Source organism: Lytechinus pictus, chromosome 6 (genome assembly GCF_037042905.1).
Source record: "Lytechinus pictus isolate F3 Inbred chromosome 6, Lp3.0, whole genome shotgun sequence".
NCBI classification, from domain to species: domain Eukaryota; kingdom Metazoa; phylum Echinodermata; class Echinoidea; order Temnopleuroida; family Toxopneustidae; genus Lytechinus; species Lytechinus pictus.
This window is the reverse complement of record NC_087250.1, coordinates 10791439-10863527: the sequence shown is the minus strand read 5'-3', so window position 1 is coordinate 10863527 and position 72089 is coordinate 10791439. Positions and strand designations below refer to the sequence as shown.

The following is a 72089-nucleotide window of genomic DNA, read 5'->3' as shown; positions in this document are numbered from 1 at the left end:
GTTCGGGGCGTTGACCATCTGTATCCTGCTCTTTTCGGAAGGAATTTGTTTGAGTTGCCGCCCATACATTCTTTTGTTTGGGTAGTGCCGATATCATGAACTACATGGACGTTTCCCTTTTGAAAAGAGCATAATAGTCAGGTCCAGATTTGAGAAAAGTAGACTGCCTTAGGCAAATCGTGTTAATGCTGAATTGAGAAGTGTTTTAGCATAATTTGAGGGCGCTGAGTCCAAATTTGCTGTTTGCCAACCTTGATTTTGATGTTAAAGTCCTCAAATTGGCAAAAACAATATGGCCGCCATTCTACACCCATTTTTACTCTATTCTGACCCTCAAAACTTGTAACAAAAATCTTTGTCAACGATTTTTGGTACCATTTGATCTCAGAAATAACATGCTAAAAATCCACCAAAATCGGGATCCGGTAATGTGGTTAGTTTTAAGATGGCGTCTAAGATGGCCGCCATCAACTGAAATTTAAATAACCGGCACTTTATCTACCCTAGACACATTTTCCGTTGCATACATGTATTCAATGGTGTAGGAGGTAAAAGGAAAGAATGGACATAAGCACTCCAGGGTACCTGAAAATCAAAAATTGCGTAAAAATGGCTGCCGTGGCCTAAAAATTCACAATTCATCGATTACCTATTTTAATGTATTTTATTTGGGTTTTATTCATTGGTGATTTTCAAGGGTCAAGAAGTAAACCGGGACAAGTTACAAGGCCAGCCAACGGTCCACTTTGTCCAAAAATCCAAGATGGCTTTCAAAATTGGAGTCTAAATAGCTGTTGTTATCTAAAAACCCTAAAACCCGACATAGTTTTCTTTAATAATATCTGCCTTGGGGATATGATGTTGGTGTCTAACACATGGTTTAATGGGTCAAGAAATACGTTGGGACAAGTACCAAAGATAGTCTATGGTCCTCCATGTCCCAAAATCCAAGATGGTTTGCAAAAATGGAGTATAAAATGTCTGTCGTTAATTACAAACCGACATAGTATGTTTTATAACCGCCTGGAGAATATGAATTTTCAGTATAACGCATGGTTTAAAGGGTCAAATATTAGATTGGGACAGGTTACAAGGACAGTTAGTGTTTCCAGTATGTCCAAAAATCCATAATGGCTTCCAAAAATGGAGTCTATATAGGCCGTTCTTACCAAAAAAACTGACATACTTTGTTAAATATCAGCCTGGGGTATATGATTTTTGTGTTTAACCCATGGTTTAAAGGGTCAAGTAATAAATTAGGACAAACTACATGGACAGGCAGAGGTTCAGCATGTCCAAGAATTAAAAAGGCATCCAATATTGGAGTCTAAAATGGCTATTGTTACCTAAAATCTGACATACTTTGTTTAATATCCGCCTGGGGTATATGATTATGTTGTCTTAACCTTGGTTTAAATGGTCAAGTGATACATTAGGATAGGTTACAAGGGCAATCAATGGTCCCGTATGTCTAAATATCCAAGATGGCTTCCAATTAAGGATTCTAAAATGGCTGCTGATACTTAAAAAATGACATAATCTATTTAGAATTCATCTGGGAAATATGATTTTGGTGTCTACACTATGATTTCAAGGGTTAAATAATACTTTTTGATTAGTTACAATGATATGAAGCTGTCCATTGTACCAATTATTTAAAGATGGCTTTCAAAATGAGTCTAAAAAAACTTCCATCACCTAAACATAGTCATAATTGGGTGAACAAAATCTACACTATTGTGCGGGTTTCAATGCTGAAATAATAAATCGGGACAAATAAAAAGGATTGTCAGTTTTTCTTTTCGTCGTAAAAAGTCCAAAGCGACTTCTAAAATTGCGTAAAAATGCATGCTGTCCCCTAATCTTGAAACCATAGGATAGCACATATAAATGACATGTCTTGAAATACTTATCAGTGAATTATGGAACTTTTAGGTAAAAATTTACCTTAGCTTTTAAAGTTTGTTTTTCGGATGTTTACTTATTGTTGCACCACTATCTAATTATGTCACAAATTCTTGTAAAACGTATTTTCATGAGTCTTAAAAGTAGAGACACCAAAATAGTGGCACTAGATGGGGAATGAAGTATTGTCTTTTTTGTATCAATGGTGGCCAATTCGAATGTAATTTTTGGAGCGTTCTTCAATTTTTTTACAAAATGTACAACGGTGTATCCATGTAATTCGTCTTCACCTATATTATTTGAACCTTGAAATCACTGGTAAGACACATTAATGTATTTAGGTATATGCACTTTGGAGCCAGATTTTCAAGAAATAACTATTTTTTAGGCCATCATCATTTTTTTTTGCAAAACTGCACCACTGATAAACCTTGAAATTTTTCCAATGTAATTTTTCCCTTTGGAACCATGATTTTTTTAAGTTTTATTTTATTCTTGGTAGACCCCAAAGTTATTTCTACCTGGTGGGTATTGTATGAATTTTGTCCATTTCAAAGATACAACGTCCAGACTGGCGTCCATTATAGACGCCATTTTGGAAGATCATATTGGATTCTCTGACACACTCACCGACTATCTTGTAAACATGTCCTGTTTCATTATCTGCCTTGAAAGCTTTTTGACGATTTTGATTTCGCTTTTGAGGATTTACGTTATTTTTGGAGTTGATGGTACAACGACTGCCGTTGTGGACGCTATGTTAGATTTTCAGGTAACCTTGACGACCTTTTGTAACTATAACCTGTCTCAATAGATTTTGTTTAATCATTGTTAAACCTTGTTAAACATGCCTAAGTTTTATGAAATAGACATCTATACCCTAAAAGTTATGACATTTCAAAAACTTAACCTCGGTTAAGATTTGATGTTGACTTCGCCGCCGCCATGGTCATCGCCGCCGTCGGAAAAGCGACGTCCATGTCTCGCTTCTGCTATGCAGGCAAGGAAAAAAAATGGCGGAAACGTTAAAGATATCACGATGTGAATATGCCAGCATCACCCCAAAATTATCAAACATTTGGCCATATTATTTATCAATCAGCAGCTTTGAATCATGGCAGCCATCTTGGAATTAAAGATGGCTGACGAATCAATCGGACACATTATGTTTGCAACCCTGGGTATAAAAAATAACGCATAGATCCCAATTTCTGAAATACAATCACCCATGAAAATCGTTTAATATGGAAAACTGCATATAAAAATGCCGCCATTTTGTTTTTTGCCGATTTGAGGATGAAAACGTCGGAATCAAGTTTGGCAAACAGCATTTTTGGATTCAGCACCCCTGAATTACCTTAAAACAATTGATAAATCAGCATTAACACAAAATGCCTAAAGCACTTTTTCAGAGCACATTTTTTTAAATCTGGACCTGACTATAAGATAAATGGTGTGCTAAACTGCTTTCTTTTCTCTTCTTTTTTCTAGAATAGTAGAGAAAATAATGAGAAGAGGGATGATGGGGAGGGAAAAAGTTCAAAAGTGCACCGCGATCAGCTCAAAGTACTAAAAAGGCGTTACAAGCTTTTTGGTTTTCTGAAAATACAATCGATTGATGAAACCAAAGAGATATCATTCTATCTAGAGTGATATCTTCTTGATGAAACAAATAAGACGAAAATGGTGAATAAACGCGTAGGTTATTACGTGACGATCTTCCAGAAAAGATTTTAGCTTATCTTTCAGAACAACGATATGGATCAAATCACGTGATCAGAACAAATCACGTGATAAGGTCTAGTGTGCGCGCGCGTACGTGCACGTCACAAAATTTATCCTCCCCGTCTGACTCCAACGAAAAATTCGGGTAAAGTTGAAATGATTTCCTTTTTTCGGGATTTTTCTCCACGTAGCTGTATATTTTTTTCATCTGATTATCGAAATAGGTTTATAAAGGAAATAGTGGGAAAGGTTTTAGTACATAACAATTACGAAAAACCATCGCTGATGTGGTTTACGGTACACCATGTGTAGTGTCATAGAAACAGTGGATAGAAGAAGAGAAGAAATGGATAGGCGAGAAAGTGGAGATTTGAGAGTAGAGTATTCTTTCTTGCAAGTAGTCCTGAAAAGGACTGTAAACCAGGAAAGATTGAAGAGTTGAGAACAGCTTGAGTAGTAGAGCCGATGAGGAGATGCTGGCTTGAGTCGGCACCATGTCACCAACTCCAAGCACTTCATTGACGTCGTCTCCAAGACCAAGATCCGGCCATCCGACACACTTGTCAGCTTTGATGTCGTCTCCCTCTTCACCAGCGTACCTGTAGACCAAGCATGTGACATCATCAAGCAACGCCTGATCACCGACCAAGACCTTGCATCGAGAACCACTCTCACACCAGACCAGATCCATGACCTTCTCCTCACCTGTCTCAACTCCAACTCCTTCAAATGGCGCAACAACTACTACAAACAACTACAAGGAGCAGCCATGGGTTCACCTCTCTCACCAATCATCGCTAACATCTTCATGGAACATTTCGAGCACCAAGCACTCAAGACTGCGGACAAACCTCCTTCACTCTGGCTCCGCTACGTCGACGACACCTTTGTCATCTGGCCGCACAGCACACCTGACCTTCACCAGTTTCTCAACCACCTCAACCACCAGCACCCCAGCATCAAGTTCACCATGGAGACCCAACACGACAACTCAATTCCTTTTCTAGACGTCCTCATCACCAAGACACCATCTGGATTCCCATCTCACCAGGTGTACCGAAAACCCACCCACACAGACCGCTACCTCAATTTCCGCTCACACCACCACCCATCCGTCCACCAATCAGTCGCCGACACTCTCGTCAGACGAGCCCACCAACTCAGCGACAAGGCACACTTACAGCAGGAACTCAAGCACGTGACCAATGCACTCACCACCATCAACCATTACCCCAGAAGAAGGATCAACACTCAACCGTCCAACCACCAACCCAGCACCAACAGCATCGAAAACCCATCCCAAACCAAACCTATCGCCACCATAGCACTTCCCTACATCGGCAAGACTTCACACCGACTACAACGCATCCTTCACTCTGCCAACATCCTCGTCAGACACCAATCCTCTCGCAAGCTACACTCCATCCTGCACTCTCACAAGGACAAGCACCCATCCAACAAGCAACCAGGCGTCTACAAGATCCCCTGCGACTGTGGCAAAGTCTACATTGGAGAAACCGGCCGAGACTTCGACACCAGACTCAAGGAACACAAGACCCACCACCGACGCAGCGACTGGGACCGATCTGCCATTGTCAAACACGCACAACAGGAAAATCACCGCATAGACTGGGACAAGAGCCATCTAATCACCAACATCCGGCACTGGAATACCAGAAGGGTCAGGGAAGCCATTGAGATACATCAACACAACACCGTGCCTCAAGACCCTGGCCTCCACATCAACAGCATCTGGCACCCAATCCTACGTCACCACCCAACTTCCAACCAATCCACAACCAACTCCACAAGCAAACCGCCAACCACCGTCACCCCACCAAGCCCTCCTACCAAACACAGCAGTCTGATCGAACCACCAACTCAACCAGCGACTTCGCCGACGCACACACCGCCGCCACCGACACCTCGCTACAACCTCCGCCGACGACCCAACACCTCATCCGTACACCAGGCCACCCACTCACTCCCGCCGAAGCCTACCCGACGAGTCCGCCGACCAACACGCACAGAACGCCACCACTGATGTACCTACCACGCCGCCGACACACACACACGCCGCCGTAACTCACCCCGTCGTCTACACACCGCGTCCGCATACCACGCCAACTCTTTTCCCGCCAAAACCGCCGACCCACGCACAGAGCGCCACCTACGACGTCAGCCCGCCGTGACCGCCGGCCCAGCGCTTTCCCCCACGTCCGCACGTACGTCATAAGTACTGCCGCACGCCGAGGTTTACGTCTCTCGTCACGATACGAGTCGAGTCGAGTTGTTGTGCTATGCTGTTTCATTTTCGATTTTGGACTATCTTTTGGATTTATATAGGAATTAGGATTTATACCTTGGATCCTTTTGGATTTTGCTATCGCTAATTTTGAGGAAATTCGGATTGCAGAAGGGTAAGCTGACATTTTTGGGCCTTTCACGCACTCTGCACTTAGATATAGCGAGGGTTTGAATTTCCCGCCAAACCACAATGGCGGGCGCCACTAACGTGGCGGAGAATCTAGCTCACCGCAAGCCTCCAGAAGAGGAGGGAGGTTTTCAAGTAATAAGAAAACTAAAATTAGCCAAGAAAAGAATGAGAGAAGGTAGTTTAAGTGATGTTGAAGAGCTGGCAGCGGATACCGATTTTGGCACACCACCGTCAACTCCTTTCAAAACAGGAATAAATGCCCCAAAAGCAGACCACCTAAAGATACTCTTAGTACCTATTGATAGAAATAAAAACCTTAGTGTAGTTAATGAACTAACTGTCAAGAAGAATATTGGAAAGGCTTGCAGGTCTCCCCCTGACTTCATTAAGTTTGTACGAGGTGGGAAGGGTCTCTTAGTAAAGTGTAAAAATGACAAGCAACGAAAAGCCTTAACTCAGATACCAGAGATTGGCAATATTCCAGTCAAAATAGAGGAAAAACCTATGCCTCGAAAGGGGTCATATTTGGAATTTCTCTAGAAACTTCTGAGGAAGATATTCTGAAGGAGCTAGAACAAAGCAGAGTAGTGAAGGTTGAGAGAATGAAGAAACGAATTGAGGGTGATATGAAGCCCCTAAAGACAGTAATATTGTTTTTCTCTACCCCCCTAAATTCCAGAACATGTTGAATTTTGCTTCCAGAAAATAAGAGTCAAGGAATACATTCCACCAGCACCCAGGTGCTTTAAATGCCAAAGATACGGGCATTTAGCAAGTGGATGTAGTGCTAAGGAAAGGTGCCCCAGATGTGGCCTAGGACATTCGGTAGAAAATTGCGAACTGGAGCGACAACATTTCAAATGTGTAAATTGCAATGGTAATCATTCGGCTGCTTATAAAGGTTGTGAGGCATCAAAAGAAGCACAAGAAGTGCAGCAAATTAAAGTACAAAATCGCATCTCATATGCGCAAGCAGTGAGACTACGCTCCGATTCGCAATTTTCTACCAAAACAGAGGTGACAAGTAAAATGTCTGAGAATGTAGGCCAAACGCATAGTAATTTCTTGAAAGGTGCTTCAGACATCACACTTATTTCTTTCTTTATTAGACTAATCAGAATAGTAACAAAGCCTGACTGTAATCCATTTGATGAAATAACACATATTTTGAAAGATACTCTGGGTTTACATCCCACAGACGTTGATTTACAGTCGATTCGCAGCCTATTCTACTAGTCTGATCACCCTCGTGGCATTCAGCATTCTCCAGTGGAATGCACAGGGTCTTGAATGCCACGGGGATGAGCTTATTAGATTTTTGAATCAACAAAAAAGACCCTTAGAAATTATTTGTGTACAAGAAACTTGGTTAGAAGAGGGGAGGGTCTTACAGATACCAGACTATATATGTGAATATAGGAATAGAAAAGGAGGGTCCCGAGGGGGTTGCGCTATATACGTCCATTCCTCACTAAACTACAAAGGTGTTTTTAAACACGATGATCTGGAGATCATATCATTAGAAATTTTATTGGATGATGAGATTTTAAATGTAGTTAATTTCTACAACCCGTGCAGCAAACTTAGCACAGATTCGCTGAATGAACTTTTAAAAAATGTGAGGGGGAACAACTTTGTAATATTGGGAGACTTTAATGCCCATAATACATTATGGGGCAGTAAAAAAACAGATGCTAATGGCAAAGTAGTGGAAGAATTTGCAAACGAGAGAAATCTTGTTATCTTAAATGATGGAAGTGCCACTAGAGTAGACTACCACACGGGTAATTTTTCTTGTTTGGATCTAACATTAGCCCCTCCTTGTACAGCGAACAAAACAACGTGGCAGGTCCTGAACAACAGCTTTGGAAGTGACCATTATCCATTGTTAAGCCAGTTGAACATACTGAAAGGAAATGGTACGCAAACAAAGATCGACCACTCCCAGTCTATCAGTTCAATGTTATCCACAAAGAATGTAAATTGGGATGAATTTAGGCGGCAAACTGATGAGCAGTGGAATACCTTACAGAAAGGAGGCAAGGTCATAGAGTTCGATTCTTTCATGGAATCAATTAAGATTACCCTGGAAAATTTGAAAGGACATCGAGCTACCAAGAATATTAAGAAAAACCCAGTACCATGGTGGAATAAAGAATGTTCCTCTAAAATAAAGGAGAGAAATAGAGTAAGGAGCAAATTGAAAAGTTATGTAATACCCCCTCCAGATTTATTGGAGGATTTTAAGAAGAAAAGATCTATTGCCCAGAAAACTTTAAGGCAAGCCAAAAGAGTTTACTGGGAAAAGTACTGTCAAGACATTGATCGTTTTACTCCTTTATCCGAGATCTGGAATATGATTAAAAGGATCAATAATGATGGTATTTCGCCCAGGAAAAACATTGTTCTCATGCGAGAGAATAGTTCCGTTGTTACTGGCAATGACGTTGCGGATACTTTCGCCAACCACTTTAAAAACATAAACGATAGTTTTAAGGGCAAAGTTTTTACCCCTGAACAAATAGATATTGTTAAAAAATATGAGGACATCATATCATCATTTGGTGATGCTAAGGGTAGTAGTGTCCTTAATGAACCCTTTACCATGTACGAATTGAGAATATCTTTAAAAAAATGTAAAAAGTCTTCTCCAGGTAAAGATGGCGTTGGGTATGAAGTATATAAAAATCTCTCACACAAAGGGAGAGTGATAATGTTAACTATAATTAATAGCATATGGGAAACAGGAATTGTTCCCCTCCAATGTAAGCATTGCGTCATAGTCCCAATATTGAAACCACACAAGGAAGCTACAGACGTTTCTTCCTACAGGCCTATCGCTCTTAATGACTGTTTCATCAAAATAGTTGAGAAAATCATCAAAGAAAGAATGGTATGGTTTACGGAAAAACATAGTTTGTTACCATCTTGCCACAGTGCTTTTAGAAAGGCAAGAAGCACAAAAGACAATATAACCCAACTTGAAAATGACATTCAAAAAAGTATTGGGAATAAAGAACATACCCTGGCCGTTTTCTTTGACATGGAGAAGGCTTATGATAGACTATGGAAGGAAGGCTTGATTTATAAACTTAATAAACTTGGTTTCCAAGGCAACATGGTCAAGTTCTTATGGAACTATTTAAGCGGGCGCTCTTTCCAGGTCAGGGTAAATAAGTACCTCTCAGTTATACAGGACATAGATGAAGGGCTACCGCAGGGTAGTTCCCTAAGTCCCGTCCTTTTCAATTTAATGTTGTCGGACATACCAATGGACGAATCTGTCAATATTTCTATATACGCAGACGACTGTGTTATATGGAAAAGTGGAAAAAACATTGATTTTCTAAAAAGAAAAGTACAAACCTATGTGAATATCCTAAATGAGTGGTTCAACAGATGGGGTTTTACCCTTTCTAAAGAAAAATCTGTTACTTTGCTTTTTAGTAACACTAACAAATGTGTACAGATTGAATTAGATGAGGTCCCCTTACCACAAAAGGACGAACATCTATTTTTAGGAGTAGTACTGGATAGAAAGTTAACATGGAGACCACATATAAATATGATTGTAACAAGAGCAAAAAAGAAAATAAATATAATGAAAAGACTAGTGGGAACTAAGTGGGGAAGTAGTTATAAAAGCCTTTTGACTTTTTATAAAGTGGTCATCAGGCCATTGTTGGATTATGCAGCAGAAGCATATGATTCAGCTCATGATCATGTGAAGAACTTCTTGTTGACTATTCAATACCAGGCTTTAAAATTGTGCACAGGGGCGTTGCCGGGTACCTCCCTGGAATCCTTACAGGTAGATACTGGTGAATTACCACTCGATCTGAGAAGATACATGCTTAGCAAGGTTTACAAAGCAAAAATAAGACAAAATGCCAAACACCCACTCCAATCTTCATTGAAGAACTGTTGGCAATTTGAATACGAAAAAAATAAGAAAGCACGAAAACCTTTTGGTTTGAGAGTTTTGGAAGATGAGATATACTACACAACTGAATCTTTTCAGTCTTATACACCCTTGCCTCCTTGGCATCTCTCTCCACCAGAAGTGTCATTGAAGCTGCATGAGCTTGTATCCAAAAGTGATAACGTTTTTTATCAATATAACACAACTGTGGAGTATATTAATACAAAGTGGAGAGAGAATCTCCATATTGACACTGATGGTTCGAGAGACCCGGTGCACGGCAATGCCTCTGCTTGTTTTTACGTGCCTGCTATGCGGGTAATTGAATGTAAAAGAATGCAAAATTTTACATCATCGTATAGATCAGAATTGGTTTGAATGGTTTGAATATCCAAGAAACAAAAAAGATTGTAAGAGTCCTTGCAAGAAATGAATGGCAGAAGAGATGGGACAAGTCAACTTCAGAATTAAGAAAATACCAGAAAGTTGTATCAGAAAAAACACCCTTTGATTATCTCTGCACAGACAAAAGTGGTGAAAAAATGATCCACAGATTACGTTTGGGAGGTTTGGGTTTGAATGACTTCCTTTTTAAGACGGGAAGACACACAACTGGAAAGTGTGATTTCTGCAATGAAAGAGAAACGATTTACCACTTTTTATATGTTTGCCCTAGATTTATAATTCAACGAGCCCTATTACTTGCTGAATTAAATGTTAAAAATATCTCTGATGCGGAACGTAAAGTGGAGAATCTCGCAGTAAAGACCCAAAGTGCACTTATCAGATATTTCAAAAGGACTTATAGATTTCAATATGGTTGCCAGGATGGCAACCATTACAACAGGGTGTAGTCAAGACTTCGTAACCATAATACTTTTTCTGAGCAAGGTGTATATATAATATTATTCATCGATCTTGGGGGGTAATTGTTTATGATGTAATCGATGATGTTTTCACCTAAATAGTCTATGTGTGCACCTTTCTTGTCACTTTCACTTTATCATATGGCCCTTGAATGTCAGTATTTACTCTACTGTAAATGTTTTTTTTTGTTTGTTAAAAAGTTATAAAAAAAAAATGTTGATATTAATTGATCTGATCGATTTGACATAAATTTTCACCTGCGGAATTTTAAATGGAGTTCTACGAGGTATCGGATAGAGCGCCACCTGCTCACGTTTGAGAGACATAGGGAGTACAATTTGTTTGTACGCCTGAGACGCCCTCGAAATGTACCTCGAGCGGGCTTGTCAGGATAACGTACTAATACAGGGCAGGAGAGGTGGTCTTGCACGATTTCCTAGGAACTTTTCTTTCCTATCTTTCCTTTACTTTTTTCAACTGATATAGATTGAACAAAGAAATTATTCTTTTTGAAAAAAAAGGGAAAGCAAATTTACAAGGCAACAATAGTCAAAACTGACTAGTTTGCCTATTTAAAATAACAACAACAACAGCGAACACTCACTCCTTAAGACGGACAGTCAACCTGCCCGAAACGTCGAGTCTCTCTACTACTCATCATCTCTACTCGCCGACTCAAGCCAGCATCTCCTCATCGGCTCTACTACTCAAGCTGTTCTCAACTCTTCAATCTTTCCTGGTTTACAGTCCGTTTCAGGACTACTCGCAAGAAAGAATACTCTACTCTCAAATCTCCACTTTCTCGCATATCCATTTCTTCTCTTCTTCTATCCACTGTTTCTATGACACTACACATGGTGTACCGTAAACCACATCAGCGATTGTACATACCACCATGCAAACCTTCAAACAACATCCGAATTACGAAAAAGCTGAAAAACTTCATCGAATTAAACCAAACAAATCTCGGCTTCTGTAGAAGCCCGTCGTAGCTAAGTGAACGACTCGCTGGGCTTCTGTGGAAGCCCGTCGCACGCAAAGGGTTAAAGAATGAAAGCCCCGTCCCGGTTCACCTCTGTATAGTCAAAAATCCCTTTAATCATCACGCGTGAGCATTACTGAGTAAAACAAGTTTCATTACTAAGTACTGCAGAACTATATGGTATCCATATTACCATGAAACAATAAGCCCCCTCTTTTCCCCCTTCTTTTCTTCGCTCCCTTCTCCTTCTCTCACTTTTATTATTTTCCTTCTCATTTTCCTTCCATCCCTTCCTTTTTGCCCTTTTCTTTCATCCGCGCCTGAAAGGCATGTCAGGGTATATCAAAAAAGATGACCATGCAGGGAAAGAATAAAGTAAATAGTTCTAGGACGACCTCCGGAATGTAGGGTCAACATCGACAAATACCTGCTCCCTTTTCAGAAACTCATTTACGATCACGACTGACCATGTCAGTGAATGAAATAACGGACACCACGGGAAGAATATTCATATATACGAAAGGACCCTTTACGCCGGTGCCAGTGTGTAATCGAACACAATAAGTCATTCGGTGAAAAAGCCTAAAATCCCAGTTATCAACCCAAAACTTTGTTATTTTCATAACAGATTTAATCTACGATAAATGATCGAAAACTTGTACTTGATATGAGATAAAAATCACATGCAGTCTTGAATGTGTCAAATCAGACCTCTTCTTTCGACCAAGAATGCACGGCCGAACATCATAGGGAAACACCCTAGGATAGACGCGGGCACTACCCTCGGGCGCTCCCCTAGGGCACTCATGTCCTAGGGGAGCGGACGCGGGCGTCTTCCCTCGTCCGCTCCCCTCAAATGCCCGCTACGGGCTACCGCGTTCGCCCTAGGGGGCACTGTGACGTTTCCCGCGGCCGGCACTGTATATATTAATTCTATAACAAACTACTTAAATCCCCTCATTAAAAAATTCCGGATCGCGATTTGCGCTCGCATTATTTGCTAAAGATATATCAACCAATGAATCCTATTCATGATTACAAAAATACTTAAAATATCCAGTTTTCAGGCCTCATGCACTGTCAAAAAATTTCACACACTCATTAGGCTTAACAGATTAAGAAATATGAAATAAAATTTGTATCAATTCATAATAACTAAATTGTCCCTTTTTCAGAAATAAATATTGACAAGTTTTAGGAAAAGAAATAGAAGATAGTCATTATTATTATATGATGACAAAATGTCCTTAGGGCTAAAATGTCTCGATCCTAGGTCAAAATAATAATAGAATATCAAAGTCTTTTTTCCAGACCTGGCCGTTTAAAAAATTATAATATATGTCAAAGTCTTTTTTTCCAGACCCTGTAATTTCAAAATTATTATAAGTCCAAACTAAGACACAATAATGATATTCTAGTGGAATGAAATGAGAATCGAGCTTAGTCTTTTCTCCAGACCCAGTTAATTAAAACTGGTGGAAAAGTAACAAAGACCCCAACTCTCTTGTAGATTTTAAATAACATGGAAATATAGCGTAGTCTTTCATCCAGACCCAGATGTTTCAAATAACAAATGAATAAATAATAATAATAATAATAAATTAGTAATAATAAAAAAAGCAAACAAAGACCCACGATCCTATTTATGTTGAATAACATGGAAATATAGCGTTGTCTTTCCTCCAGACCCAGATCTTTCAAATAAGAAATGATGAATAATTATAATAAATTAGTAATAATAAATTAGTAATAATAAAAAAGCAAACAAAGACCCACGATCCTCTTTATGTTGAAAAACATGGAAATATAGCGTAGTCTTTCCTCCAGACCCAGTTATAAGTCATTTAAAACACAACAACAACAAAACAAAGAACCTGCAATCTTATCAACATTGAATAACATGGAAATATGGTGTAGTCTTTCCTCCATACCCAATTATTTCAAAATAACCAAAATCATTAAAAAAATAACAGAATCCAAGGCCCAATTATCCTTCAAACCAAAAGAACTTTCAAGAAATAAAAGTTTAGAGAGTTTTCTTTATTCCAGACCTTGTCATTTAAAAAATAAGATAAATGAAATCCTCATAACTAAGACTCAATCATATTATTGTGCCTGTTCAACATGAATAAGATGATTGGGGGAGTTTTTCATCAACATTTATGTCCGACAAGTTGTTAGATCTGACAACTGTTCCTGATGTTGATTGGCTAAGAAGCAGTGCTACCAGTGTCGGATAAAACGTCAGTCAACAACTCATTTTGATGTTGTTTTTTATTATAAATGTGTTTGCCTGGAAGAAAAATGAATGTTTAATTACACCATTTATTACAGGATGTTAGGCTGGAAGAGGGTTATTTTTTGTTTGTTCTGTCTTTTTTCAGTAAACTGGTCTGGTGAAATTAAGTATGCGTTATCACAAGGGTTTTATAGTTTGGAAGGTGCTGGGGTCTAAGTTCTAAGATTAATATTTCGCTTAATTTGTATTTTAAAGTGAACTGGGTGAGGGGTATAGACAACACTCTAAGCCCAAGCATTTTAAGTGGGTTTAATTTTTAAGATTGGTCTTAGCTGTGATTTTGTTTCAATATTTGAAAGACTAAGCATAATACTCGTTTTATTCCAAAAGAATAAGAATATGACAAAGTCTTTTGTTTTTAAGATTGTTTAAATCATTTTTTAATTACTGGGACTGGAATAAAGACAACGCTCTAAACATGTGCTTTTCTACATGGATGGTCTTAATTTGAGGATTCTTGGTTCTAAGAATCGTTTTGGGGGGTTGGGTTTTATTGATTTTTTTTTATTCTTGAAATAATTGTGTCTGGAGGAAAGTCGATCTTCGACAATCGGTCTTCATGTTATTCCACAGTAATTAGATTATTGGGTATTCGTTTTAGAATATTTGTAAAAACTATTTTATCTTTTTCAAATAATAGCCAAGTCTGGAGAAAGGATGTTTGCTTTGCCCATGCATTATTACAATGTTTTGTTTGGGTCGTAGTACTATTTTAAAAAAATGGATGTGGGGTAAAGACATATTTTTTTTCTGGGTGAAACTTTGGAAAATTGGTCTTAGATTTGAAGTTTTTTAATTCAATTTTTAATAGCCGGGTCTGGAGGAAAGACTTTGAACTTATATTGAAATTGTTTAATTATCCGGGTCTGGAAAAAAGACTTTGCACTTTTGTGCTATATGAACACATTGCTATTGGGTTTAGTTTTTAGTTTTAAGTAACCGGGTCTGGAGAAAAGACTACGCTTGATTCTCAATTTACTCTTAGCGCATATATTCACAATATACGCCGTAAAAGTTAAACAACAACAAAGACATTAATTCCACCAGTTTTAATTAACTGGGTCTTGAGAAAAAACTAAGCTCGATTCTCATTTTTTTTCTGGAATACCATTAACGTAACTTAGTTTGTACTTATATTATAATTTTTGAAATAACCGGGTCTGGAAAAAGACTTTGGACTTATATTAAAATTTTTGAAACAACTGGGTCTGAAAAAAAAAGACTTTGGACTTATATTAACATTTTTGAAACAACCGGGTCTGGAAAAAAGACTCTGGAATTGTACTATAATGTTTTATTAACCAGGTCTGGAAAAAATACTTTGGCTTATATTATAATGTTTGAAACGACCGGGTCTGAAAAAAAAAGACTTTGGACTTGCATTATAATTTTTTAATTAACCGGGTCTGGAAAAAAGACTTTGGACATAAATTATAATTTTGAAACAACCGGGTCTGGAAAAAGATTTTGGACTTGTACTATAATGTTCAATTAACCGGGTCTGGAAAAAAGACTGCACTTTTGTGCTATATGAACGCATTACTATAGGATTTTAGTTTAGAACGGATTCGCCAAAAATCCCTTCAAATTTATTACATTTGTGGGTAAAGTCATTATTACATTTGTGGGCGATCAAAAATTATTACATTTGTGGGTAAAGTGTTATTACATTTGTGGGCGTTATTACATTTGTGGGCGTTATTACATTTGTGGGTAAAGTGTTATTACATTTGTGGGTGCAACAGGGGTAACAATCCCCGACGATAAAAATATGGGGATGATATTTTCCTTGAAGTAGATGTCAGGGGGCGATTTTCCTGTGGGTCATCGTTATAGAACCCCATGGACTCGTATCATTGACCTTTTGACCTCTCGATAACATTGGAATTCACTAGATCCTGATCATAATTTTACACACACCGCGGTCAATCGGACCCGCGGACTATCGGACCCGCGGTCTATCGGACCCGCGGTCTATCGGGCTGTAACCTCTATTATCTATCTTTGTCAGTACATTCCAGAAATAACGAAAATCACTCAGCCTCATTAAATAAGCATACCCAAGAAAGCTTTACTGAGACATTCTGGAATATTCTTAATCATTATATGCTATGAATTTCCTTTAAAAAAGAAATAACTAAATTAAATGAATGTAATTGCTCCTACGATTCGTATGTATAACAACACAGACATAACAGCTCCAAAAAAAAAAAAAGATATTACTCATCATTCTGAGGTAGAGGGTTCAAAAGCAATTCTTCAAGATGGCGTGTGGCCGCCATCTTGAATTTGACCCGAAGATGACCTTTTATTACGAAAACGTTAATAGAAATGGATTGTACATATTCTAAAACCAATTAAAATAGTTATTAATCACTTTTCTAAGGCAAGGGTTCCAATTTAATTTTTCAAGATGGTGTCTGGCAGCCGTCTGGGGTTTCACCTGAATATGACCTTATATTGCACAAATTATAAAATAAATGGATTCTACACACCCTAAACCCTTTAAATGGGCATTCCTCATCATTTTGGGGCAAGCGGTTTTTTTTTTCAAGTTGGCGCCTGTCTGCCATTTTAGATATATGCAAATTAGCCAAATCAATCAAAACAGCTTTACAGGAAAGACTACCTCTAGGTTCTGACAATGTTAAATCGATTATTCACGATGTTCTGTATAGAGGGGTCCTGACGTATACATACAAGAAGAGATGGCAAATTTTAGTGGTCAAAAGGGGAACAAAATAGAACTGGATCTTGCAGGAATTAAGGTAAATTGCCATGTCTTATGATTTTAACAGGAATTGCCTCACTAAAACCATTAAACAATCTTTGTTGGTGTGCATATCAGTTGGCAGGGTCCGCTGTGAGAACACATCGAACAATTTTGGACTTGATCGATTTTTGGTTGATGTCTGTGTACACACATGCAGTGCATCCCAGTAAACAGTGTAGTAAAATCACGCGAAATCGTCATTACGCAAACATGTAATAAAATGAGGTCACCACAGTGAATCGATAACAGCGAGAGCGCTGCACACTGCCAACGGTTCACAGAGATTTGCACGCAAACCTATGATAAACAAGCGAGAGCGAACGATTCCACGAGCTCTTCCCCCTTCTTTCCCTTCCCGGCGATTTGTCCCAAAACAAAAGGATTTCCGCAAACTACGATACTTTGTTTTTCAACTTTATCAGCATCCGATCTATCCATGCCGATTAGATTTTTACCGTGCCATTTTGTTATAATTTAGCAAAAGAACATGTAAATCAGTTTTGCAAAGCTGAATAAAACGACTGGTAGGCGTTTATGACAGCCGTCATTCACGTAAACTTTTGTATCCGATATGTGAACTTTCATTCTACACGTATAGTGTACTGGTATGTACACAACGTCGTACTACTACAGTGATATTGAAGATTATTTGCGTTAGTATTAATATTCAGAGGTGATAGAAACGGGAGCATAAGATCGACATGTACAATAAAATCCAGTAAAAACTATATAAAAATTATGAGTCTTTGATGCAGTTCACTGACACAGTGAAGGAATCATCAGGATCATCAATTACAAAACAGATGAACATGATGAAATTATAAAACTTACATGACTTGTCCAATATCACATGAATCATAATATCCCTTATTTTTCCTTTGGCTTTATAATGATTGTTAAGTGCAGAAAAGGGGGAAACTGTGACTATTTTAACTGGTACTGGCTGGTTGGTCCCGTAGTCAGTTAGCATGCATGTTTTGTAGGCCTACATTCACAATGATCACGATGGTCAGAGAACAATTTCCCTCATTCCTCTCAATTCTCTCTTATCATGTTTATCATTACATGTATCATGTGTATACCAGGGAGATGTGGTTTGGTGTGTGCATGAAGCTACTAACTGGTGTGTGCATGCAAGGAAAGATACCTGAGGTATAGGCCTTAGTTTGTGCGTAAGTTCATTGGGCATGTTGGGTCGGCTCTTCGGTCAAGAGCGCGAGTGCTGTGTGCATCATCGCACGCAGTCAGACTGCAGGTCCCAAGAAAGTGGCTTCTTTCATCCAAGTGATATTCATGACTTGAGATGTTTTGCATATTTAATGAGCTTGATGCGGACCGAAACACCTCTTTTCATTCGGTCATTGCTGCTCTAATTGTGCATCGAATTTCATGAATTTGGTACCATTGTAAAGAGGAAGAATCATTATTTCAGGTCATGTGTTTGGATTTATTCAAAGATTTTGTAATATAGGTTAAAATTTTGATCTAAAATATGCTACAAAAGAAATATTTTTACCTGACAAATGCTGCTATTTTCACACTTTATTTTTGTTTGAGCCCAAATGATTTTATATCATGATAAAGCTGAATATGTATGCTTTGAAATGATATAGGTTTCAAAATAAGAATTGGTTTAATCGGGTCAAGATCACACTTTTCATTTGCCAAGTACATAAAGCAGTTTGAAAACAAGAATACTGCACTCTGATTGGTCAAAGAGACCACACAATGGCAAATTCCAACGGTCCCAGTGCCTGGGTTCGTGGGAAGGTCACACTTCCCATGTGGTAATCTCCTCAAATACCCCGCGCCTGTAGTTCTGTGAACCTTATCCAGCCAATCAGAACTCTGGATTTCATGCAAGTACAAAATTTCAGAAATCTCGTCTTGTACCTTGTTGGGAAAAGTGTGATCTTGACCCGATTAAAAGGTGCCGCATATCAAGAGTGGTATTGTGAGAAAGTACAGAAATTCAGCTTTATGGTGATATAGATATCATTGAGGCTCAAAATAAAAAGTTTTGCACAATTTGCAAAAGAAAACAGAGGAAGAAAATTCAGTTTTGAGGCACATTTTCAGGCCAGAAATGTACTTATTTAACAAAATATTGTATACAAAATAAATACCAATATGAAAGAGTAATTTTTACTCTATTTGATGGTGCAATAATATTTCATTTAACTTGAGGTTAAAACAGGTAAATTCTTTGAGAAAGAAAATCTCACGAATCACGAGATTTTGCAAGGAGGAGGATTCAGTCACGAGATGATTTGGATGAATCTGGCCTTTTTGCTCATTAGCATAGGGACCTGCGGTCTGACTGCACGGTGCAAGCTTCTGTGTCAAATACGCGCGAAACGACTAATAACAGGCTACAAAAGTCACTCGACCATGCTGCCGCTCTGCGAATTCGGTGTGCGAAGATTACGTAACATTCACCGAAATTAAGGCTACACCGTAATGACGATTTCGTGTTATTTTACTACACTGGTAAAGAGTCGAAATATGAACCCATGGTGCTACTAGTCGGAACGTTTGCAAGAAAAGGATGGAAGTTATTTAACAAAAGAAAGGTAGGAAACTGAAAATGTTTATCTGATTGGTATGCAGACATGACAAAATGTTGTTTATTCGACAGTAACAAAAACATACATTTTTAGGTAAGCTTTCCCGTGTTAGGGTGCAATCAGCGTGACTAAATTTGGACAGTCGAAATACATGACACATCAAAGTGAAATATATATATATATATATATATATATATATATACAGTGCCGACCGCGGGAAACGTCACAGTGCCCCCTAGGGCGAACGCGGTAGCCCGTAGCGGACATTTGAGGGGAGCGGACGAGGGAAGACGCCCGCGTCCGCTCCCCTAGGACATGAGTGCCCTAGGGGAGCGCCCGAGGATAGTGCCCGCGTCTATCCTAGGGTGTTTCCCTAGTATGTTCGGCCGGGCATTCTTGGTCGAAAGAGGAGGTCTGATTTGACACATTCGTTCAAGACTGCATGTGATTTTTATCTCATATCAAGCATAAGTTTTCGATAATTTATCGTGGATAAAATCTGTTATGAAAATTACAAAGTTTTGGGTTGATAACTGGGATTTTAGGCTTTTCACCGAATTACTTATTGTGTTCGATTACACACTGGCACCAGTGTAAAGGGTCCTTTCCTATACATGTATATGAATATTCTCCCGTGGTGTCCGTTATTTCATTCACTGACATGGTTAGTCGTGATCGTAAATGAGTTTCTGACAAAGGAGCAGGTATTTGTCGATGTTGACCCTACATTCCAGAGGTCGTCCTAGAACCATCTACTCTATTCTTTCCCTACATGGTCATCCTTTTTTATATACCCTGACATGCCTTTTAGGCGCGGATCTACGAGATGCAGATAAAAGGGAGAAGAAGAAAGCAAAAATGAAAGAAAAGGCGAAAATGAAGGGATGGATTGAAGACGAGAAGGAAAAAGAAAAAGTGAGAGAAGGGGAAAGTGCAGAAAGAGAAAATAGGGGGGGGGGTGAAGAGGAGAAAGAGGGAGAGGGGGTAAAGAAAAGAAATAAGGAAAAGGTGAAATGGAGAAGAAAACAGAGGGGATAAAAAAGGGAAGGTGAGGCAGACAGAAAAGAGGGAAAAGGAGAAAAGGAAAATAGATTGAAAATCGAAGGGAAGAAGAAGAGACAAAGGAAGAAAAGGAAGGACAGAATGAGAAAGAGAGAATGATAAGGAGGGGGAAATTAAATAAAATGAAGAAGGGAGACATAATAAAATGGAGTAAAAAAGCGAAAAGGGGAAGAGAAGGAAGGGCGCAGGAAAAGGTAAGAAGTACAGGGGACAATAGAAGTGGGACTTAAGAAAAAGTAGAGGAAAAGAGAGAAAGTGGGAAGAAAAATTTGGGAATTTGTCCAGATTTTCATGTCAGAAAATACGTTAGTAACTCGCATCTGCCCATTTTTACGCTGATGACAAGTATTGAACATTCTTGCGCTCAATCTTGTAATTATTTTCTCTCACCATGCTCACAATTTCCTGCTCTCGTTGCATCAATTAAAAACTTGTCCCGAATTAACATCCGCTCCTTCAAGAAAGAAGAAAGAAAAATGAAAGAAAAAGGCAAATAGGAAGGGATGGAGGGAAAATGAGAAGGAAATAGAAAAAGTGAGAGAAGCAGAAGGGAGCGAAGAAACGAAGGGGAAAGGGGAGAAAGAGAAAATAGAGGGGGCTTATTGTTTCATGGTAATATGTATACCATATAGTTCTGCAGTACTTAGTTATGAAACTTGTTTTACTCAGTAATGCTCACGCGTGATGATTAAAAGGATTTTCGACTATATAAAGGTGAACCGGGACGGGGCTTTCATTATTTAACTTGGCTTGACTGACTCCTTTGTTCCCCCAAAAGAATTGTTAGGTTTGATAGTTAGCGTTTGCGTGAGCACCCACCAAAACTCTTAACAAAAGAATAGAATGGTCTGTATAGCTGCTCCATTCTTGCTTTGTCGGAAAGTGATAATTAACTCGTTAAGTACCCATTCCACACACTACGTCATAGTAGTTTTCGAAAACATACTTTTACTAGGGTATGTGTTTAAACATTGAAGCTAAATGCGCTAGAATTTTTTTAAATAGTTACATTATGTAAATAGCTTTTGTTGCTTTGCTCTGAAGCGCATTGAGCATCCAATCAAGATGGAAAGTGCGCTTTACAAATGTCATGTATTATTATTTTTAGCTGCCATATAACACTGAATTCTGTATTATACCAAGTTGTGACTTGGTTTTATCATTTCCAATTCATATAACAAAGAATATTTCTTCCTTCTTCTCATTTATTATTTCCAACACTTTCATCTCTTCCCAATTCGAATATCTACCAATGTAACTTAAAAACCGCAATAGAGTGCAGGTAATGTAATCAGATGTTTTAGCAAAAAGATAAATCTGTTCCATCTGTTACATTTAGGTAAATACTTTTTATAGGGTGAGGGTTTTAGAGACCCGATTTGAACCGAAATGAACAGAACATCCTCATTTATTGTTGTTAACGCATCAACAAATTAATCCCCCCCCCCCCATTTCTATGAACATCCTGTCATAAATTGGGAAGCGGATGTGATCAAAGGAGATCAAAGGTGTGGGCGGGGAGCAAGACTCTACCAGACTGTTGACAATAACAAAAGAACCAAATAACAAATCGATGAGCACAACCAGTTTTGCTGGTGTTCGCTTTTTGCACGTCTACTTTGTTAGATCTTGGTTATACTAGTATTCGTTTTCACGTACCTTTCATTCCCTTTATTAGGGCTTTATCAACCATGTCAACGAATTGACGATCCCAATATTGACCGCACGTTTGTTTTAACATAATGATAATTCGCAAATGCCCTTGATATTCATAATTCTGTTTTATTTTAAGTTTGTCATTAATGTTTGTTAACATTCACTCTGTTAATAACTTGTCAATTTTGATTTACAAAAAAAAATCAAGTCTGCTTATTAATGTCTTTTGTCTATTTTAACTATTTTTTGTTGTTGATATGCCTTTCTTTCTTCTTTCCTGATTCCACCCTGTGCACCCCGTTAAAACTCAAGGAAGAATGTTTCAAATGTTTTCTAGTTCTTACACTGTTCATAATAAGGAGATGGGATTAGGTGTAAAGTTCACGCTGAAGGGAGAGGAATGGGAACGTATGGAGAGAGAAAAAAACAACTTATCACAAAAGATAAAGAATTGATCTCCATGACATTAAATCACAATTGTGTCCTATTTTTTTAAACAAGTTTGTATGATACATGTATGCCTCCCACGTAAGGCGTAAGGAAAAAAAGTTTACCTAATGCATCAAATTAGATTAATTGATTAGATTCATTGCGGTAAATGAAAAACAATAAATTCGATGTTCCAGCAAGGGTTACCAGATTTCACAAAATTAAATACGGGACAATCGACAAAGCACTATGTACCATCGGATCGACCGAGCCAGGCCAAAAAATCAACAAAAAGGCTACACAATGTTAGACTTGTTAACAAAATATATTAAGAAAGGGGGAGGGAGGGTGAGCGGAAGAAACAAAAGAGAAGAAAAAAATGAGGAAACAAGAAATGAATTGAGAGGAAAGAAAAAAATAAGGAAAAATTAAAAGGAAAAAAGTTTGAATAAAGGATGAAAGAAAGAATAAAAGACAGATAACAGTTTCCGTCATTACTTGAAATGAATAAAGAAAGAAAGAATTAAAATAAAGGAAGGGAAGATGAATGAATGTGTGAAAGAAAAAAACATAAGGAGAGAAAAGAGAAAAGTAAGAAAAATGGAGGAAAAGAGAAAGAAAAAAAAAAAATTCCTTCATTATTTGAAAGAAACAAAGACAGAAGAAAACATGAAGGAAGGAAGAAAGGAAAAAGGGAATAAGGGAAAAGAATTAAAAGGGGAAACAGAAATGAAAAAATGAAAGAAAACAAAACAAACAACATCTAAAAAAAAAAAAATCTAGAATAGATTCTGATCACGCTAGTTTAAAAATATAATGGTCTATCACAACATAACCAAAGTACATGCACATGTAAACATAATGCAATGTACGTACCCTAGGGTACCCGAAGATAAGTGCGGGCACGGCCAATATTACATAGCACGCAGGAAACTGCGGGCGCGGCTAAACACCCTAGGGGGCTCCCCTTGAATACCCTCGGTTAGACGCAAAAGCCCCCTAGGGTGTTTGCGTGCTCGGGCGTGACGTTTCCTGCGGCCGGCACTGTATATCGTCACCGATTTCACGAAATCGGCCAACAGCGCGCAAAGAAAAAAGGTAAGTTTCGAGAAGAACGCGTTTGAAAACTTTCATTCACTCAAACTGTAATTTTTGGTATAAAACGTACCTTTTTCATGCCAATATAAATATTTTTAATCTCAGATGTAAATTTTAGAAGGAAGTTCATTCCAAACTACTGGCCGGGTTCGTGAAAACGAAAAAAATGGTTTACACGGTACGCGACGTTTTCACGAACACGTCAGCGCGCGCGTTGTGGGGATATATATATATATATATATATAAAATAATCATAAATGGTATAGTAAATGCCGTAGAAATAAAATCATAGATTTTAAAAGGAGCATAGCTCTAAAAAATGAAAGGTAAAGTCACACTCTTCGTCAGTGCCCATGATGTGACAAAAAAAAGAATATATGTATACTGAATCATTTAAGCTTAGCCTACGATTGTTCTCTTCATTCATTTCTATCACAAAATGTTTAAATGATTAAAAAAATTAAATTATTTAAAAGAGTTGCCAAAGCTGTTCTACATGAATCATTTCATCCATACGTGTACACTACCTTAGCGATAGCCTTGATCCAGTTGAGGCATGGCAGCTTGTCATTGTTCAAATCCCAACTACACCCAACAAAGGAAATTATAATTGGTATATGTATAGTGTCGAAAATCTTTTTATCTGACGGTCAATCGGATCGGTGTCGCCCTTGCCACTAACCCGTCTCTGTGGTCTAGTGCTTAAGCCACCGGTGTTCTAAGCTTGGGGGGGGGGGGGGTTCGTTTCCCTGCAGAGACATTTTTTCGGCATCACCAATTTTTCCAAGGGGCAGAAAGCCCTGGGGAACCTTTATTTAAGCTACATGTACGCCTGCCATTGTTCTCTTTATCCATTTCTTTCACAAAATATTTAAATAAAATAGTTGCCAAAGCTGGTGTACATGTATAATTTATCACATTTGTGCAATTTCTCCTGTTCGTGTATTGTATCTAAGCAATAGCTTTGATCCAGCCGAGACATGGCGGCTTGTCATTGCTTAGAACCCACCTACACCAGACAAAAGAAAGTATATTTTGTAAAGTGTCGAAAATCTGTTTATCTGACGGTCAATCGGATCGGGGTCGCCCTTACCCGTCTCTGTTGTCTAGTGGTTAAGGCACCGGTGTTCCAAGCTGGGGGCCCGGGTTCGATTCCCGGCAGATACTTTTTGGGGTCACCAATTTTATCAAAGGGGAGAATGCTCTGGGGAACCTTTATTTAAGCTCTTCATTCATTTCTTTCACAAAATATTTAAATAAAAGAGTTACAAAAGCTATTATACATGAAAAAATTTCACATTTGTATAATTTTCCCCATACGTGTAATATATATCTAAGCAATAGCTTTGATCCAGCTGAGGCATGGCAGCTTGTTATTGTTTAAAACCCACCTACACCCGACAAAGAAAATTATCATTGGTATAGGGTCGAAAATCTGTTTATCTGACGGTCAATCTGTTTGGGGTCGCCCTTGCCACTTACCCGTCTATGTGGTCTTGTGGTTAAGGCACCGGTGTTCCAAGCTGGGCACCCGGTTTCGATTCTTGGCAGAGATATTTTTGGCATCACCAAATTTTCCAAAGGGCAGATAGCTCTGAGAACCTTGATTTAAGCTACGCCTACCATTGTTCTCTTCAGCCATTTGTTTCACAATATATATACATGTACATATATTCTTTAGCAATGTCAAATTAAACTTTCACTTCTACACAGGTTGCCTCCAAAGAAAAAGTCCTGAAGGAACTCATCGAATCGAGACCTTATAGCAAGCAAGTCATGTGGCCAATTCGATTGTTTGACAACCGTTATGCACGAGCAAATGAGGTAAGTTAGCTGCAGTTGAACAGGTATGATTTATTCGTCACCATTGCCACCAAATTGCCACCCCATGCCGTCGTCAGTAGTGCAACATTACGGAAGTATTAACAATGCAATCCAAGTTTTTTCAGTTTTTCAATCTTCAAATAATATTATGTTCAGTTTTAGTACTCACAATTTTGCAACCGTTTTTATATGATAAGTTTATTAAGTTTGCATTTATGAATCTCTTTCATGATATCGTTATCAATTGGTTTTATACACTCAGTTTTAGTAATAATAATATTTGTAGTATAATACAAATATCCTCAGTCTTCCCACCCTTTTTCTTCTCTTATCATCCTCCTCCTCCTTATTCCTCTCTTTCTTATTATTCTATCCTTGATTTGTTCACATAATATTGGTCCAATCATTATAGGATCACAAACGCCGGCCATAATTATATCAACAGAATATTTCAGCCGGTTTGCCGATCTGCATAGTATTTCAGCCGGAGTGAATCAAGTTTAGACTTTCCAGAAAATCAAAGTGAAATTGTTCTATGTTGCGTCAAACACGCATTGTAATTTGTTTACTCTCCGAAATATTGAAATGTTTGCAAGTCAATAATACCCTGTAAACATCCTGCACTTTACCCCATTGCTAGGCCTCTTTTACATTGTAAAATTGTACTACTGCATGCGCGCATTTGATATGTAAATTTTACTGCCAACAAACATTTCTAAATTGCTCACACGTTTAAGTAATCAATATGACCAGATGGTTGACAGCATTTGAAATTTAAGTCATAAACTTATCAATTAACTGGACCAATGCATAAATCATTTTCAAATATTATCAATAAAGGTCATTTATGACGAGTTATTGTGATGTTGGTTACATCGACGTTTAAAACCATGATAAGGAGTTAGGCCCTTTTCTATATATGATTTATATGTGTAGATCTATATTGAAAATAAATTATAAAATTTATCAAAAGTAAAGAAATAAATTACCAGCAATCAGCATCATAGTAATTTGGAAACTATACTTGAAAAAAAAATGCAATCGTGTTTTTTTCGATACCTTGTGTCTCGGATGCATCAGACACTGTGAAAGGGCCTATGAAATTTATGAGGTCAACTTGAATACCAGATCATGTTAAATTTGCAGGACCTAGAACGATTTGCCAAGGCCTGCATGTTATTTTTAATATTCATCCCTTCCAAATCATCAGAAAATAAAAGTCATATTTATAATACATCGACATTTTATGACCGAAGCAAAAACGATTGGGGATGTATATCGTTGGACTGTATCATTTGTAGGATATATTATGCCCTATAGGACTATATAGGCAGTTTTGACTTAGTTTTGATAGATTCTTTGTTAATTTGAACTTTATTTTACAATTTTGCTTTTCCATTTGCTTTCGCGCTCATATGTCATAAATTTGTTTCTGTTCTGTGCTCATCCGTATACATGCCCCATATCGTGCATGGCAGGCGGGATGGAGAAAATCACAGTATCGTCTGCATATTGGCTTAATTTTAATTCATTATTTTCTATGGAGATTCCTTTTATATTCTTATGTTGACGAATCATTATACCTAGAATTTCTACTACCAAAAGAAAAAGATAGGGAGAGAGGGGGCACCCCTGTCTTACTCCTTGCTTTATTGGAAAAGGGTTTGAGGAGAATCCGTTATTGATAACACATCCTTCAATGTTAGAGTATAACAATTGTACCCAACGTACAAAACATTCTTTAAAATCAAACATACGTAATACTGTATACAAAAACTTCCAATCAACCATGTCGAATGCTTTTTCGAAATCTATACAGAGTGCAACACCCGGTATATTTCTATATTTACAATAATCCATTGTGTCAATAAACAGTCTAATATTCTCGCTGATGTAACGGCCTTTTAAGAAGCCACACTGATCTTCATGAATAATTGGGTCTAATACTTGTTTTTAACCTAAATGAAATGATCTTAGCCAAAATTGTATAATCATTATTCAATAGTGAAATAGGATGGCATGGTAGGCTGTTAAGACCTATCGAGTATAATGGCGGCCGGTCTCCGCGTAATCACATAGATTTGACAAAGTACGCCATCTAGCGTTATTAGTATATATCTCTATGCTTTAAAAAACATCTAATGGGATACATATTCTTACAGGCATCAGTTAAAGTAATAATAACGATAATATGTAATAATTAAAATCGCAATGTCAACATTGTGAAAATATGTCAATAATATGCACGAGTAGTAAAGTGGTACGTATAATCACATAACTAATCCCTATTGTTCTAAACAATAGAAATATGAATTATGAAGTATTTTTTGTTCTAAACAATAGAATATGAAATATTAATAAAGTTATGAAATATGGATCAAATAATATGAAATATGATTATGAATTATGAAATGTGATTGAAATGTATGAAATATGATAAATGGATCATTAATTATGAAATATGATATATGAATCGATTATTATGAAATTATGGATCAATAATAAACACGTGACAATGACGTCACGGACTGAGGAACAAATGACGTCATTGGATTGTGAAACATGATGACGACTTCCAAAACAAAGTAGAACAACAGAATTGGCGGCAAGCCTCGACAAGGGCAAAACGAGAGAAAAGTGAAGGAAAAAATGAAATTACGTCATCCAAAACAAGAAACTCCAAAAGTTTTAACTACAAGCCCCAACAAGAACAAAACCAGAAAATAGTTCACAAATGAATGTTGTTTCGAAATTAAAACAGAAGAAACAGAAGAAAAGTAGAGAAAGCACCAATGACCCTGGATACGAGCCCTGGCTCGAGTCTTTCGGATGGTGGCATTAAGCCTAAAGCTCGGTCAATTTAAAACGTGAATAATCATAATGTGAATAATACTTATCTGGAAATAACACCAACCATATACCTTGACACACACTCATCTAAGCTCGTTGTCAAATTATTTTCCGAGATTTCAGGGCATACATGGACATGGACTTGTTACAGGAAAGAATGGTCAAGCACAAATGAAAATTTGCCCATTATATAGGAACTCATAGAGCGTAACGCTAGGGAGATACATTGAAATGAAAACCGAATATCACTTTGTATAACATTACCATAAAAAACCATGGTGTCATGCATCTTGTGGAGAACAGTCACGCGTATTATGCAATAGATCGATAAAATGAGCGGATGGTATATTTCGACTAATAATCAACGATTCTCATACTTCTTTAACCTATTTTTTTCATCACTTTGTTCATTCTAAAATTCGATATTTCTATTGTTTAGAACAATATGGATTAGTTATGTGACTATACTTTTTAGAACAATAGAATATTTCATAATTCATATTTATATTGTTTAGAACGATAGGGATTAGTTATGTGACTATACGTACAACTTTAGTAAAGTGGTACGTATAGTCATACCACCATTTTACAATCCCGTCATATCACCAACCCATCATTCCGTCATACCGCCATTTCAGCTTCCCGCCATTTTACCATTCCGCCGTTGCGTCATTTCGTCATACCACTATTTCACCATCCCGTCATATCACCAACTCATCATTCCGTCATACCGCCATTTCACCATCCCGTCATATCACCAACCTATCATTTTGTCATACCGCCATTTCACCATCCCGTCATATCACGAACCCATCATTCTGTCATACCGCCATTTCACCATCCCGTCATATCACCAACCCATCATTCCGTCATACCGCCATTTCACCATCCCGTCATATCACCAACCCCTCATTCCGTCATACCGCCATTTCACCATCCCGTCATATCACCAACCCATCATTCCGTCATACCGCCATTTCACCATCCCGTCATATCATCAACCCCTCATTCCGTCATACCGCCATTTCACCATCCCGTCATATCACCAACCCATCATTTCGTCGTACCGCCATTTCAGCATCCCGTCATACTGCCATTTCAACCCATAGGACGCCATACCAACGTCATGCCAACATTAAAACTCGTCATACCAACACATGAAAATCCGTTATGCCGACAAATTGATTTTTCTCATCATTTCGACATTATATCAACATATTTGGGGGTGTTGTTTCTTTTTTTCATGACACAGGGGTAGACCAAATCTCACGCAGGTTGGCGATGAAAATATGATATACTCCTGTAAAATACAATAAAATTGTTGATGTATCAGATGTTTTATTATTCCAATTTAAATGTTTGATGTAAATTATACCACCCATTATTTATTATGGTTTTTGTGTGTGAAATATTCATTATGATTTTCCTTTATGTTAACACATTTTTTTTACATGCAACGATTTGTTTTTATATTATGCAGCGCCCCCTTGTATAACAGTATGTAAATTATTGATGGGGCTACCCTGTCGAAATAAAAGTAAATAAAAAAATTATTAAATACAAAATATATATGCTGCTAAATACATATGATAAGAGCATTACTTCTTCATTATTATTATCTGTATAACATAATTTTGAGTCGGAGATAATGTAAGAAGTTATGTATTTTGAAATACGATTGAAACAAATTGCATTTATCACTTGGATTTGTGATTTATAAGGAGTTCCTCTATGTGCTGGTCTAAGTTACCGCTTTCTTAAGTCCCTTCCATATCTTCATCACCATCGGCATCATCTTCAGGTTGATATTGGAACAGTCCGCCGAATTTTGTCCCATGTCTGGCTAGGACTCTTTGAATTGCTTTCCGTACATCAATACCCTTTTCTACTTTTTCTTTGACATCAGATATAATTTCCTGATTGGTTTGGTCTTCTTCAAGAAATAAAGTTAATCCTTAAGAAATTGGAGTAGCGTTCGAAAAATATGCGTTTAATAGCCCATAGTACTTTCGCATGAGCCTTTTATTTAGCTTCGTCACCACGAATACCCTTGGATATATATTTATGGCACTTTTCATCCCTTAGTTGGTCTGTAGCTGACAGCGCTTCTTTGTACCATTTTTGATAAGCCAGGTTGTCTGCTGGTTCGTCTCCTTCAAGGATCTCTGTATTTTGTTTAATTTTCTTCTCCTTTCTCTGTTTCATAATCACTTGTTTCAGTGTTTTCGTCGCCACTTTCTCCTCCAACAACGCTAGAATCTTCAGTGTAATCGGTCACATCTCCATCATCTTCCATTTCAGGGTGTGCATCTCTTTGATGCCACTTTAAATCGTAGTTTCGACTTTTAGACTTTTTACACATTGAATAACAGTAACGCTTTACTGTATCGCGAGTATTCATGTTGACCCAATGGATTCAAACTTGCAAATGATGAAATAAAACATAATTTTTCCCTTTTATTGCATTTTAACTTTCCAATGTCAAGTTTCATATCGAACACCGCATAGTGACCTCGCATTATTTCTACTGCGCCGCTGACCCCGTGCAACTGCCAGCATGGTGCAATGACGGTATGAAGTCATGACGGAATGGCGGAATGGTGAAGTTGTGATATGACGAAATGACGGTTTGATATCATGACAGAAAGATGGGCTCGTGTATTGGCGGTATGCCGAGATGGTGAAATGGTGGTATGACGAAATTACAACATGATGGGATGGTGAAATGGCGGAATGGTAAAATGGCGGGATGCTGAAATGATCGTATGACGGAATGACGGGTTAGTGATATGACGGGATGGTGAAATGGTGGTATGACGGAATGATGGGTTGGTGATATGACGGGATGGTGAAATGGTGGTATGACGGAATGATGGGTTGGTGATATGACGGGATGATTAAATGGTAGTATGATGGAATGATGGGTTGGCGATATGACGGGATGGTGAAATGATGGTATGACGGAACGATGGGTTGGGGATATTACAGGATGGTAAAAATGGTGGTATGACGAAATGACGGTGTGGTGTCATGACGGAATGGCGGAATGGTAATTGGCAGGAAGCTGAAATGGCGGTATGACGGAATGATGGGTTGGTGATATGACGGGATGGCTAAATGGTAGTATGATGGAATGATGGGTTGTTGATGGTGAAATGGTGGTATGACGGAACGATGGGATGGGGATATGACAGGATGGTGAAATGGTGGTATGACGAAATTACGGTGTGATGTCATGACGGAATGGCGGAATGGTAAATGGCGGGAAGCTGAAATGGCGGTATGACGGAATGACGGGTTGGTGATATGACGGGATGCTGAAATGGCGATATGACGAAATGGCGATACGATGGTATGACGATTTGATGAAATGTTTAAATGATAGTATGATAGATTGGTGAAATTATGGTGTGGTGTTATGTTGATTTGACGGAATGGTTGACGAAAATGAAGAAAATTGAGAGATGAAAGAAAATGGAGAAAATAAAGAAAATGGAGAAATGAAAGAATATGAAGAAATGAAAAAAAATGAAAGAAATGAAGAAAGGATATGAAGAAATGGAAGGAATGAAGAAAATTAAGTGAAGAAACCGAAGAAACTTTAACGAATGAATTAAATTGGAGAAACTTAAGATATGACGCGGCGGAAGTCTGACAAAATATATCAACGATCAATGTGTCTCTGGTGAAAGAAAAATATGCACCAAAGAAGGGAAAGTAGAAATAGAAATAAATTCTTAATCGAATTTTAGAATGAAAAAAATGATGAAAAAAGGAAGTTAAAGATATATGAGAATCGTTGATTATTTGTCGAAATATACCATCCGTTCGTTTTATCGATCTGTTTGATATAATAGTCAGGTTCACATACATGACAATTCAAACAAGAGTAAAGAGCTATTACATAATACGCGTGCCAGTTCTCTACAAGATGCATGACAACATGGTTTTTTATGGTAATGTTATACAAATCTATATTCGGTTTTCTTTTCAATGTATCTCCCTAGCGTTACGCTCTATGAGTTCATATATAATGGGCAAGTTTTCATTTGTGCTTGACCATTCTTCCCTGTAACAAGTCCATGTCCATGTATGCCCTGAATTCTCGGAAAATAATTTGGCAACAAACTTGGATGAGTGTGTGTGTGTGTCAAGGTATATGGTTGGTGTAATTTCCAGGTAAGTATTATTCACATTATGATTATTCACGTTTGAAATTGACCGAGCTTTAGACATAATGCCACCATCCGAAAGACCAGAGCCAGGGCTCGCATCCAGGGCCCGTAACGCTTTCGTTACTTTTCTTCTGTTTCAATTTCGAAACAACCTTCATTTCTGAACTATTGTCTTGTTTTGTACTTGTTGGGGCTTGCCGTTAATACTTTTGGAGTTTCTTGTTTTGGATGACGCCATTTCCTTTGTTTTATTTGCATACATTTGTGATTCTGAATCTTCGTTATTCCGAAGGTTCGGATATTCCGAAGGTTCGTTATTCCGGAGGTTCGTATTTCAGAAGGTTCGTATTTCCTAAGGTTCGTTAGTCCGAAAACTAAATGAGGTTCGTAATTCCGAAGGTTCGTTAATCCGAAGGTTCGTATTTCTGAAAATGAAAATAACTCATTTTGGTAACAAGAATGGTGTTGTCATTATAAGATAACAGGATATTATGCAATAATAGTAATAACGAACGATGATACATGTGTGTGCTGTGGCCAAAGCAGATATTGCATTAAGAATAGGCGCCCGGATCAAGCATAGTCTTAATTTTGATTTTATCTGAGCAATTGCTGCCTATGTTGGTCGCGTGCGAGTAACCTCCAGATAATAGGATTTGTATTGGAGGGGATGTCATTTTTAATATGAGCTTCTGCTAGTAATAAATATAAAAATAATGCTAATGATGATCAGAATAATCTAAACGATGATCATAATAAAATGGAAATAAAGAATATCAATGTTAATAAAACTTTATTGATCGTTACGCCTAGTGTTAACAATGTTAATCCTTTCTTCATGATTACAAAAATGCTCGGATTGTTTACTTTTTATGTGGGGCGTTGTGGCCCAGGTGATCATAGTCTTTTGACTATGAAACAGAGGGTCGTAGGTTCGAATCCCAGCCATGGCATAATTTCCTTCAGCAAGAAATTTATCGACACTGTGCTGCACTCAACCCAGGTGAGATGAATGGGTACCCGGTAGGGAAAAAAATCATTAAATGCCTTCCTTGGGCGCCTAGGCAGCCCAGCTAAAGCCGGGGTGATAATTAATAGCAGGACCCGCTAGGAGAACAGTTTTCAGAACTGAATTGGCCTCCCTTGGTAAATAATGCCAATATTATTATTATTATTATTATTATTAGGCCTACATGAAATTTCCAAACGTTTGATTCGCTAGCAACACCTCGCAATAATGCCATTTTAACAGTAATTGACCCCCAAAACGAGTTTTACAACTTAAGTTTTGATTTTTTTCCAAACCGCTCGCTCATTATACTCTCTCGTGAAAAAAAAGCCTAAATATACATCTTTCCCTAATCAGAAGTCACTTCAAAAAGGCTTAATTACTTTAAAATACACAATGACTTCAAGCAGATGATAATCTCATGGTGAAAATATCACCAAAGTGCCCATTTTGACGTACGAGTGTCATTTTTTACTTTGCCCCCAAACAAAAATTCGTTTGGCCGCCTTTGCCTTTCCATCCTCATAACAATTGAACAGCAACGGCGATTCTCCCCCTCCACTACCACACTTTCCCTTCCTCTGCTTTCCCGGTTTTCATTTTTCGAATTAACGAACCTTCGGAATAAAGTACCTTATTTCGTTTTCGGATTAACAAACCTTCGGAATAACGAATCTTATTTCGTTTTCGGATTAACGAACCTTCAGAACAACGAACCTCATTTTGTTTTCGGGTTAACGAACCTTCGGAACAACGAACCTTATTTCGTTTTCGGATTATCGAACCTTCGAAATAACGCCACAATGTTCGGATTAACGAACTCTTTTTCGCTTTCGGATTAACGAACATCGAGGTAAAGGCAATTTACGTGTTTCGGAATTACGAAGTGTAACCGTTTTATTTTCCTCACTTTTCTTTCGTTTTGCACTTGTCGATGCTTGCCACCAATTATTTTGCTCTACTTTGTTTTGGATGTCGTCATCATGTTTCCCAATCCTATGACGTTATTTGTTCCTCAGTCCGTGACTTCATTGTCACGTGTTCATTATTGATCCATATTTCCATAATAATCGATTCATATATAATTTTTCGTAATTACTGATCCATTTATCATATTTCATATTTCATAATTACATTTCATAATTCATAATCATATTTGATATTTATTGATCCATAGTCATAACTTTATTAACATTTCATATACTATTGTTTAGAAAAAAATAATATTTCGTAATTCATATTTCTATTGTTTAGAACAATAGGGATTTGTTATGTGACTATACGTACCACTTTACTATTCATGCATATTATCGATATATTTTCACAATGTTGAGATTTATTATTATCATTATTATTATTTTAACTGATGCCTGTAAGAATGGCGACTCCACACTCTAGCGTAATTAGTATACATCTCTATGGTTTAAGGCTACATAGTTAGTGATTCCATAAAAAAACAGTGTATCACTAAAGAAGTTGTTATGTTAGTGGGCATCTTTTTTTTCTTGCAAGTTAATACCTGTATTCAGTTCAAGAAAGGGTCAGAAATGTGACTATACTTGGATATCATCAAACATTCCAATATTACAAAAAAGTAATGCAATTTTCCAAGAAGGCGAACGAAGTGAGTAATTGACATTATAGCTGGCAACGGTTAAAGGTAACACAAGGTTACAAGTGGCAGAGTGCATTGTTTATGCCCCATCATCTTCATCTTAAATTGTTCATTCTATTTTGCTTACACACTCTCTTTCTCTCTCTCTCGAGATTTCCGTGTGATCTCTTATGAATTATGCACTGACAAACCATTTTTCCCAAACACATAAAGTAATAGAAATAACTAAATTGTATCATTTTCATTAAAAAATCAGGTGAATGGCCTCCAGCATCATATAGATGTAATCATCTCTACATCGGACTACATGAAAGTCAGCTTTCCAATAATGTGGAATACATTCCTTTGCGAATTAGAAGGTAGCGACCGAAATACAATGACTGTGGAAGAGGTTAGATTTAGTCATTTTTGTAATTTAAGAAGAATTTTTTTTTTCTTTGTCTTGCATTGTTGTTTCTAACTTTAAATCAAGGTTGGCATATTTGCCACGTTTTGACATATTATTGTACAGAGATCGTCCGAAGTGATTTCGAGCTTTCCATTGCTCACTAAAATCTTCTTAAGAGCTCTTTGAATAATAATAATCTTTTGTAAGATTTTCAGACGACGCAGCAGCATTTGTGGAATACATTCCTAAAATCGGGCGTTTGGTCCATATTCTTTTTTCAATTTCTTTAAAATGGTATAGACAACGGGCTACCCCGACTAGCTTTCGAAATTTCATTCATTGTGGAATGGTGCGCGAGTTCATGCTATTTTTGATCAGGTAGCAAATACTATTGGTAATTCCATGTACAGTGTTGGTATACTCCTTGATTTTTTCAAGGCCTTTGATACGATCAATCATGAAATTTTGATTTAGAAGTGTTTACATTATCATGGTTATGGTGTGCGTGCAAATGCCTTGGAATGGTACGCGAGTTATTAAACTAACATAAAACAGATTGATCAGTAGAAGGTTATACATCAGAAATTAAACATTATTTCTTGTGTTGTACCACAAGGGTCACCTTTGGCCCACTGCTATTCATACTATTCATTAATGATTTTAATTATTCATCAAAATAGCCTGTCATTTCTTTTATTCGCGGATGTCTCCAAACTTATTTTGTCACACGGTAACTCAACTTCAATAATAATTTCGAATAGAGAATTGCATTCGTTTCAGACTTGCTATCACTCAATGTAAACAAAATCATTGTTATGCTTTTAAGTAGGGATTTTCAAACCGCCTCGATCATAAGAATCCCCGTTAAATTACGAGAACTTTTTAAGGCTAAAAACACCCATTAATTATTCCTGCATTCACACCGCCCCGAAACATACCCTTCGGGATAAATTCCTGAAGTTAGGAGCATGCGCAGTATGGTCTGATAAGCAAGCAAGGCGCGAGATTCAAAACCACTAGCTCATCAGCCACCCAGGCGCCCGCGCCCAACTACACGCTGGGCTAAAAGTTCCCGTAAATTGCTTTCATATTGCCAAAATACCTAAGAACTTGGAAAAATCCCCGCGAAAGTTCTCGTAATTTTTCAAAGTACCTACTATTTAGTGGGTATTTTCTTTCGGGGATATTACACGTAATATGCTTTCACATTGCCAATATTACCTGGTATCTTCTGATTGGGTAAATTTCCCGATCAGAAAATACCTGGAACTGACGAACTTCGAGGCGGTCTGAAACCACCTAGTGACTTTTTGATATATCTCCCTGACTATGTAGTAATGTCAATATGCAGTAAGTTGATTCTAAAAATTTATCGGAGTTTAATTGATAATGAACTGTCATGGAAATGTCAAAGTCATTATATATGTAAACTATCCTCTCGAAAAAATGGTATTATAAACAAAAACTAAACAATTCCTGATCTCATTAAATTAATTTAATTAATTTAATTAAATTTATTAAATTAAATTAAAACCTTACTCTTTGCATCACATTTTACTTATAGGATATTGATCTGAGGAAGCTGCAATAAAGCCTTAATTGAAATACAAAAACGAAGAATTAGGGTGATCAGTCAATGTGGGTATTATTCCCATACAAATCCTTCATTTTACAAAAATTAAATACATAAAATGTATGATTTTTATGCATTCATGTTGGAATATTCATGTTCCAGCGTTTAAAAAACGAATTGCCTGATATACTTGAGCTTATGATTCGAATGAATAATCTAGGCCCATCCATGCCGATGAACAATTGGTGAATTTAAAAAACTTGATTTACAGAAAAACAAAAGTGGAATAAGCTCCTTTTGAAATATACATCTTCACATCATATTCTGGGGGATCCTGCAGACTGAACAAGCGTTGCTTTTCCAAGCAAGTTTTCTTACATTTCACCATATTCTAAACTGTCTTTGACATTTTAATAACTCTATTATTTAATTCAGAGGAAGGATGCCTTGTCTGATTTATATACCATGTTAAATTTCTGATGTTATATTGTGTTTATATTATGTTCATATGTGAAATACGTAAAATAAAGTCAATCAATAAATTGCAATTGCTCATTTATATCCCACTAATAGTATTAAAAAAACACATTAAATTTTTATTTTGTGCATTCCCCTTTCCCCATGCAAATTGTTATGCATGATAATTACAGCTTGAAAGATTTGTTATTTTCTTTTCAAATAGGCGCGCTCAAGAATGAAATCATGGCAAATCGAGAATAAAGAAGAGCAGGGTAGAATTCTTCAGTTCTTTCATGATACAGGCCATATCATATATCACCAAGGATGTAAGCTCATCGTACTCAGGCCACAGTATCTGAATGCCATCATCGGTGACATCATAACAGTGATCGACGACGAACTAATGGTTTGATGTTCATTTTCTTTAGTTTATAGACAAATTTAAGGAGAGAGGGGGACTGCAGAAAGGGAAATCGATCGTGTAATCATTGGTTAGATAATTTATTGGTACTTTACCATTATTTTAATTTTGCGCCGAGTCACATCGTGTGACTCGGCACAAAATTAAAATAATGGTAAAGTAACACATGCGTTAAAGAAAATAGTTTCAGTCATGTACACTAACCAGCGCATCTTGCAAACCACTTTCATCCCAGTCAAGAGTCATTGATCTAGGTTGATCCGATGGCCCGTATTCTGAAGTCGGGTATACCTTAGGTCACGGTCTAACTCTGTACAAAAGTCATACACGTCAAAATGTCCAATACTTTTTTTTTTCTAATGATTACTGCGCTCCTTCCTAATTCTTTAACGGTGACAACTATCCTATTCATACTTCTCAGACAGTTCAGAATGATTTGAGAGCCATGTGGGCTAATACGTTGATTCTTCAGTGTAAGAGATGTATGCCACAATAAACTGTCCATAGTTCAGCCGCAACTTTTGTCCGGAGTTTAGATTAGACCTAAATTGACATTACATGCCGACAATTGTTATTGCAATTATGAATAAGGCTCATATCGGAAACCTTAAAGTAAAAAAATAATTGACAATGAAAATAATTTGTATTGTTTCGCAGCAAACTGGCCTGGGCAAACATTACAAGGAACTGAAGAACAATGGAATACTTAACATTGCCATCGTCAACGCTGTATTGGCGAAAATTAAAGGAGAGCATGCGCAACTCGATGGCATTATTGATATGATGAAGAAGTTTGATCTTATCTGCGAGATTCCAGGTCGAGAGAACGTGGTGAGATTTAATTATTTGATTGTTTGATTATCCTTCTTTGGATGACATTCCCTTCTGTGTTATGCAGTGATATTGGGTTTAAAAAATGAAATACGTTTACATCTCAAAATTACCTATATGTTGCATTTTGGGGTGAAGGATACGGTCCAATTTAATTCTCTTTTTTCTTATATGGCCCGGAATTTTTTCCCGGTCTGATTGATTTTTTAAGTTCGATTGTTGAAAATCTTCAAATCTCCATATCTACAGATGTATTTCTTGATTACTCTTAGACATATATTGGGTGGCGATTCTTGAAATTATTCCATCCGAATTCGGATTTTACGCATGATTAGGAAGGCCTTTATGTACTTCAAATGAAGCAATCGACATAAAACTCAATTATTACTATAATTCCTATCCTGTTGGTTATTAGGTTACAATAAACTTTAATGATCTCCATGAGATTCATAGGTCACAGGGCAATTCTCAGTAATGGTCATTTATGCCATTTTAATGTCATTGTACATGTACCTGTCAACTAGTCTGGATATTGTAATAAAAACAGGTGAATTGGGGGTAACGCTTGCTTTGTATTGAGGATTTATTATTTTTCTAAGGGTCTGTTCACACTTGTACCATTTCAGACAATAGTGATGTCCCCAAAGTAGTTTCTATACATTCCACAACAACACTATATAACTCAATCAATTTGTGAGCGATGGGCGTCCTCATCATAAGGAAATGTGCTTCTATTTTCGCTTCAAATTCTGAAGTATATAATTATATGTCATAGGATTACGCACCAAATCTTCTATATGACTTCACGCCTGATTTGCTCTGATGATATCGTAATGGTTATTTTCAAGTACATCCAAACTTGATTTGAGCTCATACTATACACAAAGCGACGAAATACTAAAAATATATTCCTTCACACATTTGGCATATGTGTAGTCCAGTATCATTTATCACTGGAAAATGCTTTGCTTTACATGTTAATATTAACAAAATACAAAATAAACATGATTTTGATTGAAATATAAAACATTCTTGTTTCAAAATATCATCTATCTTGATTACATGACACCCAAATGTTGTTTGAGAAATAATGAAACATCTAGTTCGGTATTCTTTTGGATTGTCAATGTCAATGACTTCGTCTTAAGTCATAAAGGTGGTTTAATATTCATCATGGTCAATCTTAAATCAGAAGTAAGAATCTGGTTAGAGTCAGTGTTTGTCAAAATAATATTTTGGAATGTTGTTACTCCCATAAAGATGATGTTATTAAAACAAATTAATGAAACTGTGTACAATTAAAATACAATTATACACATGTAACGGACATAAATATAGCCTCCCGCACTCTCTCATTTGCCAGTGGAACAATAAAAAAAAATGGTTTCACTTTCCGATCAGAGATGAAGAAGGTGTCTCCAAAGAATGATTACAATTGAGTATAATGAATAGCAAAATTAAAGTAATGTCCAGTGTTTTATATATTCGGAGAAAGAGTCGTTCATTCTATAGTTCAGGATTTATGTTGTTGTCGTAGTGGTGATGGGGCCTTGTTGACGATGGTATCTGTCTATGTCTTCTTTATTGGCGGTAATCATAGTTGTCCTTGTTTATCGTAGATGTGCACGTAGTCTTGAGTCATCGTGCTTCTTATCATACATAGCTCAGGTTCTAACAGTGATTTTTATGTTCGGTGCTAATACAATAACTGATATCTCATTTGTCTTTTGGCTCTAATCAGAGCATTTCTCAGTCTTTTCTCGAAGATCTCCATGATTTTAATATTTCTAAATTATAAATCCGGGTCCTCCACCATGTCGTGTTTGGGATCGGTAATATTAGACGTGGGCTGTAGAGGGTGACATTTTCAGAACATGCTCATCACACCTTAGTTTGATGAATTAGTGCACACTGAAACCATAATCAGAAAAAAAAGCGAAATCCAGGGGGCCCTGGCCGATAAACCCGAAAATCCAATATGGCCGCCGGATTGCCTAAAAATACATGTTTTGGGCCGTAACTCAGTATTTTTTTCATCTCTGAGCCTATTATTGGTGTCTAAACCTATGTTATGGGGGTCACTGAACCCATTTATGGTATTCATTTATTAAATAAGTGTTGACATTTATGTTATATTCATATATAATCAAATATCTACGTATTTTCTCGAAAATGCGAATTAATACAATATTGATTCCTACAGATGACGTGCATAACAATCAAGAGTTTAAGCATTCTTCTTTTCGATCTTTTTTTTTGTTTTGCTTTTCCCTGTCTCATGCCAACTATCCAAAATTTTATATCGACTTTGTAAGTACATATATGCACAAGTAGTTCCAGCACGTATCCCTTCATCACCGCATGTGATGTATCACTATTACCACTCCTCATTACTAAACACATCAAATGGCAGCATCTCTTAACAGTCAGCACATCCCTCTACACTTGTTGTGTGTGAGCCACACGTGTGAGGTATATTGATGCAGGCAGTATCTCTACCCCTTTTCAGCATGAAGTCAAGTTAGGGCTTCGTGAAAAAGTTAATTGCATACCAGTCAGTAGGCAGGTCCCCAAAAAGTGGCTTCTTTCATCCAAGTGATATTCATGACAAGATAAGTTTTGCATATTTAGTGAGCTTGATGCAGACCCAAACACCTCTTTTCATTCGGTGATTGCTGCTCTAATTGTGCATCGAATTTCATGATTTTGGTATCATTGTGAAGGAGGAGAATCATTCTTTCAGGTAATGTGTTTGAATTTATAGAAGGATTTTGTAATGAAGGTGAAACTTTTGATCTAAACTATGCTAAAAAATTATTATTTTCACCTGACAAAAGGTGCTATTTTCACACTTTATTATTGTTTCAGCCCAAATGATTTTTAAATCATGATAAAGCTTAATATGTATGCTTTAAAATGGTATAGGTTTCAAAAAAAGAATTGGTTTAATCGGGTCAAGATCACACTTTTTGTTGGCCAAGTTCATAAAGCAGCTTGAAAACAAGAACACTGCACTCTGATTGGTCAAAGAGACCACACAATGGTAAATTCCAACGGTTCCAGTGCCTGGGTTCACGGGAAGGTCACACTCCCCATGTGGTAATCTCCTCAAATTACCCGCGCCTGTTGTTTTGTGAACCTTATAAAGCCAATCAGAACTCTGGTTTTCATGCTACTACAAAATTTCAGAAATCTCGTCTTGTACCTTGATGGAAAAAGTGTGATCGTGACCCGATTAAAAGGTGCCGCATATCAAGAGTGACATTGTGAGAAAGTACAGGAGTTCAGCTTTATGTTGATATATATATCATAGAGGCTCAAAATAAAAAATTTTGCACAATTTGCAAAAAAAAAAAAAGAGGAAGAAAATTCAGTTTTGAGGCGCATTTTCAGGCCAGAAATTCACCTATTTATCAAAATATAGTATACAAAATAAATGACCAATATGAAAGAGTAACATTTATTCTATCTGATGGTGCATTGATATTTCATTTGACTTGAGATTAAAACAGGTAAATTCTTAGAGAAAGAAAAACTCATGAATCACGAGATTTTGCAAAGAGGAGGATTCAGCCACGATATGATTTGGATGAATCTGGCCTTTTGCTCATTAGCATAGGGACCTGCGGTCTGACTGATACATGCCAACCCTGATATCCTTCCTCTAGAAGAGTGTGATCATAGCAGCATTACAGGCACTGAAAAAAAGACTAGTAATGATGGACACAAGTCATCCATGTGGGAGACCTTCGAGTGTGAGGTTGCATCTGCTGGCAAAACAAAGAAGCACAGCCTCTACAATGAACGCCGATTTTGCTGAGATGGGATACACTGTTGCACCGATTCTTTTTCACATCCCCGAGTATGAGGCAACATTGCAGAACCCCAAATCCAACAACCTTCTTTCAAGCCTGCCATCTGTACCTTGAGTTTGATTTAATCATGATAGCATTGAAAGCATTGGCCTGGTTCACATACTGCATAACCCTCGCATTCCTAAACATGGTATAAGTCAGTTCTCAGAATGATCTAGTGACCACCCTCCCACGTCTTCATGATAATCTGCTGAATAACAAGACAGTTCATTCAAGGTACCATACTCTTTTCAAGTGAAAAACCCGAGACAAATGTAGGCATGAATTTGCAGTAAATGTGTCAGCAAGCTGCCAAAGATTTGGCCAATTCAGAGAGGACGTGAGTATGGATTTCAGTAAAACAGCAGAAAGAGGTTTGGCAGAACCTAGAGCAACTGAACTCCAAAAACTCACACCAGAATATCTCACCAACCTTCTTGCCGACGGAGGAATATTTAATCTTTGCCGGGGTGTACTGCAATCTTTTGGAGCTCATTATGAATCACTATTGTCCTGAAACTTAATTCAACGAATCAACTTACCTTTTTACTACCATCGAGTAAAATCAATTAGGAAAGGTAAAACTTAGTGGGGTTCAGGATGAAGACATTGTGTCTCACTCGGTGGTTAGGGCGCCCTTCACATGGTTGACTATTTGAGCACACTGTGGCACACACTTTGGAACACTGTGTTGTTCCCTGATGATGCTGCTCATGAATGGAAACATTGGTAGACCCATTTGTAAATAAATAGGTATAGTAATTTCGAGAAGTAGATAAAGAAGCATACTAAAGATTGAATTTATTCATATTAAGAAGAGGTTTTTAACCCCAACGTAAGAGTAAAAGCATTGGTGAATGTTTGAATATATTATATTGAAGACACGTAATGGGTTGCCACTCTTGCTCGCTCACATTTAAACACGGGTGCAACTGTTGTTATTTTGTTTAAGCTGCCTTTTTATATGTAAAAATCGAGTTCTACAGAGCTCTGATTAGTACCTTATTGTTATAATTATATAATGATAATTTTATTTGTAATGTGATATTTATTTCAGGAAATGCGCAATATCATTGGCTACATGAATAGAATTCATGTTAATTTTGGTCACTGCCCTATATTAATCAGATCGTCTTAACAAACTTTAATTGCAGGAGAGAAGTTTTTTTGTTCCATGCCGATCTTCCCCTATACTTGATGAGATACAACAATTTACGAGAGAAGATGAGATCGAATTTGTCATCGACTTCAATCACTTCTTACCAGGTTAATTATATTAATGTCTGTATTTTATAGTGTGGTATCTTAGGTAATATTTAAACATTATATGAATCATAGGTTTCCGATCGCAAACGTATTAAATGAGAATATCATCTGACAACACTTCTTGTCTCTAAAATAGAACTGTAAATTCAGTTAATCAATTAAATGAATTTCTTGTATTTTTTGGATTTTAGATTTAGTGACATTTTTATTAATTACTAGATATTACATAAAACAGTTGTTCTTTCATGATTTGAGATGTTGAATTCGTCATCATCTGTATTTGTCTAAATACACTTTGTTAACAATAACATCTGAATTTATCGTTAAATAGATGGCATTTTGCACCGATTGTACGTTCGAATGGCAAAGTGGTCAATGGAGAGAGAACCGTCCCTCATTCCAACTTTTCACTGCAGGCAAATGGTGTTCTATATAGATAGTGATCATAGAATGGAGATGACCAACGATATTCATAATGAAGAGCCTAATCAGATCAAGGTTATTTAAATGAATACATTATTCTTGATAAAACTATACCCTCTTAAAGTGAAGTATTTCACTCTAATGTATATATATATATATATATATATATATATATACAAAGAAAATTATTTATTTTAAGCCTGAGGAAATAGAAAATGTCATGATTAGTCAGAAAGAGGAAAGGATATACCAATACAACACAACATTTCTTTTCTATTCTAAGAACGTATGCCTACTATATTTAAAGTAGCAACGAATAAAAAAAAAGGTGAAGGAAACAATCGGAAGAGAGGAAAAAGGGAAACTAAAAAAGGGAGAACGAAAAAGAAGAAAATAACTAAAAAGTGTATTTGAAACTAGTTATATGCCCGTTATCATAGATATTCATTATGTGGGCCGATGATGTCACATCGTCACTTTCTTTTTCCTTACATTATTACATGAAATCATAATTATTTCATATTTAGATACATTTGTGTACGTTATGTCTTCCTTATCAGGCGATTGACTAAAACGACTCAGTAAATTACAAAGAAAAATGACTTATATTTTCTGTAAGATACAAACAAATGATATAATTCATAATGTAAATAACGCCATTGCCCAGTTTCTTATTGAACAATTTTAAAATCTGAATAAATTATGATATTGAGAGGGTTTACTGATATGGATCTTAATGTTTCAGATTCTAATCAATAAGGGGAATAACTAAATTGTTATTTCAATTAGATATAGAATATTAATTAACGCAGGATACTAAACATGATTTTCATATGGAAATGATGTTCTACAGTGCGACCTACAAAAAACGAAACCGAGATTTATCGATGATTTATCATAACTTTATCATGAACACAATAGACAAATGACCTACCATTGTAAAGCTTAGAATCTCTTCTTTCATCTGAAATTACTTAGATTATTTCTCATTCTCGCATGAGTGAGCAATTTTAAGAGGGGATATCAAAAATTCACTTGGCGGGCTGTATCTGGGTTTCAAAAATAAAACCAAGTTTTTAACAAGTTCAATCACTGCTCTTTAATTTGAAACCTCATTTCCAGAAAATGGTAAAGAAATAACAAAGTTTTGGTTATTTGAAATAAGGCTTGAATTTCAATAATTTCAAAAAATGAAGATGTGTTACAGGATAGCTTTCAGACTCACTCGACACTCCGTTTTGTTGACGATCAGCCATGCATTAAGTCTTTTGTTAACCGTGCGATTGCTTCTGTGGGAAACTGGTGAAAACACGTTTATTTAATGAAATTATGGGAATTCAAGCATTGTTTCGAGGGAACAAAAGCAGATATTAAACTCTTTAGGCATGTGATTTTCTTTTTGAAATTCAGATAACCCCCGCCATATAATTTTTTGGTATCCTTTCTTCAAATTGTTTTGCTCACTCATGCATGAATAAGGAATAATCTAACTATATTCAGATGAAAAATGAGATTCTAAGCTTTACCATTGGTAGGTCATTTGTCTATTGTGTTTATGATTAAGTTATGATAAAATCATCGCTAAATCTCGGTTTCGTTTTTTGAAAGACGCACTGTATATCTATTCATACTGAACGAAAGTACACGCGATCAGTACTGCTGTGTTCCCTCAGAGTGATTTTTACTGAAACAAAATATATCAAGATAAGAAAAGAAAACTAGACATATGCATACATGATTCTCACTGATGTCATTATGTCCTATATTTTGCTTTCTTCTTAAAATTGCAATTGGCCAAAGTACCTGTTCTTGCTGCCCGACTTCTTTCTAATGAGTTTACACTGCACTCCTCTGTCCCCCTTCTCTTATCCACCTCACCCCCCCCCCCCCCCCCCCTCTGTCTCTAATATTGTAAAACAAAATATTTTCTCACACGATCCATCAGTGTTTTGGTAAATTGTACAAAAATTATTTGTATTCATTTGTTAAAACAAAAATTTGATATATTAATACGGCCCATTATTTCTTTGTTATAATTATGCAATGAAACATAGGGGGTTGCCTTTTGTACAAGATTTGATTTTCGGTGAGACCCTCCGTTTTACTTTAAAGTACAAATGTCATCTGAAGTAACTTTATTTATTGAATTTTGTTCCTTAAACCTATGATTTTGTTGTACATATTATATTATGTCTTGAAGTATTTTCGACCTTGTAATGTTATCAATAGATCAAATCAAATATTATAATTTAATTCATGCTTATAACATAATATTAAGTATCAACAATAAATATCTACTGTATTAAATCAGTTGGCAATCATTTTTTTTTTTTTAAGATCTTGGGGAACGTTATTCCAATCAACCTGATTTCATAAAAAAAAATATTCAAGAATAAGTAGGGATATGAATATAATGTTTGCTGTAAACATTCAAACTAATATTTGTTGAATAATTTGGATGTGATTTCAAGTAAGAGGGAAAAGGGTATAGAGCCGAATGTCATCTTCCTTGTGCTACACCGTGTTTAAAACAGGAGATAATTATTGATTCATTGCAATGATTTACACTTACAATTTCATGGCTCCTTATATGGGTCCTAGAATTAATATAATAGTTTAAGCCCTAGATTACACTTTCGTTACTTTTCAAAAAAAAAATTATCCTTCGAATAAGAATGACCAACATGACCTGCGCCATTGGCTATTTTGTTTGTGTATTTTAGGTCACAATATATACAATAGTGCCTGACAATGAAGAAGGCGCACGCCCCAAAGCAATGGTCAGCCTGAATGAGGATGTAAGTATGACCCATTACTTATTCATATCAATACACATAATAATGGTAAGCATTATACACTGAAATAGTATTTTCCCAAATAACTTTATACCATTTCCTGTTGGATATGTTTTTGTTTGGTTAGTCAACATATATAATTTGCTTTGAAATCAAATGCGATTTGTGCTATGTTTTTTTTTTTGTGGACAGCTTTCGAACAAATACCGACAGTGATAATCGCTCACCCATGAACGTTATAAAGTTTAGAGTCGTATGACACCAATTTCCTAGAACGTAACAATAACATGGGCCGTAGAGAGATTTAGAAAGGAAGGGGGGAGCTTAACATGAAATAACAATTTACTGTCATTTTTCGTACACGCTACAAGTCCCCGTAGAACACTTCTCCCCCTTCCCTCACCCCCATCCCAGTACCTACATTGCTTTTTAAAATATATTTTAGCCCCAGCGACAGAGTAGGGTTTGTTCCGTTGAAGAATGCACTTCATGAATTTGCATTAATAGTATTCGTAACTCGAGTACCTCGTCAACGTGGCGGTAATGGGATAACCGTTGCGCTTTCAACGACAAAGTTGCGTGCTGGACTGTCAACAATTGTGGGCAAGAGCTTAATATGACATTTTTTGTTTGATACAAATTTAGGCAAAACTCTTAGCAAAATATAGGTCAAATTCTTTTAGCCTAATTTGTAGATTTCAGAAGGGCATAAATATGGTACGGAAAGGGGTAAATTACCAATTCGTCTACTGCTAACTCGTCCACTCACCACACTGTCTAGTTTAATGCCTTTCCGTCCATCAACATTTCGACTAACAACCATGCATAAGACACCAACTCGTAGCCTACACACAAAAAACAGAAACTTGCATGTGTTAGTAATCGTACTCAAATGTCAAAATAATTTTGACACTATAGCGACATACTTTGATGAGTACTTTCACTCAATGAAGGTACTTTGAAAACTCATCTTGTCGAGTATATTTCATTTGACACTATAGTGACACATCAAGTGAGTAAATTTGAATAACTCAATCTAATGAGTAACTTAACCCAGTGTAATGAGTATGTTTAAAGTATATTTACTGACTTTTTGAGTATGTGAGCATATTACACACTTGATTAGTTTTAGCGATAATCTGACGATTAACTGCGCTGAGAAAATGAGTAGTATATGACTCTTGTATGTGAGTTTTGGGGTGTTGAGATCATGCATCCAAGTAATTTTACTCGGATCTCGCGTTAATTGCTTGCGCGCACACGTGATACCGGCCAAATGTGCAGAGCATGAAGACTTTTCTGGTAAGTTCTACATGTCTTTTTATTTATTTTCCCCCTTTTCTTCTATAATTACTTTTCTTGACAATAATAGCTTAGACCTACATGTATGGGGCAAACATAAATGCTATTTATGGTGACAACAGGGTGCATTGATCTACATTCTCATCCATCCGAGGCTCACGCCTATGATTACATAAATCATGGACGATGTCACTTATTTGCCCTCCTCATAAATGACTCCAGCAATCGTAGCGGCACACTGGCCTTCACTCCCTTCTGGCCCCGGGGTAGCGGCGCAACAACAGGCTGGTGTGTGGTTACCCAAACCGAGAGGCGTGAGCCTCGGATGGATGAGAATGTAGATCAATGCACCCTGTTGTCACCATAAATAGCATTTATGTTTGCCCCATACATGTAGGTCTAAGCTATTATTGTCAAGAAAAGTAATTATAGAAGAAAAGGGGGGAAATAAATAAAAAGACATGTAGAACTTACCAGAAAAGTCTTCATGCTCTGCACATTTGGCCGGTATCACGTGTGCGCGCAAGCAATTAACGCGAGATCCGAGTAAAATTACTTGGATGCATGATCTCAACACCCCAAAACTCACATACAAGAGTCATATACTACTCATTTTCTCAGCGCAGTTAATCGTCAGATTATCGCTTTACCTGGCTGTGAGTTTTTTCACCCGTTCTGCTATCATACCTTACAAACTTGAAGAAAAACTCATTTGTACGGATTGTTTTACATACTTTCACTGACAGGGATACTCAAGAAAAGTAGTTAATAAGTAATGTCCTTGAAAAAAAGATCAGGTGTAACAAAAACCCAGATTCTCGAGTAAAAACACATACGTTACGAATTTATGCACTTAATTCTTTATGTAAAAAACAATTTTACTCATGGAAAATAGTTCTCGTTTTTTGTGTGTAGGACCATCACACCAGCAACTTCTTAAGACTCCCATGACACGTGTAGCATATGGTGCGAGAGTTTTCTCTACCTCAACACCTTCTCTCTGCAATAATCTGCCGTATACCATCACTGGAGACTTTTAAATCTAAGCTGAAGTATTATCTTTTCTAACAGTATTAGGTATTGGCACTTTGACACTCATCCAAATTCTCTGTTTTCTTATGCGCCTCGGAATATAATATTTCTAGATAGACGCGCTATATAAATGCCTATGATCATTATCAATATTATTATTATTAACCATTTGGTCCAGTCATCACTTCATCACCATTTCGTCTATGACCGATTCGTCTCAAAACCAGTTATTATCCACTTCATGTTCATTCATTTTGCACAATACACACTGAGTCCAATTAGACCAAATGGTATAAGGACTAAATGGCTATTGAACTAACTGGTCATTAGACGAAATGATGGGTGGACGATTTGGCAATTAGACCATGTGAATAGTGGACGAACTGATAGTAGACAAAACGAGAGTAGACGAGTTTGCAATTGGACGAATTGGATATTAACCAGGAAAGATAGGCCGAAAATCAATTTTCGAATTCCGGTTTCGCGGCCCCTGATGAGATTAAGATATGTTTGATCGATGACGTACAGAACATTTAAGAAGTAAATGAAAGGGATCTTCAAATGATCTTCAGAAAATAGAACAACCACGAAATTTTTTTTTATGGGGGAATAATAACACCGGTTTCTTCATAAAACTCTGGACAAATGACGTATTTGCAATTTTTAGACCTCTCCGACAAAACTGCTGCTGCGGTTCACCAACTTTTGCTAAAAACCTCCCGGCTATATGAGATGTGTTTTTACTTCACTTTCAGTCTGTTCAAGGACCCTCGTCAAAGAGCAGTTGCGTATCTAGGAAACTAGAAAATATATTTCATGTGTTCTGGGAATGTAAGTCTTTGAGTAAAATTCTTGACTGGGTCGACGATTTTGCAAATCGTCATTTGGGTTTTGATCACGCATTAGTTAAATCATTGTTTGTTTATGGATTCCCTAATTTAAATTTGAATGTGGTCACTTGGCCTCGAACCTGGTTTGTTTTTACCGTTGTAAAAAATGCTATTTGGGCTAAGCGATGCGGGTTTTTGTTTTCGAAGGAAAGAATAACAGATGACGGGTTAATTTTGAGAATTAAAAATGAGATAAGAGTAAGATTAGAGATAGATTTTAACAGAATAACTAGGAGACAGTTTGAAAAGCTGTGGGTAAAAGGGTCAAGATTATGTTCAATAGAAGGGGGTAAAGTTAGAATATACTTTGTGTGAGTTATCATGACCTCACAATATGTTTTTATGGCATCTCAGAAATTGCAAGAATGTCACATAATTGGCTGAATGGCCCATTATCCTTGGCAGTCCTGGTCGGGGCTTTGGGTTTAAAGGGAAAGTAATAAATTTTAGAGATTGGCAAGTGTGCAAGCCTTAATTCATAAGCGGGTAGTTTGAAAGGGAGTGAGTACATCACATGGCTTAGAGTAATGGTGGGGGAGGGCCTTTTCGTCGAAATAGGCTTTATACAAAGGTGCCAACTTGTTACCGTGGTAGTTTTACACTTGACTGTTTACTTTTGTTGATGTTCTTAGTTAAAGTTTTATATTATGTATAAGCGTTTGGGTGTAGTATTTTACTGAATGCATGGTATGTGTATTACATGTACTGAGTGTATGTAAATATTGTATATATGTTGATATTTTGATGAATAAAATTATTTAAAGAAAAAATCTAGGAAAAACAGCTCTCGGGGCTAGAGCTAAAACTGCGTCTCTTTTAACTAGTACTAAGTGTAATATATATATATTTGATATTCAGACCTTAAGTCGTAAAACTTTTTTTTGGCAGTTTTTGTGAAGGTGTATATCAAACGTAATAATGAAAGTTCGATATGCGAACTTCGATATGTTCTTTAAATTGACATAAAAACTGGATATTTCAAACCTATGCGAGCTCGAAGTGCGAGAGAACATTTTTTGTTATATAACAACGTGATTTTTTTTTTCAATTTTCCAAGTTTTCCACTCTTCTTATGCCATAAACGTATACTTGTCTTTCTCTCCATTATATATTTTTTTTATCTTTTTATCCCCTATTTTTATGTTTTGAGCCCCCAAAAGTTGTGCCCGGGGCACGAAAACCCCTGTTGCTCGTTGGTACAATGGCTGCATTCATTGATTTTCTATACGAACTGTTTGTAACATTAATTAGCAAACTTTATCATTCAGGTTATTAACCATCTACATGAATCGTTGAAAAGCCTCCAAAGGCTCTGGGCAAGAGGAATTGAATATTCTATCGGGATCCCCTGCACACGGTGTACCAAATTCGGCAAGAAGGGGTTCATTCACATGAGACGTATCCTGGAAGAAAAGAAGGAAAAGGGAACTTGCATTAATCTCTGTGCAGAAAATGTGGGTCGTATCGTGAAGGCATTCAACAAGCATTCAGAAGGTATGAAATTATTGTTTAAGTTATCGCAATTGTTTCTATCACTTTCGATAGAATTTTTGTCAATGCATTAATTAAAGCATGGTATTTCAAACCGTAGATCGTGGGCTAGGCGCAGGGATGGGACCAGAACGCCAAGCCCTATTTGCAGGTAATTTTCATGGATATCTTCATGAAGCCCTATGTCTCTTAAATGAATCGTACGACTCCCATTTTCAGTCCAGTATAGAAGAGGCATAACCTTGTTTTTTCATAAATACAATATTTGTTTTGGTTTCTTGTTAATTAAAATTCCCCCCACATAGGCTATAAAATACATAAAATTGTGTGGCAGGAGTAAAATACTCTGAAAAATGATTTTTGACAAAATATTATGTATATATAATATATGTATATATATATATGTGTGTGTGTATATATATATATATATATATATATATATATATATAATATAATAAGCATGTAAAATAATATATATGTATATGTACATCCCCAGCGGTCAGGCTATTAATTTTAGGTCCGCTGATGTTACGGCCATAACAACCGATTTTCGGTGGAAAGAACACTTGCATCCAATACCCCGTCAGAGGAATCGGATGCTGAGGACCTCATTGACTTCCAAGATTTTCGGACTCCGGTCCACAATCTTATTCTTATTAAGGGAATAAAGGATGTTTATAGCTGTCCATGTTGCAAGAAAGACTTCATTACATTACCCTTAGAACTATCCATAAGCATGTAAAAGAGGTTCACAAGAAAGGTATCATGTTCGAATGCACTCAGTGTCTCACTCGTTTTCTCACTCACACGACCCAAGAAGATTACGAGGGGCATGGTTGGAAAAAGTGCAAAAGTACACACCGCTGAGACCGGTCAGGCTATTAATTTTAAGTCCGATGATGTTAGGGCCATAACAAAATAACAATAAAAGACTTGCCAAAACTGTTGTACATGTATAACTTCAAACATTTGTATACTTTCTCCCATACGTGTACTGTATCAAAGCAATAGCTTTGATCCAGCTGAGGCATGGCGGCTTTTCATTGTTCAAAACCCACCTTCACCCGATACAGAAAATTATAATTGGTATAGTGTCGAAAATATGTCTATCTGACGGTCAATCGGATCGGGGTCGCCCTAGCCACTAACCCGTCTCTGTGATCTAGGGGTTAAGGCACCGGCGTTCAAAGCTGGGGGCCCGGGTTATATTCCCGGCAGAGACATTTTTTCGGCATCACCAATTTTTCCAAAGGATATAGATAGCTCTGGGGAACCTTGATTTAAGCTACGCCTATTATTGTTCTCTTTATCCATTTCTTTCACACAATATTTAAATAAAAGAGTTGCCAAAGCTGTTGTACATGTATAACTTCACACATTTGTATACTTTCTCCCATACGTGTACTGTATCAAAGCAATACCTTTGATCCAGCTGAGGCATGGCGGCTTGTCATTGTTCAAAACCCACCTTCACCCGACACATGAAATTATAATTGGTATAGTGTCGAAAATATGTCTATCTGACGGTCAATCGGATCGTACAATGTACAATGAGAAAGAGGACAAAAATAAATCAGAAGAGTGAGCACTTAATGAATGAATTTGTGATAAATAAATTGGATACTGTCTAAAACACATGATTTTAACGAAATATATCATTCAGGTTTCAAGTTTGTGTTAAATACTGTAGTTTGAATTTCAAAATGGCCGCTATAGACGTTGACTGTATGTTCAATGAGAAGTTGGAAACAAATATTTACAGGAGTGAGTACCATTGATGCACCTAATAGTGATCCATGAGTAAAATAATGTCTGAAAGCATAATTTCTTACAAGATGTATGATTTTTTTGTCTGTGAGGTAGGTGATAAGTACTGTATTTTGAAAGTCAAAATGGCCGCTAGAGGCCCTTACGGTATTATGTACAATGTGAATTGAGAAAAATGATTTTAACATATTTTGGCTTTGCTTGACTAGATGGTGTTTTATGAGTGAAATATTGTCTGAAAACATGATTTCTAACAAAACGTATCATATCTTGGGCAATTAAGATGATAAATGGTATATTACAACATTAAAAATGACCGCCATATGCACTTTTGTGAAAATTATTTGTCCCAATTCAAATTGTACATAATACGATAAGGACCTATGGTGACCATTTTCAATCATTTATGCCCTTTATTACACAAGATATGATATCTCGTTGGACACCATGGTGTCACCTTTACATCACAATTAAATGCAATATTTATAGTCAACAAAACCGAATTCTTTTAAAAATATATGTCGCAAGTTACAATGTACATAATAGTTTTATGACCTACGGCAGCCATTTTGAATTTCAAAGTACAGCATTTTTTACCTCCATGACCAATATTTGATGTATTAAATTAGAAATCATGTTCATTACAATATTTAATGGTAAATCACAGTTACATGCATTTTACGATTCTTACTCTTGTTAAAATCAGTTTCCCTATACACATGTTACATAATTTAATAAGGGTTTGTACCAGCTAATTTGAATGACAAAGTGATATTGATCACCTACATTGCAGACAAAATGCTATAAATTAAAGGAGAAATATATTAATTCAAACATATGGCCTTATATCAATGGAAAGGTAATGATGTGGGGATTATCATTAGGTCATTTGAAAATAACAAAAATAGTACACAAGGTAGAAATCGCCAATTAAAAAGCGCTGAAATGCCTCCCTGAAATATGTCTCGCATCGGTCTCTGAATTGACTCGAATTTGATGGCGTGTATGTCTGTACGATAGACGTGATTGGCTCTCACATGTCAAGCTCCACTAGCATGCAAAACCTATACTGCAAATGCCAGTGTCCGTGCGATTTCTCCACACTGTCACTGAGGAGTTCGATCATGAAATGGAAGAAAACACATAAGTTATATCTAGATTTGGATTTCGAAAGAAATGTTGTTGAAGAAGAAGATATTGATGATGAAGATTCTAGCTCTAGTTAACATCAAAGCGACATGGAAGAAGGAAAATTAGGGGAATTGCGCCGGTGATGGAGAGTGGAATGAACGTGAACTGTTGTTAGTCAACTCACATTACTTTGCACCTGCACGGTGCACGTACCACCCAAACGCCAGGCCAAAAAATGGAAAAGGTCCACGATACAGAGTCTCTTCTCTCACTTAACAACTTCGAAATGTAATAATTAAAATAGTGATTGCATTAACTTACAAACAAGTAAAATGATATGTCCGAACCAATTAATGTATGTATCCAAATTAATTCATGATGAGTAGCAGCAGACGATATATGCACCGACGAGAAAATAAACTGTGGGATGGATACTCGATCGCTCGTTCTGTTTGAATTTCGATATCATTATTCTGACCGACGAAATTCGGGGATTTTTTTTCATATAAGAATAAATGTACGATAAAGATCAACCAGCTAGCTAGCTATATTTAGCTTGTAAACAAGAGCTGCATGTGCAAGCCACGGAAATGAAAGGAATTTATTTCCGCGGTGCATGCAAGCTAGCTGGTTTATCTTTTAGTTTTACATTTCATTTTCATTTATCTCAAATATTTGATTCAGCCAAGTGTTAGTCGTAATGACAAAAATATTTTTTTTCGTACATTTATTTTTATATGAAAAAAAATCCCTGAATTTCGTCGGTATTTTGATTATTTTGTTTGTTTTTTCATTAAAATATTTCTTTAGCCTTTGAATTTTCCTTCATAAGTAAGAAGACTTTTGTCAACCGAAGCAAGAAGATTTGCATTATTAATTGAGAGAACTTGTAATTATTCAAATCGTATTTTATTACCTAAAACAAATTATGTTATGGTACCTTTAAAAACATGAATCCTATTTCAAGGGGTTATTGATTCCTTGACCAAGTTTAATTGTTTGCTTGACAGGACAAACAGGAAAGGGTTCATGTTTTTCAATGGCAGTGGTGTATTGAATCAATTTTGAAGGAGCTAGACATAGCAGATCGGATGAAATGTATTGTGAGCGAGCGAAGCGAGCAGGTAAAAATTTCATTTTTTTGGGGTAAAATATCAATTTTTGTGATAGATTTTGTCTCACCTGCATAGCAGAATGAGATTGCATAGCAAAGTGAGACAATGGGCGCCGCTTTTCCGACGGCGGCGGCGGCGTCAACACCAAATCTTAACCGAAGGTTAAGTTTTTGAAATGAAGACATAACTTGAAAAGTATATAGACCTGGCTCATGAAACTTAGCCATAAGTTTAATCAAGTATTGTTAAACATTCTGCTTGAGTTTCAGGTCACATGACTAAGGTCAAAGGTCATTTAGGGTCAATAAACTTGACCTTGTTCGGGGAATAAACATCAAAATCTTAACCTAAGGTTACGTTTTTGAAATGTCATCATAACTTAGAAAATATATATACCTAGTTCATGAAACTTAGAGATAAGGTTAATCAAGTATTACTAAACATCCTGCTTGAGTTACACGTCACGTACCAAGGCCAGGTGTCATTTAGGGTTAATGAACTTTGGCCAAATTCGGGATATATGTTGAATTACCATCATAACTTTGAATGTTTATGGATCTGATTCATGAAACTTGGACATAAGAGTAATCAAGTATCACTAAACATCCTGTGCGAATTTCAGGTCACATGACCAACGTCAAAGGTCAATGAACTTTGGTCGTGTGGGGGGTATCTTTTGAATTACCGTCATAACTTTGAAAGTTTTTTGGATCTGATTAATGAAATTTGGACATAAGAGTAATTAAGTATCTTTGAACATCCCGTCCGAGTTTTACATGGCCAAGGTCAAAGGTCAATGAACTTCGGCCATAATGGGGTATATGTTGAATTGCCATCATTACTTCGAAAGTTTATATATCTGATTCATGAAACTTAGCTATAGGAGTAATCAAGTATCTCTGAACAACCTGTGTGAGTTTCAGGTCACATGATCAAGCTCAGAGGTCATGTAAGGTCATTGAACTTTGGCCAATTTGGGGATATATGTTGAATTACCATCATAACTTTGAATATTTATGGATTTGATTCATGAAACTTAAACATAAGAGTTATCAAGTATTACTAAACATCCTGTGCGAATTTCAGGTCACATGACCAACGTCAAAGGTCAATGAACTTTGGCCATGTGGGACATTTGCTGAATTACCACCATAACTTTGAAACTTTATGGATCTGATTCATGAAACTTGGACATAAGAGTAATCAAGTATCTTTGAACATCCCGTCCGAGTTTCACATGACCAAGCTCAAAGGTCAATGAACTTTGGCCATAATGGGGTATATGTTGAATTGCCATCATTACTTCGAAAGTTAATGGATCTGATTCATGAAACTTGGTCATAAGAGTAATCAAGTATCACTGAACATCCTGTGTGAGTTTCAGGTCACATGATTAAGGTCAAATGTCATGTAAGGTCAATGAACTTTGGCCAAGTTGGGGGTATTTGTTGAATTACCATGATAACTTTGAAAGTTTATTGGTCTAGTTCATAAAACTTGAACATAAGAGTAATCAAGTATCACTAAACATCCTGTGCGAATTTCAGGTCACTTGACCAACGTCAAAGGTCAAGGACTTTGGCCATGTTGGGGTTATTTGTTGAATTACCATTATAACTCTGTATAAATATATTGGTCTAGTTCATAAAACTTGGACATAAGAGTCATCTAGTATCACTGAACATCTCATGCGAGTTTCAGGTCACATGACCAAAGTCAAAGGTCACTTAAGGTCATTAAACTTCGGCAATTTTAGAGGTAATTATTAGATTGCTGTCATAACTTTCAAAGTTTAAAGATATAGTGTATAAAATGTGGATATAGGGGTAATCAAGTATCACTGACAAGTTTAAGGTCAAATCTCAATGAACGTAGCATTGTATCATTATATAAATTGTGTTTTTTGTGAATAATAATTTTATAGTAGTTTTCAAAGTCAGCACTGCTGCTATATTGAATCGCATGATGCAGGTGAGACAGCCAGAGGCATTCCACTTGTTACATAATATTCCGAAAATAAATCATGTTTCACTTTCTATCTTTCATTTGATTTCCTTTCCACTTTTTTTGTAATTGGGGGAACACCCCGAGCCCCGCCCATCTGTATTCCACTGTTCATAGGCACCAAAACCTTTGTAGCACACAATGAAAGCATTTGAAAAAAAATACACGCTCTCCCATACTTTGAAAAAAATAATTTTTTTGCTTAAAGAAGGAATACTGAAAGCTAAAAGAGAACATATTAAAAAGAAACAACAACAGAACAATTTAAGCAAATAAACAGATTTGAAAATCCGATCATCATATTTATAATTTTATGCCATTTTGGCGCAAGCCTCCTTTTTAACCCCAGACAAAAACATTCCGTGTTCGCTCAAGCATGAACGAAACTAAATTTGTTTGATGGCATTTCAAAGATTAGACTTCAGACCACCTATTAATACCGAAATATAGACATCATAATTTGAAACCAAAATTTTGTATACTGTTCAAATCTGTCCCGTTTTTTGTATTCGCACTGTATAGGGGCCGTTTTGAAATTCACAATACAGCGTTTATCTCATGCGTGACAAAAGAAATAAGTATTGCTTGAAAAAATGTTTTAAAACAATATTTTACTCATAGATCACATTTTCATGCATTTTCTGAAAGTTAGTTTCTCTATTCGCATAGTACATAATTAACATAGGGCCTACTGCGGTCATTTTGAATGTCAAAATACAGCATTTATCAAATAAATGGCATATTAAATAATATATTTTGTTAATAATTATGTTTTAGTCAGTATTCCACTCGTTTATCTTAATAATATCCTTTTTATTGCTCACTCTTTTAATATGATTTTTTCGGCCCCCATTGCGTCTTTTTTGAAAATCGAAATGAAGCAATTTTCCCATGTATGATAATAAATGTAATATCCTACATAAATTAAATCATGTACATGTATGCTGATTGGTTTAAATATTATCATGTGACCTAACACATTCTAACTAGTTTGCGATGATGTCGAAAATGAAACGCCCACCCAAGAAAATGTGTTATTCCGTGACGTGAATGATGGAATAGTCGACTATTCTATCATTGACGTCATCGATCATTGACGCAGATCAATCAATCTCTCGGGCGCACCGGTCCCGTCAAGGGACGATGCAGGCACAAATCCGCGTTACGCTTAGCACGTGGTTTCGGGAAAGGTAGATTATTCAGCGCAGCGCGTTGTATTTAAGTTCAGATTAAAGAAGGATAGCCACTTGTACAAGAGTATAGACTATTGTTCTACCATATTAAATGTACAATATAAAACAAAATATGCCAGTCAAACCTCGAAAAAATACTTCCCGCTATACTTACTCAAAGCCTGGTATGTATAATATATTACGTTAGTAATCATGATTTTCATACATTACTTCGTTTATAGATCACAATTTTTCAGTTTAGTGTTCATTTTTATGAACATTATTTTTCCCTATTCATATTGTACATAATAAAGTATACAAGGGCCGAAGTCGGCCATTTTGAATTTCAAGAAATTCAATATTTTGTCAAAAATCATTTTTTCAAAGAGTATGTCACTCCTGCCACGCGATTTCAATCATTTTATAGCCCATATGCGGGCAATTTTATTATTTTCATGGGTAATTTCCATATTTTGGCGGCCATATTGAATTTTGCCGATTTGCAGAAAATGCTTAAAGTTACACGAGTGGCATCATTCAGATTCGTGTATCAGCACCCTCGAATTTACAAGAACCAATCAAAAATATTTTATAAATGAAAAAACAAGGTTTAGCCAATTTTCTATCGGGCCTATATGTATCCTTTCCTCATTTTGTTTTCCTCCTATGTTTTTATTTCAATACCTGTACTACTTGAAATAGGCAATTGGTCCCTGTCCTAAACAGCGACTAACTTAACAGAGTGAGAGAGGGGGTATTGAAATACTTTACACATTAACAATATATATTTTAGTGTTTTTTAATGAACATTATTATTATTATTATATATATATTTTTTTTTGGGGGGGGCTTATTCATGAAATCCCGCTGCTTTAATGTTTTGCAATTTTTTTTTTTTTTTTGCTTATACCGGTTCATATGTATTGTTTTTATTCCCCAGCTAACTTGAGATCCACAGAAGACAAGTTTGATAGCATCTTGATCACGGTCGCCAGCAGAGTCCCGCAAAACTCGCAGATAGACAAGTTAGGATTAAATCTTCGGTTTGCTCCTGAAGACATACAGAAATACATAGCTACTAACCACAAAACACAACATGTAACATATGATGGAACTCTTCTCATGCTCCGGGATTGGCTTCGTAAGCAAAAACCTGGTACAGAAAGAGAAGAATTGAAGATTGCTTTAGAGAGGTCAGATGAAATCCGTCTTGCTGATGAACTCTTTCCTTTAAGTAAGTACAAAAAATTCAACACCCAAATATTATACGGAGAAGCCCCAATATTTTTTTTTTCAAATTAAACCTGTGATATTTTTCTTGTTATAACACCGTATTTATTTCTTATTCTTATATTATGTGATCTTGTCTATGATATTCAATATGTTTACATAGTCTCCATTTACCCGCATGTTGTTCAACGTATTCTTTCATTATTAACTGTAGAATCTTAAAACTTGTCATTAGCTTTGATAAATAAAGTTCATACTACTGACCCTTACCAAACTTTAGACTTTAGTCCATGAACTATCTATAGGTTAGAAATGCAGTGTTCGTTCCATTTGTAAGAAAATTTGTGTATGTATGTATGTATGCGTGTCTGTCTATATGTCCGTGCGTGTTTGTGACTGCGAAATGTACTTTCTTTTAATACGATTCCGATAATTCGTTGTTTCGTTTTTTATAAGTTGTTTAAGATGCTTGATATATTTGTAATGTTTCAGCGTGACGTAGAGAGGAGTCCAAAATGACCAAACGTATACTCGTATTCAAAACATGGTACCCCATTAAAAAAAAAATAATAATACAGATTGAAAAAACAAATGATTTTAATTGTTTTCACCCCCTCAAACAATGATCGAAACAAACATTGTTCTTTTCTTTAAAAAAATCAGCTGGATTAGCCCTGATTATAAGAGATTGCCACAACAAGGCATTGTGTTTATTACAAACAATTACACGATTCATTATTACTTTTAGCTGCTCAAAATGAAAATTAATCTCATTATTTTAATATAGAATTCGGTTATCATCCAAGAGCTACATTATACGGCAGAAATCAAGCGTTCTCTATTTTTTAAGAAATACTATTTAATCCACAAATCATGGTTCCCTTAGAACCTTGATGCAATATATATTATATAGAATTTTGTTGTGTTTAAGGCAAACTATACTCTCATTTATATTTCACTGCTCAACTAAAACGACAAAGAAAAGATAGGCATGGCAGAATTACCAGGAAACGGTAAAATTATAACCTCAAAAAGATTATATCACTAAAGGTGGTTGTTGATTACGACCTAGAGATATTAAATCTTAACTCAGATATCTCTTTTATTCATCTTATAGCGACATAACCGACAAGACGCTGGACGATTCGGCAACAGAATTCACGAGCAAAATCTTCGAGGATTTTGTTCAAACTTGACTGTGGGTATAAAGCGGCGACAAAAAACTGGATACGCGCAAGAATTTAGCCAGGAAGCATTCTGTAAATGAGATCCATTGAAAGGCCGTGAATTCTTAAAGGAGAATGAAACCCTTGAAACCAGCTGAATCCATATCAAAGAGAAAAATCAAAGAAACATATTGTTGAAAGTTTGAGGAAGATTGAATGAATAATAAGAAAGTTATGAGCATTTAAATATTGAGATCACTAGTGCCATGTAGATCCTCCCATCGGCAATGCGACCAAGATCTGTGATATCACACACGTACAACTCCCTCATTACTCTAGTACTTATTTCACTTTATATTCTCACTTTTATAGAGTCTATCACATGGTGAGGTGTTCTCTTTATGAGATGACAAGTACAGAGGTTTCACAACATTATACCATTGATGAATCGTTTGTCATATGATTAGAATAAGCAAAAAGAGATGTTTTGGGGTATATTTTCAGTGTCCAAATGGGAGAGTTGTACGTGTGTGACATCACAGATCTTGGTCGCATTGCCAATGGGAGGATCTCCATAACATTAGTGATCTCGACATTCAAATGCTTATAACTCTTTTATCGCTAGTCCTATTTTACTCAAAGTTTTGTTGATCTTATTCTTTGATTTTTCTGCTTTCACAAAAGCTAACTTGCTCCAAGAGTTTTATTCTCCTTTAAGCTTTCGCAAGAAATTGTCTACGCCCCGTGTTTTGCATATTAAATATTATTGCATAAAGGACAAGACCATCTGCAAATTGAGTTAATGATCAAACATTTAAATAGTAAATAAGTAATTAGTGTAACTTTCTTAACCGTTACATTTTTTAAATATATCTTTAATGAAGTAATGATGTGCATGACCGTATCAGTGGCAAGATGGCTGGTTTTAAACACGACTTACATACCAAAAGTGAATGCCTCATCATCACACCAACAACAGCACTATTTACTAGTGCATGCTTGCACTGTTAAGCTTTAAAGGGATGATCCGGGCAGAAAATAGTTATATCTAAGTAAATAGAGTAAAATTCACGGAGCAAAATTCTGAAAATTTGATCAAAATCGAATAACAAATAACAGTTATTGAATTTTAAAATTATCAATATTTCGTAAAATCAGTTATACGCACATCGTCATGAATATTCATTAGGTTGACTGATGATGTAATATCCCCATTTCCCTTTTTTATGTTATTAAATGAAATCATGATTATTTCACTTTTATACCTGTGTAAATGATGTGTCTCCATTGTGATGAAATAAGTTGTGGCAATAAATAAGTAATGCACTCAATCAGTTGACAATCCAATTGTTTTAGTTCTTGGTAGAAAGTGTTTGAATTAATATAATTTCATGTAATAAAATACAAAAGAACAATTGGGGACATGACATTATCAGCCCACCTAAAACATATTCATAAAGACATGCCTAGAACTGTTTTACCGGAATAATGCAAAATTTTAAAATTCAATGACTTCGTTACTTGTTATCCGATTTTGATCAAATTTTCAGAATTTTGCCGGCTTTGTGAATTTTACTTTATTTATTGAGATATAAATATCTTTAGCCTTGACCATCCCTTTAATCACCACCAAAAAAAAAATTAATCATATTTAAAAAAAAATGTAGAAAGGGAAAAACGGCAAATCAAGCTATATAATAACTGGGGGATTTTTTTCTCAGATTTTTACCACCGCATAGTGATGATACTATTCATTTGATACAACGCTGTTAATAAAGGCTTGAGATGACAAATTTTCACAGGAGAAGAAACATGCAACATTCTATTTGTCCTTGTTTTTGTTTTTGCTTAATTATATACCCCCCCCCCCCATTGGATGGTGTGCTGAACTGAAATCATAAAATGTGTGTGATATAAAACTGATTATTGCAGGAGGGACACTAATGGACATGGCCTTACTTTGAAAGAAAATTAGGCAGCTGCCTTAATAGGGAATTTTTGCAACCAATACAAAGGTTCTTCATGACATAGCTGCCTTAGTTTGAGGAAAATTGGTGAATCAAAAGAGTAGTGTCTTGAACCAACGACATGTTTGCATTTTTCGTCAGATCTGAATCTTAGGACGATGTGCTCTCGCGGTTCACCACTTCTCAACATAATCCTGTATAAAAATGTCAATTGTGATTTGACGGGTATTTTCAATAAATTTTGTTTGCCGTCCCCGTTGCAATTGCTAAAGCTCGCTGTTTATCTCCAAGCCAGGTAAATTGATAGACTAAGTTTTGAGGCGAGCTTTGAGTATGTCTGTTCCAGCCGAATGTAATTGCCTTTTCATTAAGTTACATGCAATTTCCAAAAAATTGTCATACGACAATGTTTATATTCAGCCCACAACTGCACGTGCATTTGTATGACTTTAAAGAAGTTATTTTTGTGTGCGCATCCGTTATTATAGAAATCAAAAGACGCAATCCTGTTGTAAAATGGGACTGTCGTGTTAAGATCAAAGACAGGAATTTGCGTAGAACATGATTGTGATACTGACAGAGTAAGATGAATTCATTGGTTATGGTAATGTTCAGTGTTTATCTTTCTTGCGGTCCACGGTGAAAACATTTATGCGGATTTGGTCAAATTTAACAATTTGATTAGTGAATAACTGGCGGTCTGTTAAAAAGGGTTAATGTAGATCAAATTTATGGTTGATTCTTATCAATAAATTCGTCATTTGGACATATATTTAACAACAGAAACATGTTTTTTTATGAGTGAATCGCTATAATTATTGAAGGTACTTTCAGTGGGTCGAGATTTTTTTAATTTACTGTTCTGTGGTTTGGAGAACAGGCTTCCAAACTTGTTGATTTATTATTTTTCAGTGATCTTTTCAGCTTGAATTTAATTCTATAAACATGAATTCGAAGATGCTTAGGACTTAACATAAATAATGGTTTAGTAAAGAAAAATAAATATATCGTTTTGGAACTAAACGTTGCTCGATACTGTTATGTATGCATATTAGCTGTATTGCATGGTATAGCTTTACTACTGCATACTAATCTCCCCATGATGAAATCTATTCATTTTATGTACGTATATTTGTTACGATATGTTAATAAATTACTGTTGGTAGTAGCTATAGCAATGCGTGTATATACTGCCTTATAATATGTTATATGTTTTATGTTAATTTCCTGGTAGAAATTGTCCTGGCAATGATTTATTTTAATAGAACTGAACAGATGACCATGTACAATTTGATATAAGTATTCCTTTATATTCTGCTCCGCTCAAAGCAACTTAGGGATAGATTTAGATCATGTCAATACGAACATGATTAAATTGCACAGTGGTGTATTCATTTATTTCAGAATATTGAGATATTATATTTTGGGGAATTTAGATGTCACGTTCAGATGTCACGTTATTCGATTTTGTTCCTTTTCGTAGTAGTATTTTTCAAATTTGTAAACCAATGTATATTTCCATGTAAACTGTAAAGCTAAATGTATAGGATGCCTGTATGGTTTTTCAAAAAAATATGAACATTACTGTGTTGAATGTCATTAATGCATAGTTATTTGTTTTTCTTTTATTTCATATTGTTACAGTGAATTGTACTGTATATACTATAAAAACAATGATTTGAACATTTATTTTTGATTGATGTACTTTGACAGTTTTGATTTGTCTGTTCATGTATGTATTATGTGTCAGTTGAATCTTGATTTTTCACTGTTTTATTTTCAAAAAAACAGGAGACTCTCGTCTTAGAGCTAATCCTTTTTGAAGCAATTTTCGTTATCTCACTATTGCGATAATGGAGTTATGTTCCCTCGAAATACAAATAATAAAGTCGCAAGGACCGTATTGTTGAGATCCGAATATGCGATTGTGCACATTTAATTCGATTTGATTGTATTTTACTATATTTGCATGAACAACACTTTATGCATGTCCTTTTGTTGATATTGCTGATTTGCATTTTTTTTTATGTTATGGTATTGTCCCATTCACAAACTTTAGCTTGAACGGGTTGACCATAATTTGGTTGAAATGAATCGAATACATAAATTCACTTCTGGATATATTTATTATATACATCATTTACTGAACAAACTCCTGAATCAGATATGCTTTTAGTTTAATACTAAAATCAATTTAGAATATAAGAATTAAAGACTAAGAGATAAAAAAATAGAGTACACAACTTGCATAAGTAGAATCATTTTCCCATGATTGTTTTTCTCTAAACAAAAAGATGAAAATTAATGTTCGTAAGTTTGGAAGAAAACAGAAATTGCAAATTATCATGCACATGTCTCGGAATCTTTGGTTTGGTTTCATTTACTGTTTAAAAATCACGACAAAATATAATTTGAAAATATCAAGATTGAATATATAAAGACTTAGGTTGATACAGATGGATAACTCTATTCAGAACCATTGATATAATGACACTGTTCTTCCTAGAGATCAAATTTGAAATTTTTTTGCTTTTAATGCAATTCGTCAAATAAGAAATGTACCATTTTTCTATTAATCATGAATAGTAGTGTTCCGTGTTTTAATTAAAGGGTCTGTACATTGTTTTCTTATTTTCTATAATTTTTTTTATGCAATGATTTATTGGGTTACTTGCACTCATACTCGAAACACAATAGAAAGTATTTGGAAAATGCTTACTGCAGGTACTATGTTTGAAGAGTGCGTCTCGTTTTTATTCAAGCTGTATAGTGTGTGTACACATAATTGTATCAATGATGATTTATTGAGAGCTATTGCGAAGAAAATCATGAAAGTAATAATATCACATGAGTTCCGATAGCTAAGGAATTCGTACACATCAAGTTTTGATTTTAATGTTTGTAATTACATAACTTCTGTTAAGAGGTGCAGTATGTTCATAATAAATTATATTAAGTTTATCTTTCACAAGTATGAACACTGAAGTTCATTGATAAAATTTCAGAGAGCTTTGAAATTAGCATTTGAATCGCAAAACACTTGCTTCTGTATAATGAGTTCACGCACGTTACCAGAACTGTTATGTATTTTCATCGATCATTTGTTGTTCCATCGAACAGTTCGCTTGTCTTCCAATATCATAAACCCATATTATATAATAATGTGTTTACTGCATTTGTGTTAAAATGAATAATCAGTCAATAAATATGAAGTGGTAGAGACCTACTTTAATGTTTATCTCATTTAATCGATGTGTCACGAGTATTAAATCAGAGTATTAAACTCCCGCACGTGCAATAGTTTCCCTATAGACTACCCCCTAACACAGTTGTTTTCACAGTGTGTTCACATAGTGGAATATGCAAATATATTATTCACATTGTCAAAATGCTCGAATTCAACAGTCTGGACAGTGTGAAGATATTTTCACCTCGACACTGTTCACCGCGTATTTACATGGTCGACTATGTGAAATCTGTGATTCACACTGTCGAAATGCTCAAAGTTAACAGTGTGAAGTTCAAGTTGATTTCACATTGTGTTATACACTGTGAACATACTGTGACACACATTGTGGAACTCTGTAATTCTTTCTAGTAACCACCCCCCCCCCCTTTCCATCGGGGACTTATAAAAATGATTATACCGCTCGTGTATTCACTTTTGCTTGTACTGTCATTGATATTTCCCGCTGACCTGACGATATTTTGGCTGATTTAGTTTATTGAGTATGCTCAGTAGCTATTCAGAATCACCCCCCCCCCCCCTTAGAATGTAGAAAGAGTGAGAGATAGAGAGAAAGATAGAAATATGCTACGTGGTATCAAGGAGGTATCTAAGAAATTAGCTTTCAATTTGAAAGAAGTTATGTCGCTAATGCGGTTTCTTTTTGTATTATGAGAGATGATAAGACCCTGCTCTAGATATGATTTAAAAGACATTAATGATCAGTTTATATCTTGTCGTTAATGCATGCCTCTTGGGAGGTCAACGTTTTTGAGTTGGAATCAAGCTTGTAATAGTGGTAGAGGTTGTGAAAAGTGCTGATTCACCCAAACATTGTTAACCCCCCCCCCCCCCCCCTCTTCCCAAAAAAGGAAATAAATAAATATCATGGTAATGGACCACGGCAATGAGGTACTTAAAACTAAATGAAAAGATTTAAATAAATAAAATCAAAGCTTTGTATGCATGGTATGAGGATAATAATTTTCAATTCTCAATAAATTAGGCATGGTTGTATTTAAACACCCATGCTAAATACAGTTTTTAAACTAACAAACAACTACTGTAAGGTTCTTAATATGGTTATCATCATTCTGATTTTAAATAACGTTTTGACAGTGTATGGTGTATGAGCGCTCTGCTTTTTTTAAAAAAAAATCCATCAAAAACACAGAGTAGAGTAAAAAAAAAATTTTTGCTGAAAGAAATTAACGCTTACGGTTTCCAATCTTGTTATCATCAGATTAAGAGACAGCAGTTGGAACCATTTTCTCCGTCCATCGTGGGACAAGGCTAAGCATAGTTGAATGTAATATTCGCCATGGTCACACTATGGCCATGGTTATCAATACAATAATGATATTTAATATGATTAGAATTAAATGTAAGCCTTCATTGGATTCATCCACAATAATAATAACAATAATAGAATTATCACGTTGTGTCTCAGCATGACCCATTACACGTACACGAGTAAGCGAGATTGCCAATTTCAAAGTATCAGAAAGAAATTCAGATGGTAAACGAGATATTAATACTCTCATACTCCCATTAAACACTTGTTTGTTGTCTATCTTCTTTTTGCAGGTGTTTCTGCATTAATTGTAAAGTCAAAATAAATTTACAATACATTAACATAATCGTAACATGACATTAAAGTACATTGTAATATGACAAATTTATAGCAGTGCCATAACAAAATTTAGACATAAATACAAATTAATGATAGGACAAAGTAGTGACAAACAAATGCAGTGGCAAACTATATTGGCAAAATAAATGTGGAGTAGTAGCAGCCAAAAGGAAAAAGGGGCTACATGGAAACCAATTATATTCCATAGGCCTGGAAGAAAATCTTATGTCACAAACATCAGGAAAGGATAAAGAAGAACAATGAAGAAATGAAGTGTGCGTGTGTGTGCATTGAATGTGGGTTGTAAACAGGTAGTCTTAAAATTTACATTTTGAGATAATTATTGATAATAAAGAAAGTCAATTATAAAATTATTTCATTTGTATCGTGAAACTGCATTTTTTTTCTTTTTACATGGGATTTTTTGCAACAAGATTTTTGTATTATTGCTGTAAGATGTATTGACGAATGAATTTACAATTCAATTGGGACTATTATAGCAAGCCTACACTCCTCTCACTGTAAAAAAAAACCTGATTTTACAGAAAAAATAAGATTTTTCAAAAAGCAATAACAGTGTCATTCTGTAAATTCCTAAAACAGGAATTTTTCAGCAATTTAACAGAAGAGGTCTGTTTAAAAAGGGGAAAAGGGTGTTTTATTTAAGGACATTTGTAAGGTTACATACACCGAATATCGATTTCCTGTAATCTTACGCAGTTCGGTAAGATTACAGGTGTTCTCGAGACTCTGCTGCAGGAACTTATTTTATTTTAAGGATAAATGCACAGTGCAAAGTGTTGCATTATGAGTAGGGAACCTTGTAAGAATTTAGTAGTTGAGAATCTGCGGTGGTAAGCTGCTTCACGTTTTCCAGAGCATAATGAACGTGTTTTCAGCTCCTTATGCCGTGGCGTGGCGTCCGTCGTCCGTCCACAATTTCAAAATGCTTCTTCTTCGTCATTTCAAGTCCGATTTCAGTTATGTTTGCTTTATGTCATAGCACTAGACAAGGGATCAAAACTTCTACAGAGATTTTTAAAACTCATTAAATATGCTAATTTATGCACATTATTCAAAATTCACCAAAAATGATTCTCCTTCTTTATTAACCGATTTTTTTTTCTTCCATCTAGTAGAGTTTCATGAAGTTCACCAAATTTTTACACATATTTTTGACCTTTTGAATAATAATAATAATAATAATATATGTGATTTGTAAGAAAATTTTTGGGTCATTTATGCGTAGTTTGAAAAAAAATCACATAAAGTATCTATTCTTCTTTAATTTTTGACCGATTTTGGAATTTTCTTTTCCATCTGGTAGAGCTTTATCAGGTTCACCAAACTTTGGAACAAAATTTTGAAATTCGGGTAGAAAATTATTTATGCTAATTTATGCGAAAGTCATAAATCACAGAAAATGCCTTTTCTTCTTTATTTGTTGACAGAATTTTAAAAAGCTTCTTCTTCATAATTTCAAGTCCGATTACAATTATGTTTGCTTTTTATGATAGCACTAGGTAGGGAATTAAAAACTTTTACACATAATTAAAAAACGCATTAAATATGCTAATTTATGCGCATTTTTTTTTTATTTACAAAAAAAAATGCTTCTCTCTTGGTGTTTGCTGACCGATTTTTATTCATTTTTTTTTTTTGCTTCCTTCTGGTAGAGCTTCATGATTTTTATCAAATATTTACACAGAAATTTGAAATTTTGACAAGAAAAATTGTTATACTAATTTATGCGAAATCAACTTATGTGTAGTTAAAAAAAATCACATAAAATGCCCCTATTTTTTTAATTATTGACCGATAAAGGTTATTTTTTTCTTTCATCTGGTAAAGCTGCATGAGGTTCACTGAAAATTGACAGAGAATTTTGACATTTTTACTAGAAAATTATTTATGCTAATTTGATGCGAAATTCATAAATCACTGAAAATGCCTCTTCTTCTTTTTTGTTGACCGAATTTCAAAATGCCTTTTCTTCGTCATTTCAGGCCCAATTTCATTTCCGATTGCTCTAAATGATAGCACTAGGTTGTGGATTTGAAAGTTTTACACATAATTTTTAAGCTCATTAAATATGCTAATTTATTTGCATTTTTCACAATTCACAAAATGTATTCATAATCACAAAATATGCTTCTTCTTCTTTATTATTTGTAAACATGTTTTGATTTTTTAATCCATCTGGTAGAGCTACATGTCAATAAACTTCCACACAGAATTTCGAAAGTCATTAAATATGCGAATTTATGCATATTTGTCTAAACTCACAGGAAATGTTTTTTATTCATTTGATTAGTAATTTTGATTTTTGTTTTTATCTGAGAGCTACATTTATTCATAAATCACCCCAAAAAATGCTTCTCCAGGCGATTCACCAACTTATTGAAATAGTGAGAAATTATATAATTCCTAATTCAAAACTACGCTTTTTCTCAGTTTCTTTCCGAGCAATTTGATAATCTGAATAAATTATGATACTGACGGGGGTTACTGACATGGATCATCATTTGTTAGATTCTAATGAATGGGGAATTACAAAAATTACCATTTCATTTTGATATAGAATACATGTATTAAACAAACTAACGCAATATATTATAAACATAATTTCCATGATGGAAATGATGTCTAATATATAATCATGATTATAATGTAATTCATACTGGAGGAAACAATAAGCGGTCAAGAATACAGTATCGTTCTTAGTAATTTTATTGAAATAATTTATATTAAGCTACCCGAAGCAAACGAGATATATGCATTCCTAAATTTGCCCTATTGAAAATTATGTCATATATAGTAATGTAATTTTTTCTGAGAGAAAATATACGCTTTCAGTAATGCTGCGTTCCCTCTGAGTTATTTTTACTGAAACAAATTATATTCAGATACGAGAAGGAAACGAGACATGTGCATGCATAAATTTCATTGATTGAAATTATGTCCTATATAGTAATGTAATTCATACTAAGAGAAATTATTAACGGTCGATAATGCAGTATTCCTTCTGAGTAATGTTTTTACTGAAAAAAGTGATATCAAGATATGAGATTCCAACGAGACATACTCATACATAATTTGTACTTACGGAAATTATGTCCAATATGTAATTCATACTAAAGGAAATAATACATGGCCGATAATGCAGTATTCCCTCCTAGTGATTTAATGAAAAATTATATTACGATACGAGAAGCAAACGAGACATACTGCATGCATACGTAATTTGCGCTGATGGAAATTATGTGCTTTACAGTAATGTTATTCATACTGGATGAAATTAAACACGGTCGATAATGCAGCATTCCCTCTGAGTAATTCTTACTGGAGCAAAATTTATTAAGATAAGAGGAGCAAACGATACATATGCATACATAATTTGCACTGTACAGCAAGCATTCATGCATAGCTCATTGCACACGGTACTACTGCCCAGCACACATCATTCACATACTTCTCCTATTCCGCCAGAGAGCACTCTAGCCTGGGATCCTATAATTGTTCTCTTGGGGTTAACTTGATTGCTAGGATTGCTAAGATTACTAACTTTCCAATTTCAACTATTTAAAATGCTTAATTAAAATGCTTTTAAGATTTGAATTCTTGTTCACTTTGTGACAAAGACTTTAAATGACTTTAAAATGACCTGCACATGTTCTCAATGCCTAATGGTCAATATCTATTTTGGAATTTTCATTAACTTTAATCTAATATCAAACACGATATATCTATTCCTAAAA

General features: G+C 35.9%; 2 protein-coding genes across 2 annotated transcripts; both read left to right on the top strand.

Moving 5' to 3' along the window:
- Positions 1–2662: 2662 nt before the first annotated feature.
- On the top strand, positions 2663–5674 carry LOC129263370 (uncharacterized). Its single transcript, XM_054901282.2, has 2 exons — positions 2663–2677; positions 4142–5674. The coding sequence occupies exons 1-2, from the start codon at positions 2663–2665 to the stop codon at positions 5672–5674; spliced, it is 1548 nt and encodes a 515-aa protein (XP_054757257.2).
- A 13732-nt stretch (positions 5675–19406) lies between these two features.
- On the top strand, positions 19407–62006 carry LOC129263369 (uncharacterized). The gene is made up of 11 exons (XM_064100892.1): positions 19407–19483; positions 25436–25546; positions 35452–35586; positions 37839–38021; positions 38694–38867; positions 43876–43987; positions 44319–44485; positions 47134–47208; positions 51698–51923; positions 60050–60343; positions 61457–62006. Exons 1-11 carry the CDS (start codon positions 19424–19426, stop codon positions 61462–61464), a joined length of 1545 nt encoding a protein of 514 aa, XP_063956962.1. The 5' UTR covers positions 19407–19423; the 3' UTR covers positions 61465–62006.
- The last annotated feature ends 10083 nt before the right edge of the window (positions 62007–72089 follow it).

Excerpts from the sequence above, each read along its gene's own strand:
- LOC129263369 (XM_064100892.1), top strand. The coding sequence starts at position 19,424 with ATGGTGCTACTAGTCGGAACGTTTGCAAGAAAAGGATGGAAGTTATTT. Across the intron at positions 38,868-43,875 it reads TTCCAGGTCGAGAGAACGTG|GAGAGAAGTTTTTTTGTTCC; the intron begins GTGAGATTTAAT and ends CTTTAATTGCAG. Across the intron at positions 51,924-60,049 it reads ATTCAACAAGCATTCAGAAG|CTAACTTGAGATCCACAGAA; the intron begins GTATGAAATTAT and ends TTTATTCCCCAG.